Source organism: Vigna unguiculata, chromosome 6 (assembly GCF_037176805.1).
Source record: "Vigna unguiculata cultivar grain cowpea cultivar isolate G323 ecotype 2 chromosome 6, ASM3717680v1, whole genome shotgun sequence".
Taxonomy (NCBI): domain Eukaryota; kingdom Viridiplantae; phylum Streptophyta; class Magnoliopsida; order Fabales; family Fabaceae; genus Vigna; species Vigna unguiculata.
In genome coordinates this window covers 26,534,165-26,604,732 of record NC_140797.1, presented here as the reverse complement: position 1 = coordinate 26,604,732, position 70,568 = coordinate 26,534,165, and the positions used below count along the sequence as shown (strand labels likewise).

The window sequence follows — 70,568 nt, the reverse complement described above, 5'->3', positions numbered from 1 at the left end:
ATTGTTGATGTTTTTTGAAAAATAAAAACATTATAACAAAAAATATTTATAATTAATACTAGTGATAACAAATAATATTGTAAAATTTCTTTAAATTAATTTTTAGTTTTTTTCTCTTCAAGCAATTTGATTTTAATTCAGCTTTTTTAATTGATATTTTAAATTATATTTTTCTTATTTTAATATTTCATTTGTTTTCTTTCTTTAGAAGAATAAAGAAAAAACAATAGAAAATGTTATTACAATTTGGTTGATATGGAGCAGATTTAGATTTCTGTTATCAGATGTACAGTATGTCCCATCGGTCAATCGGCCAAATATAATCCTCAGGGGACCATCGGTCTCACGGTTAAACGAACAGCCATGTAGCATCGTTAAGGGACTATCGGTCGAACGGATCACGGATAAAATATAAGACCATCGGTCAAACGGTTGAATATACAAGTCACGCATTAACCATGTTCATATCCATCGGTTCATCGGTAAAACAACAGCGATGTACCCTCTAATCTCGAGGGCCCATCGGTTCATCGGTAGAACAACAGCGGTGGACCCTCTAACCTCGAGGGCCCATCGGTTAGTCGGTAAAACAGCAGCGACGGACCTTCTAAAGCACCTGTCGGTTGATCGGTAAAACACATTGTTAGCTTGTTGAAAGCATAACGTCAGTAACCCAGCCAAGCGGCCATCGGTCGCACGGTCAAATAACTTAATTCAATAATTATCGGTTAAACGAGTCCATAATCTTCATTAGGGAGTCATTGGGCCGTGATTAAGAAACCCTAATTACAAGCCCATGTCGAAAGCTATAAATAGGGCCCAAAGGTAGGTTGGTGAGGATCTTAATTTCGCATTTATTACAGCTGATATTCTGATATACCGATCGGCCCTTTCTGACTTAAGCATCGGAGTACTTTAGACAGGTACCCCGATCGTCATCCCAACCGATCGAGCTAAGGAGTGGATTTCGCTGAGGTTACTGGAGAGGAGAAAGATAACGTGAAGTGAAGAGATTCTTTTAGTAGGCTCTTGGTCCCTACCCAGAAACATTTTGGCGCCCACCGTGGGGCCGAGCAGTCTCCTTTGAGAATATACCCATATGGTGACCATGAGGAACCGAAACAGCAACATGGACGGAGGAAGATTGGCAGATGATCAGGCGGACACTAGAGAGATGATACGGGCGATGCAGCAGAGAATGGATGAGATGCAGAGGAACTATGAAGCGCAGATGTAGATTTTACGTGAGGAGAATGTCATCCTAAGGCAGTAGGAAGAAGGAATCCCTTTGACGCCTACCGTACCCGACCCGAACAGGCTGAGTCGGGTACAACAGCATCGGGATGCTGAGCGAGTAGAGAGTCGTCTTCCACCCACGGGACATGAGCAATCACAACCAGCCCGGATTGAAAGGACACAGGTTTCGAGGGGAAATCCGTCACACACGGCGGCGGAGAGCTCAGGAGCAAACAACGGGGGCCGCCCGTCGCGCCAACCGATCCCCGCGTCGGGGTCCTCCCCCTTCACTGCGTATATTTTGGAGACACCGCTACCGGAGAAGTGGAAAGTGCCGACGTTTGACAAGTACGACGGCACGACTGACCCAGACAATCACATGCGTGTCTTCATGCATCAGATGATGTTTCACGCCGTCAGCGACCCCATCTGGTGTCGGGTCTTCTCAACTTCGTTGACTGGGGAGGCGTTGGAGTGGTTCTCCGAGCTACCGGCCGGTAGTATTGACTCGTTTGCTACTTTGAAGGCAAGGTTCAGCACACAGTTCGCGCCCCTGAAACCGGCCATTCTGACGGTCGATAATCTAGTGAATATCCGACAAGAGGATGGGGAATCGCTGAGAAGTTACCTTGATCGGTATAATCGGATGTCGGTCAAGATAAGAGGTCTCAGCGACGAGATCGCGCGACATCACTTTTCTTATGGACTCCAGCCGGGAGTTTTTGCGGACAAGATAAGCCGCAAGAAACCGAAGACGATGGAAGAGATGAGGGAACGCGCGGCCAAATTCATACAGATGGAAGATATGCAGGAGTTTAAGGTAAAGAAGAGGGAGAAGGAGGATGTCGCACTCCCGAAGCCGATCGTGCCTAGACCGAACAAACCCGCAGCCCGACCCACCGAAAGGAAGCCACCGAAGTTCACAACTTACACTCCTCTGGCTGTTCCCCGGGCCAGGATCCTGCAAGAGGCTTTCAGCGCTGATTCGCTCCCCGCGGTTAGGAAGAAGCCACCGCCACCCGATGCCGACGGCAGCAAACATTGCCAGTACCATCGGACAATCGGACATACTACTGAAGAGTGCCACACGCTCCGTGACAAGATAGAAGAGCTCATTCGGCAGGGACACTTGAAGAAATACATTCGACAAGATCGTCCCCCATGGAGTCCGGTGAGGAACCGAAGTCCGATGAGAAGAGTCCCCCCAGCCCGATCTGAGAAGAAAAGAGAACCCGAGCGCGAGAAACGAAGGAGAGGACCATCCCAGTCACATCAAAGTCCAAGAAGGAGTCGTAGTCGTAGTCATGATAGACCCCTGAGGGGTTACATAAACACCATCTCCGGAGGGTTCGCCGGAGGAGGGTCGAGCTCCGCAGCTCGAAAAAGGCACGTTCGGGCGTTGAAGTCGGTTCATCTGGTCGAGAGGAAGATCCGCTCGATGCCCCCCATCACATTCACGGACGACGACTTCAAGGCACCCGATCCCGATCATGATGACCCGATGGTTATCTCGATAGAGGTGGCCGAGTATGGGATCGGGAAGGTGTTGGTCGATCAGGGAAGCTCTGTCAACATCCTATACTGGAAGACTTTCCAGAGGATGAACCTCTCCGAGGACCTGATTGTACCATACAATGAGCAGATAGTAGGTTTCTCGGGCGAGCGGGTCGACACGAGGGGATATGTGGACCTTCGTGCGAGGATCGGGTCAAGGAAGGACGGCCGAGAGGTAAGGGTTAGATTCCTTTTGGTTGAAGCTAACACCTCGTACAATGTATTGCTAGGGAGACCCTGTTTGAACGCCTTCGGAGCGATCGTGTCTACCTTGCACCTAGCCATGAAGTTCCCGTCGGACAAAGGGACGATTTGCACGGTACACGCAGACCAACAAGTCGCCCGGCAATGCTATGCCGTGGGATTGAGGATTACTCCTTATAGCCGCCCGCGAAAACAACATCGTTCGGAAGTAGCGATGACAGACCTAGACCACCGAACGAACACGGAGGATCGGTTGCAACCAGAAGGAGAGACCAAGGAAATCCTGATCGGGAGCCAACCAGGACAGGTCACCAAGATTGGGGGAGCCCTGAGCGTTGAAGACGAAGACCTCCTCAAGACGGTGATCTTAGAAAACAAAGATCTCTTTGCATGGTCGAGCGCAGACATGCCTGGCGTCCACCCAGATGTGATGTCCCATAAGTTGGCCGTCTTCCGAGAAGCTCGTCCAGTCGCGCAGAAGAAGAGAAAAATGGGAGAGGAGCGGAGGAGAGCGGTTGAGGACGAAGTCAGGAAGCTTGAAGGAGCGGGTTTCATCAAGGAGATCAAATACACTACGTGGTTGGCAAACGTCGTCATGGTGAAGAAGGCGAGCGGGAAGTGGAGGATGTGCACAGATTTCACAGACCTAAACAAAGCCTGTCCGAAGGATGCATATCCGCTGCCTAGCATCGACAGGCTGGTAGATGGAGCCTCAGGACACAACCTCTTGAGTTTCTTAGACGCCTACTCAGGGTACAACCAGATCCCCATGTATGGCCCAGACAGGTCTAAAACGGCGTTCATCACCGACCGGGCCAACTTCTGTTATGAGGTCATGCCATTCGGCCTAAAAAACGCAGGAGCAACGTATCAGAGGCTGATGGACCGGGTCTTCAGGGAGCAGATCGGTCGGTCTATGGAGGTATATGTTGACGACATGGTCGTGAAGTCCCAAACAACCGACGATCATGCACGCGATCTCAGAGAGGTCTTCCACCAGGTGCGCAAGTACAATATGCGTCTCAACCCTGAGAAGTGTGTCTTCGGGGTGCCAGCAGGGAAATTCCTGGGTTTCATGCTGACCGCCCGAGGCATAGAGGCAAATCCAGACAAGTGCGCTGCTATTGTCGAGATGAGAAGTCCTAAAAACTTGAAGGAGGTTCAGCGATTGATGGGGCGGCTGACTTCTCTGGCATGTTTCCTACCCAGGTTGACGGAGAAAGTTAGGCCGATACTGAAAATCATGAAGAAGCAAAGTGCAGAAAAATGGGACGATCAATGCGAGGCGGCGTTTCAGAAGATAAGGGAGATGATCAGTAGTCCTCCCATAATGTGCCGACCGGTGGAAGGATTGCCTCTACAACTGTACCTGTCAGTATCGGACGACTCAATCAGTGCAGCCTTAGTACAGGAAACCTCGGAGCAGCGGCCCGTTTACTTCATCAGCCGAGTATTGCAGAGTGCAGAAACGAGGTACCAACAGATAGAGAAGATAGCCTTGGCGCTGTTGACGGCCGCGCGCCGATTGCGCCAATACTTCCAGAGTCACCTAGTGATCGTCCGTACCGATCATCCCATTGCCAAGATACTCCGGAAGCTCGACTTAGCTGGTAGGATGATCGCCTGGTCGGTCGAGTTATCCGAGTTCGGTCTTAAGTACGAACCTAGAGGATCCATCAAAGGGCAACATTTGGCCGACTTTGCAACTGAGCTCCAAGGATCGATCCCCCCATCGGAACGCATTTGGACTCTCTTCGTGGATGGGTCATCGGATAAGCGTAATGCTGGAGCGGGGATCGTCATCGAAGGGCCGAACGGCTTCACGGTTGAACACTCCTTGCAGTTCAAGTTTAAAGCCTCGAACAATCAAGCAGAGTATGAAGCGCTGATCGCCGGACTAAGGTTAGCAAAAGACTTAGGAGCGGCGAAGTTAAAATGCAACACAGATTCGAAACTTGTGGTAGGACAGGTGCTAGGAGAATATCAAATTAAGGATGATTTGCTGCTCCAGTACTATCACAAAGCCGTTGAAGCTATGAAAGAATTCGAAGAGGTGACCATCCATCACATCCCCCGAGCAGAAAACACCAGAGCCGACAGACTATCTAAGCTAGCGGAAGGAAAAGAGAAGGGCCAGTTAAAGACAATTATCAGGCAAACCTTGATGAGACCTTCAGCGGGAGAATGTGCTGCAGTGGATCGATCGGCCGACTGGATCGGGGAGGTGCGAGAACTTTTAAAGAGATGCGAGGCTGGCGAAGAAATCAGACCGACGGAGAGAAGACGAGCACTCCGATTCGTGATCATTGGAGAAGATCTATATAAGAGAGGCTTCACGGCGCCCCTCCTCAAGTGCTTATCTGCAGACAAAGCGGAGTATGTCATGAACGAGGTCCATAACGGCATTTGTGGAATGCACACCGGTCGGAGGACGATGAAAGCGAGAATACTCCGAGCGGGATATTTTTGGCCGACCATGGAACAAGACTGTGAATCCATGATACGCAAGTGTGAAGGATGCCAAGCCCATGGAAATGATGTAAAGAAGGCTCCGACCGAGTTACACAGCTTGACAGCTCCTTGGCCGTTCACTCAATGGGGCATGGACATCGTCGGACCTTTCCCGGTTGGCCGAGCGCAGAAGAAATTCATACTTGTAGCAGTAGACTACTTCACCAAGTGGGTCGAAGCGGAGGCTTTGGCTAATATCATCGCTCGGCAGGTCCACTCCTTCGTCTGGCGCAATATCATATGTCGCTTTGGCCTCCCCCACACGATCATCACCGACAACGGTCGTCAGTTCATCGACAAAAAACTGAGGGACTTCTATAAGCAGGTAGGGATAAGACACGTCACCAGCTCGGTCGAGCATCCCCAAACCAATGGCCAGGCTGAGGCCATGAACAAGGTTATAGTGGCTGAGTTGAAGAAAAGGCTGGGAGAAGCCAAAGGAGCATGGGTCGACGAGCTACCACAAGTCCTTTGGGCCTATCGGTGCACGCCTCATGGGACGACGGGAGAATCTCCTTTCAACCTCACATATGGTACAGACGCCATGCTGCCAGTCGAGGTAGGGGAGCCGACTCTTCGGCGGGAAATGCAAGATCTCGAGGTGAATTGCGGACGACTGCGCGAGGAGTTAGACTGGACGACCGAGCGAAGAGAGCGAGCAACTGTACGAGCTGAAGCATGCAAGAGAATGGTGGCTAGAAGGTATAACGCGAAGGTCAAACCAAGAAGCTTCGTCAAAGGCGATTTAGTATGGAGGAAAACCAATGACGCCCGAAAGAAGTCAACACAGGGAAAGCTAGCGCCAAACTGGGAGGGCCCGTTCCGCGTGACCGAGAGCCTGCAGAACGGAGCCTATTGGCTAGAGCACTTGAGCGGTAAAGAAATACCCAACACGTGGAACGCTTCACACCTCAAAATGTATTACAGTTAACTATGAATAAAATGAGTGTTTCAGGCAACTCCATCTAACGATCTGACCGACGGGCCTCCCTACGGGACCCGAGCAAAGCCTGACCGATCGAGGCAGGGACTTCCAAGAGGATGTCCCACTCTGTCAACACCGATCCTAGCGATCCAATTACCCTACGGGTAAACGAGTGACACGAGCTGTCCTGGCCGATCGAGATATTACATCTACGATCTAAAACAAAATTAAGCGCACAAAGGTCTCCTTCCGATACAGTTAATAAAGATAACTACGCGAAACTTAAAGTTTATGTTCGCTGCTAAACGCATGCAACAAGAGTAACAATTAGGGCCGATCGCCAGCGCGAACGATAATCGATAAAATAAGGCCGATCGCCAACGCGAAGAGTAATCAACGAATTGCGGTCGATCGAAAGCGTAAAGCAATAAACGCAGAGAGATAAAGAAGAGCTAGTAGACGAAATAGAAGGGCATCTAAATACTTACATAAACGTTTGTCAAAAAATAACCTAATAACCGATCGAACGCGATCCACCAAAGGGTCGATCGGGTGCGATCGGTTATATCAAAATATACAACAAAGTAAAATAAGTTAATGTTAGGCCGGAGGATCATTGACCTCATCCAGCCGATCAAACACCCTTTCAACTTTCCCATCAACCACCCCCATGTGTACGTCGAACCGGTCGGGAGAGCAGTTATAATAAAAGACCGCCAGATCGACGGCACTTTGGAATCCCGCCTCATATTGAGCAAATACCTGCTCGTCGGCCACTCCCAGCTCGGCCTCTAAGTCTTTCGCCTTCTTCTGCCAATCTGAAGCTGAACTGGCGGCGGCCATATGCTCTAGAGTCAGATCGTCGAAGCGTCGTTGGAGCTTGCGTAATTCTTCGGTGGCTTCCCCTGCCTTGGCTTGCTCCGCCTTTGCTCGATCGTCGGCAGCCTTCAGCAGTCCAACACACTTGGCATGCTCAGCCTTAATGCCGTTTAGCCGGTCGAACTGCGTCTTTAGGTCAGCCGCCGATGCCTTCACCTCGTTCAGCTCAGTCTTGGCCGCCGCGAGCTCCTTCTCCAAGTTCTCTATCCTGCTCCGGTCGGGGCGAGGAAACTTGGTATATAAGGCAGCAAGCCTAAGGGCAAGCTCCCCGGCGGTCCGAATGGCTTCCTCTTCGGACACATCCTTCAGAGCGTCCGTCACTCGAGGTCCCAGCTGAAGGGAGACCTCTTCGTCAAGGCGGACATCACCGCCGAGGAAAGCACCAGCGAGGGAACCAGACGTCTCCCCTTTCTTCTGTTTCTTAGAAGGCCGACTGGTTGGGGAGTCGTCCTTCTTTGATTTTTTGCCTTTGTCCGCAGCAGCAGCCGCAGCAGCAGCAACAACAGCGCCAGATCCGGGAGGCTTCACAATGAAACGAGGCTGTGAGACGGCACCCGAAGCCCCGGTCGGAGCAGTGGCAGCTGGAACTCGACCGGTCGAAGGGGCTGCAGGGACGGTCTGAAGCGGCACCACCTCCTCAGCGGTGTCCTCTCCCCGTCGTCGAGTCTTTGCGCGAGCCAGAAACTCGGCGTTAGGAGCGGTCGTCCGAGCCATTATATCTGCAAAACAGCAAAGTAAATAAGTTAACTGCGATCAATTTAACGATCGGTAATATCAGAACAACTAACCATAAACCGCCCTCGGTAAATCCGGGGAGCGGAGGCATTGGATCAGTGGCCGTGGGGGGATCTTGTCAGGCAGGGTCTTGAGGACGGCCAGGTCAGCCCGCTCGGCTGGGGTCAACCGCTCTTCAGCCTAAGCATCAGTAGGAGGGGGGAACGCCGTCCAGTATAACGGAAATTTCGGACGATCCTGCTCATCAAAAATATACCTCCTCCCCTTGCCAGGAATCGCAACCTTAAAAAAGCCGGTCTTGAAACCCTTGTAGGAGGCGAGATAAAGGGTGAGCAAACTCTTGTTCGCCCCGAGGAAGGAAACCCAGCCCTTCGACGCCGTCGGTCGAGTCTTGTAGAAATGAAGGAACAGAGGCATGGTGGGAGTCAGGCCGGCCGCCCGACATAGAACGTCGAACGCCTGCATAGACGCCCATGCGTTCGGATGAATCTGCGTCGGTGCGCACTGGATCTGGCGGAGGACTGCCATCTGCCAATCGGCAAACGGCACGGTCAAACCCAAATCATGAAAAAGGCAGGAGTACACATAGAAGAAATCAAGCTTCGCCTCCCCCTTCCCGTGGCACACTCTCTCGTTGCCGGCACATACTTTGACTCGAAGGTGTCCATCCTCTACTTCCTCGCTGAAAATCCTGGTCCGCTCGACCAGATCCCCCAGGTCGTTGCCCCATCGAAACCTTGTCGCGAGTGTGCGCGGCTCATAGGGGGCCCAGTCATATCCTGATATCTCTGGCAGATCGGCTTCGTCCCCCTCGTCGCGAACGTCGATGCCTATGACGTCCCCGCTCTCGTTAGAAATAACGACCTGCTCTACCGCCTCAGCGACCGGTGGCTCGGCCTCAGAGCTGCCACTTAGGAGAATTGGGGAACCTGTCGCGCTCGACACTCCCCCGAGCGAAGTTCCCGACTCGGACGAATCGAATAGGGCGGAAACCGACCCGGCGCCCCCAGACCACCTGACCGCTCCACCCGACAGACCATCTGAACCTGATACGCTGGAAGACATTTTTACCTGCAAGCAAGAGAGGACGATCGGAGATTCGGCTAGAAAGAGAAAGGAAAACGTGAAAATAACGACAACCACACAAACCTATTTATAGGGGGGACCATGTGACACGTGGCAACCCCGGAACCCTACGATCACATTCAGATCGACGGTCCATGCTTCACGACGCTTCAAATCATAACTGTCAGGCACGATCCACGAGGTAAAATAACCGCTGAGAAACGCCGGCGGTCAATCGACACCACGATTTTGGTAAAACCTCCTCGCTTCATTCCCATCGCTCGATGCTGGGGGGGCTTGTGTACAGTATGTCCCATCGGTCAATCGGCCAAATATAATCCTCAGGGGACCATCGGTCTCACGGTTAAACGAACAGCCACGTAGCATCGTTAAGGGACTATCGGTCGAACGGATCACGGATAAAATATAAGACCATCGGTCAAACGGTTGAATATACAAGTCACGCATTAACCATGTTCATATCCATCGGTTCATCGGTAAAGCGGCAGCGATGGACCTTCTAACTTCAAGGGCCCATCGGTTCATCGGTAAAACAACAGCGATGTACCCTCTAATCTCGAGGGCCCATCGGTTCATCGGTAGAACAACAGCGGTGGACCCTCTAACCTCGAGGGCCCATCGGTTAGTCGGTAAAACAGCAGCGACGGACCTTCTAAAGCACCTGTCGGTTGATCGGTAAAACACATTGTTAGCTTGTTGAAAGCATAACGTCAGTAACCCAGCCAAGCGGCCATCGGTCGCACGGTCAAATAACTTAATTCAATAATTATCGATTAAACGAGTCCATAATCTTCATTAGGGAGTCACTGGGCCGTGATTAAGAAACCCTAATTACAGGCCCATGTCGAAAGCTATAAATAGGGCCCAAAGGTAGGTTGGTGAGGATCTTAATTTCGCATTTATTACAGCTGATATTCTGATATACCGATCGGCCCTTTCTGACTTAAGCATCGGAGTACTTTAGACAGGTACCCCGATCGTCATCCCAACCGATCGAGCTAAGGAGTGGATTTCGCTGAGGTTACTAGAGAGGAGAAAGATAACGTGAAGTGAAGAGATTCTTTTAGTAGGCTCTTGGTCCCTACCCAGAAACATCAGACATTAAAAAATTAGTTGGAAATTCTGCTCTCCATTTGAAAATATAATGTTATAGTATCCATTTGAAGATTTAGTTTTTTTTTTTTTTTAAGAAAAAGATACATTATTGTTTAAGTACAATTTTGGTAATTAAAAGTCCTCTAGTAATTTATGTTGAGTGATGTTTTATTTTCAAATTTGTTATTTGATGTTAATACATAAATAAATAAAAATATCTTTCATCTTTGATATATGCCTTTCATTTCAAACAAATTGCTACTTATTATGTTATAACGCAATTTATTTCTTACATATGAACTAAATTCCATTTTAATGGTAACCATACAAGAGCTAAATTGTAGTTAAACTATAATTAGGAACTACTTGAAAACAAAAAAAAAGATGAAAGTTATTTTTAAAAAACTTATTTTAGCTTTAAAAATCCTAAGACTAAATTAAAATCTCCTCATACTAGGAAGAACCAAGTCAATAATTCTACGAATATATTTTCTGAAAGAAAAATTAATTAATCCAAAAATGATTTGAAGAACTAAAACCCGGTCCATATCCGTGAAAGAGAACTGAGCCGACCGGCATATAAGCGGTGAACATAAGAATCTTCATTTCCCCACACATAAGTGAACCCGAAGCGTAGCCGCCGCACTGCATCATCCGGTGCCGGAAAAATCTTCCATAGTACGTCCTTCTTCGTTTGTCGTTTCATACGATTAGGGTGTCGATTTGAGTTTTCATTTGTATTTGGTGACAATTTGGTGTGGTGAAGGGAAAATCAATGTCTCACAGTGCGGCAAGGTGTGCCAGGAGGTTTGTGAACCTCACGCGTGCTCTCTCCACGGAGGCGCGTGCGCAGAAGGTGGAGCGCATTGCCAACGAGCTTCTCGATCTCAACAGGTTTGAAAGGCATGACTTCACCGTCCTCTGGCGGCTCAAGATGGGTCTCCACCGCTATGGCGCTCCGATGGCCGCCGTTGTCACGCCATCAATGCCGGCTGCAAGGTCCCCTGGGGTGGAGGCCGGTGCTGCGGTGGCAGAGAAGACGGTGTTTGATTTGAAGTTGGAGAAGTATGATGCTGCTGCCAAGATCAAAATCATCAAGGAAGTGAGGTCCTTTACTGACTTGGGGTTGAAGGAAGCCAAGGACTTGGTGGAAAAGGTTCCTTGTGTTTTGAAGAAGGGGCTCACCAAGGAGGAGGCTAATACCATTATGGAGAAACTCAAGGAGTTGGGTGCTGCTGTTGTGTTGGAGTAATTCTGAAATTCAGTTTTAGTGCTCTAGATTTTTTATGTTAGATGTAGAATCACTGAAGCCTGTTTATGGTTAATTAATGATAAATTATAAGTTATATGTTTTACCCTATTTCCCTTCTTTTTTATGTTTTGTTGGTAGTTTATTTTATGTGGTATGGTAATAATTAAAGTTTGACTTTTAAAGGGTTAAAGTTTTGTGATCTTTGTAGAGGTGTGTGTGGTTGGTCTTTTGTTGCTGTAACAGTTGATGGTTGATGAATGTTATGGAGGGCTTAGGCACTGGATGAGTGTGTGAGAAAAATGGCCAAATTTAACGTTGTGGAATGGCCAATTCCTATCCAATTTTTTCCCCAATTTCTCAACGATTATCTGTTGTTCTTAATATAGTAAATAGTTTAGGCTAATTATGTGTTTTGCTGTTATCTGCTTTTCAGATGTACTAAGAAGACATGGAAAATGAATTTGATTCTGTTTGCACTTGTACGATATTCTTCTGTGGCAGAAGGGTTTACGTAAATCTAGACTTTTATAGAGAATTTTTTTGTTAATCTCAGTCGGTCAATCATTAATTGCTTAGCCTTTGGGTTGATAAACAGTTTTGTTTTGTCAAGGATTAACATAATTTAGTTGTTAAATCCTTGCTTGCATATTATGTGGCTTTTAGCAGGTGGAATAGGTAATACTTTAACACTAGCATTGCTAGGTCTTTACACCATTTTCGGTGATCGGCATATTTATGCATATGATGTATGGTAGTCTTTCTTTCTGATGTTTTCCCATGCTGAGGTATAAGTTTCAGGTTGCTGAACTATTACTTCTATCACATTGGGAGGAAAAAAATGTATTGGAGAGAAATGTGAATTCATTTGATAGGCCCAATTTACAACCCTATTAAGAGGAAAAGAAAGGGATAAGACGAAATAAATGGATTGCTGGACGCTCAAAGTTCTAGAGTATATGCAAGTGGGGAAGCAGGTGACAGCAGAATAAGTGGAGAGGGAGGAGAGACAGCAAAGATAACAGAATGGACGTATGATCTAGATGAATTGGTCGAAGAGATTAAAAATATCAGGCTGGAAAAATTTAGAAGGGTGACTAATAACGGAAAGGAGAGAGGAGAATTAGCAATTTGTGATTGGTTTGGGTCGAGAGTAGAGAAGTGTTCTATCTGAGAATTGTGAAATTTCTGTTTCAATCATTTTACATGGAGCATGGCTCCATTCAATTCCTTCATAGCTACTGATACTTTACCTTGTAAAGAGGACTCGTTCTCTGTACCAGAGAAGTTATCAATGCTCAGTTCTCGTTTTCTTCTATTTTCTTATTCTGCTTTTTTTTCAATTTAGTATCAAAGCTCCCAAGAGAGTGGTATCTGCTCTAATGGCCAAAAAGATTAGATGATCTGTTTGCTATTATCAGCTCTTCGAAAGAAGACTCAAGAACTTCAAAGGAACTTGCAGGTATTTGCTTCAAACATTTTTTGAATATCAGGATCACTAATAGCATGGTGCTGGTACTGTTTAGGAAATTGTTTTTAGTTGTTGCTATATATTGCTCTCAGAAAAAGGTTTGTTTTATGCAAATGTTTACCTGTATTGGGTATGGGTAGGGAGGGGTTTAGTCTCATGTTCCTTCCTTTTTTAGCTTTATATCATGAAGCTAGGCTGACGATCCTCTTCAAGACATATAAAACTGTATCTAATTGATGTTTTGGGTTTTGCATTGTGGTTGACTAGTGCAATCATATATCAATAACACCTGAACATTGTGTTGCATGTTTGAGTTCATTTAGAAATTGTGATTCTGCACTCATTAAAATGTGGATGAGAATGTTACCTTTTTTCCCACTTTAATTTTCATCAAGTTCATACCTGGTTGAGTTTACCCATTCTTTTAAGTTGTTATAATAACCCTTCGACTTTTTTCTATATTCTCTAAGCAATGATTCTTTCATGTTTGTAGCTTGAGCTGTGTGAACACATTGCAAACACATTGCGATTTGCTGTACTTGGGGCATCACATTCATATTTATATGTTGACATGATGCAGTGTAACATAAATGTATTAGTTGTTGGATGGGTAGTTAATGTATTAGCCATTGGGTAATTAATGTATTAGTCATTGGAGTCTTATGGGTAGTTAATGTGTTAGTCACTTTTAGCTGTTTTTGTTTGTTTTTTAGTATAACGGCCAAGAATATGTGAGCCTATAAATTATATTGTTCATTGCATGAATAATACAACAACATAGGTAAATCAGTTTATTCACAAGAAATTTGTTGTGAACAGAACTAAAATAAAGTGTGTTTCAAAGCATATAAAAAGTACTCCTAAATGGAAGCAAATTATCCCTGTATGATTATTTTACCTTAGTGCATTTCTAACCCCTTAATCAAGCATATTTTTGTTTATTTAATTAACCTTAAACTTGAATCTTTTTCAATCTTTTAGATAGTAAAATATATAAAAGGGTGGAACTCATGATAGCATAAGCACTCCGAGTATATTATTTCCTTTATTCGCAATTTTACCTATATCTTTTTGAAAACATATCACTCTTTATAGTACTGTTATTACACATTCTTTCCTTCAAGGTTTAAATCGAAGTAGGTAAGTGAGAAACTCTAGTTTAGGGAATCATAATAAATTGTCAGTTACACCCTTTATGAGAGCAAACTTATGGGCCACAAATGTCACAAATTCACTCTCTTTCTTGATATATACTGAAGTTTCTTAATCATTATTTTGGCTTTGCATTTTAAACTATAGTGCTTTTCTTCACTGTATAAATACGCATTGTTGGCTTTCAAATATTTGTCTAAATACTTTGGAAAATTAGTTGGCTGAACACCAACATGTCGTCTAAGAAAATTTCCTGGAACACTTTTCATCCGGAGAAGCTCTTGCTAAACCCATTTGATATCAATGACAATCAGATGTTGGAGAAAATATGCATGACTCATGACCATTGTGTTGAGAAGTATGACGCTGGATCTCTTTACTGTATTGCTTCAAAAGTTGTCAACCAGTCAATTGAAATTGCTGATTTGATCAGGGTAACTTCAAGCACTTCACACACTCTTGTATATACAGTTTATGCTCATCATATTCTCATTGAATGTAAATAAGTTACGATTTTGCAAAGAATTTATCGATTCCTAACTGAACTTATCTAGTCTCGTGGAATTGTCCAACATGTTATCTATATTTTCCAATCTCAAGTCGGTTGAGATAACATCATTAGAGTAAATCACGGCATTCAAAGTATATTCCACTTTGGAGATCTCAAGTTAGTTGAGATAACATTGTTAGAATCAATTATAAAATTTGAAATATTATCCACTTTGGAGCCTAGAGTCCTGTCACTGTTTTGTCTTTAAAAAATGTTTTGGAAAGTTGAAAGAAAAATATATATTTAAATTGTTCTTAGTCTCGACTCCTAAATAACGTAAGACTATTTGTGAGGTTAGAAGTTATTTGTGAGAATGGAAACTCCTTTAGTTATCGACTGGGAAATTGTTATGGTACATGTACACCAAATTATCTTATATCATTTAAGAGTCAATATCAATGAGTAGTTAAATACACCTTTTTTCAACCTTTTGAAATACTTTTTAAAGACAAAATTGTGTATGTAAAATTTTTGGAAAGGAAATCAGAGTCTCAAGTCATTCATTGGATCTGGATTGCATTTGTTATCCCATTGTGGAGATACACTGTATAGGGAGAAAATGACACAATATGAAGCAAAAGTTTACTAACAATATTTGTGTATCTCCAATAGGGCTACATCCGATAAATAGGTGAAACTAATGATTGCAAAGCATATTTTTTTAATAATTTCTCACACACACACATATATATACATATATATATATATATATATATATATATATATATATATACATATATATATATATATACATATACATATATATATATATATATATATATGTATATGTATATATATATATATATATATATATATATATGTGTGTATTCGAGTAATCTATAATGATTGTAACTTGAAAGCTCTTTTAAGTGTCGATAATTTAATGTACAGGAGAATGGGCAACAAATCGAACAAGACAGAGAAGATAATGATCCATTAATCTATTTCCCTAGACTCCCTAACTTGAAGCGAATTTCTTACCAGGTAAAGGCGGAATTAAATTTAAAATTTCTCTGGATTAAAATAATAAATAAACTCATCAAAAATAGAAATATCGAAAATGAAGCATCAAACAATGTATCGTAATAATTTTTAGTAGTGAAAAGTAATTAAAAGAGAGAAATTTAAGAATTGGTTGCAGATGATTTGCACGGGTCGTGGAGAGCAATATGCGCATCAGACAACAATGTTGATCCTTGAACAGCTGAGAGAGTATTCCTGGGATGCAAAAGCGGTGATAGCTCTGGCGGCGTTTGCTCTTGAGTATGGCAAGTTTTGGCAACTTGCCCCCATTCCACGTGACAAACTTGGAAAATCATTGGCAGAGTTGAATGGACTTCATAGCATCGTGGAAAACATGCAGCAACTAGATAACTTCAACACTTTGGTGAAGAAGGTGATGCAAGTAGTTAAATGCATCACTGATTGGAAGAAACTCATTACTGCACAGTATAACATAAACGATGTTCCTTCTTTGACCGACACTTTGCATGAGATTCCTATTCTTGCGTACTGGACCATTATCACCTTGGTCACTTGTACTAGCCACATTGATTTCTTGTGTGACAAGTAAGCTTCTTTTATTAATTTTTTTTTTCTGTCAAACATTAAATTTAAACTCTTACTTAGATTCTCGATTCTCGACACATGAAATTGTCGTTTTAATTATAGACATGAGAGGATCCAAATCTGCTTTTATGTACGTTTAAATGTTGTGTAATGACTCGAAATTGTAAATGCTTGGATTCAGGGGATACAGATATGACTTGTCTAAATTTGACTATAAGTTGGACTACATTCTCAAAAATTTCAAGGAGCATCAGGAGAAGTGCAACACACAGATAGGTTAATTAAGTGTTTAGTGCTCTTGCAAATATTTTATATGAACATTAGAAGCATGTTTTCCTTAAATTCTCTGAACTAGTAAAGGTGATAAATTGAACTACAGTTGGGACAGAGGTAAAGGTTTTTTGTGTTGATTGCAGGGCGAATAGAAGATTACTCAAAGCGGAAGGATATTATAAACAATTTCACTGAAACTGACATTGTAAAATATTTGGAAGCTCTTATTATCCCCACTGATCCTCAAGATCCAAGACCAGTAGTGTATAATGTTCTTACCCAAAAAGAGGTATCGATTAAAGAAATATCTTTAATATTGTTCTATCTTCACTGCTACCATGTTCTTATACTATAGTATTAATCCAATGTATATGCAATGTTTGGTTATTCGTTTTGTCCACATAACTATAGAACTTTTTCATTACTTCTTATTATTAGAATCATTCTTTAGTTTCACCCATTCCATTTTAATTCCTTTTAGTCTTTGAAGGTATTAAAATGCTATGTCCAGAAACTAAAAAGATGATTTCTTTAAAAGTAAAAATAACAATGAGTGATTAAACTTAGTGTAAACAAAGGGTTTAATTATTAAGGTATCAGTGTGAGTAAAATAAGAAATTCATTGTTCATTATTATTTGCTTGACTTATAAACAGGTTGGAATTGGAGTGTTCAAGAACAAATATGTGTTGTTGTTCATTTCGGGCACTGACAACATTGAATATGAGAGTCAGCTTTTGATATCAATTGATGGGAAATTGAGGGAAGGGCCTAAAGAGGTAGAAGGTTACAGAAAAGAGGATTTCAGTATTTTGTGGATCCCCATTGTGAGAGTTTGGGATGAAGAGCAAAGGAAAAAGGTAGAAAATATTTGTGAGGTTGGGTGGTATGTGGTGAAGGAATTCAATTTCCAAACAGGTATTGATCTTATCAAAGAGGTATTCAAGTACAAGGGTAACCCCATTATCTTGCTCATTAGCCCTCAGGGTAAAGTGGAAAACCCTGATGCAAAACAAATTATTTCAACATGGGGGATTGAGGGATTCCCTTTCAGAACCTCTGACCATACTCGACTTACTCAACAATGGAACTGGTTTTGGACTGAAATGAAGAACCTCAGTTCAACAATAAGGGAATTGGTAAGCTCTGCAAACTAATGCTTCTTCTATTTGGTACATGCATAATTCGTTGATGACTGTTTCTTCTTTCTTGAATTCTTCCAAATTAAACTGTTAAAGTCTTACAAGTCATGGATCAATGAAACCTTTAGTGATACTTTCATCTGCAATCTCAAAGGCTTGTGCTTGCAATCCCATGTTTTCTTGACATCATCATTTTCTAATCAGCTTAATTATTAATTTGGTTCTTATATATATTTTTGTCTCTAACTCGATTTTGTCCTTATATAGGTTGTTTACTCAATTGAGTCCATATTCTTTGTGAAAAAGACTCAATGTTACTTCTTCAATTAAATTGGCATTAACATAATTTAGATATGAGCAGGAGATAAAACTAACTGTGTTTTTTGTGTGGGTAACTCAGATGAACAGGGAGTGTTACATCTTCATTTATGGAGGTACCAACAACACCAAGTGGATTAAAGATTTTAGCACAGCCGTGGAGAAATTGAAAAGTAATGCAATTTTCAACCTATTGGAAACCTCAATTGAGTCCTATCTATTGGGAAGAGAGAACCCTAAGAACATTACACGCTTCTGGATCGCCATAGACAACATGCTTGCTAGCAGGAAACGAATAAAGAAGGGTGGTGAAGTGGAAGACTCCACAACAAGAGAGATTAAGAATTTGTTGTCCCTCAAACAAGATCCTAATGGATGGGCCATTCTTACAAAAGGGTCTCACGTCAAGCTTCTGGGTCTTGGTGAGCCCATGCTTAGAACAGTGATGGACTTCGAAATTTGGAAAGAGAAATTGGATCATGAAGTGAGCTTCGATGAAGCTTTCAAGGACTACTATGATAAATGTGAGGGTAAGAATGTTGCTACAAATTGTGATAGGGAGATTGCTAATTACCCCACCGATAGTTTAGCTCAATTACCATGTCCAAATAAGTGTGGAGATGAAAAGGAAGTAGCTTCTGTTAAACATGGCTATAAAATCAGGAAAAAGGTTGTAAAACCAGAGAGAAAACAAAGAAAAAAGTATTAATTTTGAAGTTGCACAATTGTAGAAGGGACACAAAAGTTTACAGCAATATTCTGAGTGCAGTAAGTGCAGTGAGTGCAGTAGTTTTATATGTTGTAAAAGATTTTTCTTTAATTAATAAAAAAAATGTAAATCTGTATAAAATAAATGTTATTATTCATTCTCAGCTTACCACTGTCCATACAACCAACTTTCCCACAAACATTCATACTTAATTTCAACCTCACAAGACCTGGCAAACAAGAAAAAAAATATTTTAGAGGATCTAGAAAAGTCTCATTTTCTAACATCATGATATTTTTCATAGATACTCCAAACTTTGATCTCAATAATTCAGATGAGTTAATTGGTGCTAGTTGAGTTTCAAGTTTATATGCTTGTTTGTTTAACTACAGAGCTTAAAGAAAATACCTCTGCAAAATACCAAAATACCCCATCTCCAATCATTGACACCTGTCTATTTTACAGGTTTGTTCGTTTCGTCAATTACTCCTGTTTTAAAATATTTTCTTAGTCTCTGATCTGTGATCAGGAAAATATTGTTTTAACCCTTCTGTCAATCTCCTTTTCGATTGAGCATTTGAGTTAAATAGTCATTTCAATTCTTCCACTTTTGAGATTGGTGGAAGGAGGGAATACTCTGAGTTGAGTTAATGGATGTTACATCCATTAATGAACCTTACGTCAGTTCTATATGTGCACTAATTTCTGAGCGCCAACCTTTAATTTGAAAGACCAATATTTTAAATGATCGTGATGGAATATTTGAGGGAAAAATCAAACCTTTCTGACCGGTTATCCCACCAACATGAAGTTTGTCATTTCTATAATCCATAGCTCTCAAAGAATGGATCCCACTTTCCGACACCGAAGAAGTAATTGAACTCCACATAAGCATGTGAAAATCCTTCCTGGTGGAGCAACCATGATGAGTTTTCTTCTTCCGGTTATAGGTTTTTTAGGTTTTGTTTTCCTATATGAACTTATTTCATGATTTTTTAGGTTTTCTTTGAAGAAGTTCTAATGAGGATGAAGACAATAGGGATGGGTACCGATTTTAGTGGTAATGGTGTTGGCTCCAAGTTTTTGTGTAAAGGGTATTATTTTTAGAATACGTTATGTGTTTTAGAGTTTTCTAATGTTTTTTATTTTTTCCTCTATTCTTTCACGTTTTGTTGTTCCATTGAAGGTTTGTTTAGATTTAGGGTTTTTTTTAACTTTCTTTTCGTTTAAACCTTTTTTAAACTTTCTTTCCATTTCATTTCCCTAAGGTCCAGATTTTACAACTTTGCCCTATATTTTTTTTTTTTTGTGTTTAAACAATAGCATCTGTTGTGTTATAAGTCATATTGTTTTTCCCACTTCTAAGATTGTGGGATGAAGGGAACACTAGATAATGTCTTGATGGTGTTCTGAAAATTTCTTCAAGAAGTTATCTTTCTTTGCTACCTTCCTCCCCAAATCTTCATTGGGTGGAGAACAAAGATGAAATCGACGATCGGTATGTTGTTATAATTTCTTTCTCTTGGAAAAGTGTTAATGGGTAATATTCCTTGATTAGGGTAATATTTCGTGCTCTGGATTCCTATTTTTATTAAGATGTGTACTAATGTTTAATCTCTGGATTAGCATGTTAAAGTTTTATCATTTTCTTCTTCTTTTTTGATTACTAGTGTCACAGGCGACGAAGCTCCTCGAATTGAAGAAAGAATTGGGCTGCAACCAGAGTTATCTAAAAATCTCTAATACTCTGTTCCAATAAACAAAAGGACTAGGGATTTATCCAACTTAATCGAATGCCATGTGTGTGGCTTAAGGTTGACGTCTCTACGTTTTTCTATTTTATGCCTTTAGTTATGTTTATGATTTCTTGCTTTTATGTTGTTGGATTATGGTTGTGATTTTTCCTGATGTTGTTATGTTTCATTTTAAATTGTTGTTTGTTTAAGGCAATGGGTGCAGGGCTGATACCAATGAATGACTTCGTGATATCATATTCCAGGGATAAAATCCATGAAAGTAAATAAACTCTCAAAGAGCTTGAAACTAAGCACAACAACTATGCAAATAGACAAGAGTTTTGGATGACATGAGTTTTGTAATTGAATCAGTTTTCATAGTTATATTGTTGTGCATTTATTCTTAATACTAGGCTTTTGAGGTGGTAAGTATCGGGAAGATTTCATTGCAATTGAAACTCTGTCCAAGAGACATCTAATTTTTTTGTTTCTTCTTTGTATGTCAGGATTCATCCAAAATTGAAGCTTTTATGAAATAAAGCAAGGAATGAACTAATTTGATACCAAAATTCGAGGACAATATTCCAAAACTGCAAAAGTTATTGCTTGATGAGGAGAAGATCTTGGATGAAATCACAGAGTTCCAAAGGTGGACTTTTATCATTTTTACGTACTTTAAATTTAATGTTTTGGTATGATGGGATTTTCACGTTTGTGTTGTTTTCTATTATGCTTCAGAATGCTGCTCCATTGGACAGTGAAATAATCTATGATAGGGACTTTGACTATAATTATTTTGGTTTCAAAAGCCTTAAGAGGTCCTACCTCTTAAAGGTTCAAGGTAAGGTTGTGGAAAGACCACAACACATGTTGATGAGGGTTGTTGTTGGAATTCATAAGGAAGACATTGACTCTGCTGTCAAAACTTACCACCTGGTGTCTCAACGGTGGTTCACTCATGCATCTCCAACTCTTTTCAATGCGGGAACACCTAGACCACATGTACAGTATATGCTAATTAGGGGTGGGCATGGATTGAATTTTTAATGATCCAATCCACATCTATTTTAGATCCAAATAATTGGATTAGATCTTTGACCCAAATCCATTTTTTTAGCAAAAGTAGTTTGGATTTCTTTAAAATCCAAATCCAAATCCAAATATTTGGATCAAGATTTAAATCCAATTCAAATATTTGGATCAAGTTCAAAATCCAGAATCCATTTTATATAAAAGAAATTTAAATTGAATTTTTTAAAACTTGTGTCATTAAGGCCAACATGACTCAGTTCGTTCAGGTCGTCAGGCACGACCCGTCTGAGTCGTCAGGCCAACCCATAGAGGTGTCAATTTGGCCCAGCCCACAGGGCTTGGCCTGACCCATGTGGGCTAAGGCCAAAAAAAGCCCACACTGAAAAAAAAAACCCATCAAAGAAGCCCATAAGGCAAATAACCCTACAAAAGCCCTGTGGTCAGAGCTAGGGATGGCAAAATGGACCAGGCCCGACGGGCCGGCCCACCAGCCCGACAAAAAAAGCATGGGCCGGGTCAAGAAATTCATCTTGCCAACCCGATACAGCCCGGCCCGTCAAGCCCACTGGCCCGTCGGGCCAACCCGCGGGCCAAAACAGGCCAGCCCGCGGCCCGTATCATTTACTAAAATAAACAGCACATGCACAATTTTTTTAATATCCCTCCCTCACACACTCTGCGCCAAAACATCTCACACACTCTAAGACAACGACTCTTCTTCTCGACCCTCTTCTCGCGCCATACACATACTCGCTTCTCCTCCATCCACGTCGCCGCTAGCCACCACGTCGTCGCTGGCCATACCCGCTTCCCCTCCACCGTTACATCCACCACGTCGCTGGCAGCAGTGAGAAAACAGCGCAGTGTAAGGAGAACGCAGAGCCACCATTGGACTGCGATTGGCGGACGATTCCGACCACCACGACCACCGCGAAGACAAGTTTGTTCGTAATTTGCGTTCTGGTAACCTTTCTCCCGATTTGTAACCTAAATTCCTGATTTTTGAAACCCTAAATTTTTGATTTTGCGATTTCCAACCACCACGACCCATTCTGTGAATTTTCCCCCAATTGCGTTGTTCATCCCGTTCATCTGTTAATCGTTGTTCATCCTTAAATTTTCCCCCAATTTCAATTTCGTAGCTATTACCGTTTTCAATTTGGTAGTTGTTACCGTTAATCTCTCATTTGGCATTAACTTAAACGGAAAGAATAAGCATTTTATAATTTCTGTGATTTGTGATTCCAACGTAAGTTAAGGTTATTACGTTTACCTTTTGGATTTTGGCTTTTGGTGGATGAGAAGGTTTATGTACGCTATCAACCACTCAGACAACAATTTGTAATTAAGAAAGTGATGTATGTGGCCAACAACTCTACTTGTGTATAATTAATAAATCAACAAGATTACGAAAAGTTTAAGTTAATAATAAATATTAGGATGTGTCATGCTTTCGATTTCAGATGCCATATGTTTGAATTACACCTTCTGATCTTTCAATTTTCAAACAAAGGGATTAATATGCTACACCATTATTCCTTTCTTTTCAAAATTTGCTTATACACCCTTGCTTATACATTGAAATCTGATTTTAAGCCACAAATCAAACATATCAGAAAAAGCTGACGGGCCAGTCCGTCAGCCCGTTAACCCACCAGCTCGCGGGCCGGGTCCAGAAATGCAATTCATTTCACCATTTTGGGCCAGCCCGGCCCGGCCCATATAAAGCGGGCCAAAATCGGGCCGGGTCAAAACGGGCCGGACTGGACTGTTTTGACACCCCTAGTCAGAGCCAACTCATGCACTTTCATCTTTAACATGAAAAATATATTATTTTTTAAAATAGATGATCACAGGCACAACGATCTGGATACGCACGACGACCCGAATACGTTGGACGAGCTGGACGAGCCTTACGAACCAGACGGGCCCAACGACCCGGATGGGCACGACGACCCAAACTGGCGCGACAATCAGGATGGACCCGACGACAAAAACGAGCGCGACGACCCGAACGGGCCCGACAACCCTAACACGATCGACAACCCGGACGACCCAGATGGGCCCGATGACCCGGACGACCCAGACGGACCCGAACAACCAGACGGGCCCGACGACTCGACGACCCACACGAGCCTAATGACCCGGACAGACCCGATGACACGAACGAGCCCGATGACATGAACAGGTCGGATGACTCAGATGGGCCCGACGACCCAGACAGGCCCAATGACCCTGATGGGTTCCACGACCCAAACGGGTCGGACGACACGAACGGGCTTAACAACACGAATGAGCCTGACGACTCGGATGGGCCCGACAACCCGGATGGACCAGAAGATTCAAACGGAACTTACGACCAGGACGGGCATGACGACCCTGACAAGCCCGATGACCCGAACGGGCGCGACTACACGGATGGGTCGACGACCCGAACGGCCGCGATGACCTGAACTGGCCTGAAAACTCGGACGAGATCGACAACCCGGACGACCCAGACAGGGCCGATGACCAAGACGACCCAAATAGGCTCGACAACTCGGACGGGCCTGACGACCTGGACAAGCCTGATGACCTACACGGGCCCTACGATCTGGACAAACCCGATGACACGAACAGACCCAACGACATGAACGGGACGTCGGCCCGTCTGGGTCGTCGGGCCGGTTCGTGTCGTCGTGCCATCTGGGTCGTAAGGCCCATGTAGGTCGTTAGGCCCGTCAGGCTCAATCGGGTCATCGAGACCGTTTGGGTCGTCCAAGTCGTCAGATTTATTCGGATCGTCGGGCCCATCTGGGTCGTCCGGCCTGTTCGTGTCGTCGTGCCCATCCAAGTGTAAGGTACGTGTTGGTCGTTAGGCTCGTCCGGGTCTTCGGTCCCGTCTGGGTCGTTAGGCCCGTTCGGGGCGTCGGGCCCGTTTGGCTCGTTCGGGTTTTCGGGGCCACTTGGCTCATCGAGTCATTGAGCCCGCCTGGCCCGTTCAGGTCATCGAGCTCACTTGAATTTTCTGGATTGTTGGGCCTGATTGACTCAATCGATTTGTCGGGCCCACCTAGGCCATTCATATCTTTAGGCCCGCCCAACCTCTTATGGTCGTCAGGCCTGCCCGATCTGTATAGGTCGTCGAGCAAGGCCCGCCGAGTCTGAATTTAACCTAGTCCATCTCAACCTTTTGTCTAACCCAACTAAAAGTTTAAATTAAAAATTTGGATTGGATTTTTTGGATTATCCATATTTAAAAATCTTGATTTATAAAATGGATATCCAATCCATAAAATATATAAAATGTAGATTAGATTGAAATCTAGATCCATTAAATGTATTTTAAATGGATTGAATTTTTAATAAAATGGATTATAAATGGATTGGATTAGAGCAAAACTGGATTGGATCAAGAAAATTAGATTTTTTGCCCACCCTTGCTAATGTTGTCTATCTCCAATTCTTCCTCTTTTTGTAAGCATGCAGTTTGATATTTGATAATCCTAGCTCTCATTTATTTGGATCTGCTCATGTGCTTTGGCAGTTGAGTAGTTGCTTCCTTGTGTGCATGAAAGATGATAGTATAGAGGGAATATGACACTTTGAAGGAGTGTGTTATCATTAGCAAATCAGCTGGTGGAATTGGTGTTTCTGTTCACAATATTCGTGCCACCGGCAGTTACATCCGTGGCACAAATGGGACATCAAATGGTGCTGCGTGTGTTCTTAAAATGGTAGAACCCTTCCCTTAGCCTTATGTGATAGATTAAGCCTTTAGCTAAGTTATGATGTTATGTTGAAGCCCCTTTTTGTGGTGTTTCAATTTCTGTTTGGTGTACCTGGATCTATTATAATTTTTAATGTTAATTTTCTTTTACTCAGTTCATTCTTATGTTTTAATGTTTTGTAACCAAACAACAGACAGGCTATCACGATCTATAAAATATAAATGATAATTAAATTATATAAAAATAAATTCCAAACTCTGAAAGGAAACGCTGCATAACATGCATATGTAACCAATTTATTATGATTTGGAATGGAGTGGTAATAGAAGTTAAAATAATGTGAAAAGGAGTGACACTGAAAACGTCTGATCGTATATCAGTTTGTGTTGACTGAGACACCTTAATAACAATAGCATAAAAGAAAAATAATTATGCATGTCATTTCAGTATTCCATTTATTTCATTTTATCTGTCAACTAAACTCATTAATCTATATATAAAAATGTTTTTTAGTACATCTTACTATATGATAATTAAATTACTAACTTTTATTACATTATCATGCCTTTTTTTCCTTAATATATCTATATACTATATTATATATAATACAAATCCATAACTTAATAATAAAAAATAATAATAATAAAATAAATACATTTATGCGATAAAAAAATTTAATAATACTATTAATAATAATTAACTATATAATTATTTAATTATTTTCCTAAAAGATTAAACTTTTCATTTTGATATTCGATCTATTTATTATACAAAACTATATATATATATATATATATATATATATATATATATATATATATATATATATATATATATATATATATATATATATATATATATATATATATATATATATATATACTCTGTATGGAACCAAATTGTTCTTATAGTATTATTCATTTGTTGTTTAACGGGATTTGTATATACTAGATAAATTGTTTATTTTAATAAGTATTAAGTTTTATTTAATTTCATTATTTTTATTATAGATATATTTTTACTACAGTTAATATTAAAATATAATTAAATATTTTTATTACAGTTACATATATAGATATATTTTTAATTTCAGTAATTATTATAATTTTATTTAGTTTTAATATTTTTATTACATATATGTTTTTACTGTAGTCTAAATTTTTAAGAAGAAAGATACAATTATTACTTTTATTATATTTGTATATCGTTGATTATTTTAAATTTTAATAACTATTACAATTTTCTTTAAACACGAGACTTTTATTACATATATATTATTAATAAAAAACTTAAAATTTATTTTGTATATGGTCTAGACTATTATATATATATATATATATATATATATATATATATATATATATATATATATATATATATATATATATATATATATATATATAAAAGTTAATCAAGTTAATTAATTAACATTCACAAATCTATTTATAATAACAATAAAAATGATTAATTTTTTTATATTGTTAAAATCTTGATCTAAATACTATATCTACAATTATACATAATTTCAATATTTTACATAATTAGATAATAAAATTATTTATTTAAATATAATAAAAAATATATTAATTTACTTAATAAAAACAATTAAAATGTAAAAAAAGAAAAATAACGACCCGTGCATAGCTATTTCATTTTAATAAAATACATATGTTTTTCTATTTAAAAGGTTTAACATCAATTTTATGTTATATTTATTTTGTACAGAACCATATTACACAATATGTCTACCAATGTATACACATATCATTTTAGTATAACATACACCTATTTATATCTACATGTATTTTCATTTAAAAGTTTTAACATTAATTTCATGTTGTATTTATTTTGTACGGGAACATCTTACACGATACGCTTACATTCTACTATAACAACGATTTGCGTACATATATCTAAATACTATATCTACAATTATACATAATTTCAATATTTTACATAATTAGATAATAAAATTATTTATTTAAATATAATAAAAAATATATTAATTTACTTAATAAAAACAATTAAAATGTAAAAAAAGAAAAATAACGACCCGTGCATAGCTATTTCATTTTAATAAAATACATATGTTTTTCTATTTAAAAGGTTTAACATCAATTTTATGTTATATTTATTTTGTACAGAACCATATTACACAATATGTCTACCAATGTATACACATATCATTTTAGTATAACATACACCTATTTATATCTACATGTATTTTCATTTAAAAGTTTTAACATTAATTTCATGTTGTATTTATTTTGTACGGGAACATCTTACACGATACGCTTACATTCTACTATAACAACGATTTGCGTACATATATCTAAATACTATATCTACAATTATACATAATTTCAATATTTTACATAATTAGATAATAAAATTATTTATTTAAATATAATAAAAAATATATTAATTTACTTAATAAAAACAATTAAAATGTAAAAAAAGAAAAATAACGACCCGTGCATAGCTATTTCATTTTAATAAAATACATATGTTTTTCTATTTAAAAGGTTTAACATCAATTTTATGTTATATTTATTTTGTACAGAACCATATTACACAATATGTCTACCAATGTATACACATATCATTTTAGTATAACATACACCTATTTATATCTACATGTATTTTCATTTAAAAGTTTTAACATTAATTTCATGTTGTATTTATTTTGTACGGGAACATCTTACACGATACGCTTACATTCTACTATAACAACGATTTGCGTACATATATAATTTTAATATAAAATATAACATACATGTGTTTATATCTACATGTGTTTCTATTTACAAATTTTAACATCAATTTCATGTTGTATTTATTTTATACGGACCATTACACAATATGTTTACAGCATACACATTTCATTCTAATATAATGGTATAATTACTCATTTGGTCCCCTAATTTTTTTGTTTAGTTCAATTTGGTTCCCTTATTATTGGTTGGTTCAATTTAGTACCACAATTATTTATTAGGATTCAATTTGGTCATCTCCCTTAAGTTGAAGTTAACATTGTGTCCGTACAAGACACCTGTCAAGCTTTGAATTTTTTTTTTAATTTTTTTTTTCTAAAAATTTATAAATTGCCACATGTCAGATTAATTCATGTCACGTAATAGTTTACAATCATGACACATGGCAGTTGTAATAGTTATTTTCGACATGACAATGGAAGATGATAAAGTTGAACCCTCTTAAATAGTTGAGGTATTAACTTGAATCAACTAATAACAAGGGAACCAAAATAAATTAAACCAAACAATTAAATTATGGGACCAATTCAGTAATTATACCTAATATAATATACATATATTTATATCTACACGGATTTTCATTTAAAACTTTTAACATTAATTTCATGTTTGCATTTACCATTTTACACATTATGCCTACATTCTACATTTAACAATGATGGTGCATGTGCATCTCATTTTAATATAATATTTAACACAAAAATTTAATTATAAATTTTAATCATATAAAAATATTATTTTACTACCTATCACAAATTAATTAGTGTCAATTTTATAATTTAAAACAAATGAATTCATATTTAAATATTATTTTTTAATCTTAATATTTAACTATTATTTTTTAATATTATTATTAGTATATTCTATTATTATTAATATTACTAGCCGTATTTTTTATAACCTATTACTTTAGCATAAAAAACAATATTAAAATAATACTATTTACTTTTAATTAATTAATTAAAATAATAATAATAATTAATTATTTAATTTTTATTATATTATTTAAATATTATATATATAATTATAATAAAATATGTATATACATGAATAAATAATTTATAAATGTAACAATAATTATATTAATATTTTTACTCTAAATTAGAAAAAAAAATTTGTGTATAAGCACAAGTCTTAATTTTCATTTTTCTTTAAATTGATTATTTGCAGGTGGACAATACTTTTACACGGAACAAAAGTTCATAAGACACATTATTATTATACCTTGCTATCAAAATTACACCCTTTAGATTTATTCTCAAATGTAATCATTTCAATATTTTAATATAAATTAAGTATAATTATAAACTATGTATTATTTAAAATATGAATTATATCAATATATAATGAATTTAATGAATGGTCTTGAATAATGAAAAAATAAAACAAATTGTCATAATTAACCAAAATCTAAATAATATATTTACAATTCCACATAAATTATATCAATAATAAAAATACTTTAATTTAATTTCTTTTAATAATATAATATATAATATTTAAAAAAAATATCCACAATATCAATAAAAAAATTCATGTCTAAATAAAGTCTTAATTGTATATGTTAACAGTTGAGAGTCTAAACAAATTACTTAATGTTTATAAGTTAATTTGAAATATCTATTTATAAATTAATGAATAATAATCATATGGTAATCATTTCACTATGAGAAAGCTAAAAAAATCAACCTATTTTTATCAGAAGTTCCTTACATTATCTACTATTTAAAAAACCCCTTCCTTTTACTATTTTGTGCTTATAAACCCTTTCTGCATATGTAAATAAGTGTTATTCTAAGTAGAATTCTTTGTTAGATTCGTTGAAAGACAATTTGGATTAGTTTAACTACACCTATACTTATTTTTGTTTGCTATCAGTGCACCTTATTGCAACACACCAGACCAGTGACTTCTATTTGATTGCACCAGTTATGATAATCACCTTTATTTTATCTTCTTGGATTTGATATTCTGTTTTTGCTTTTTATACCTCCAAAAATAATAAATAAATTCCTACCATTGTCAAGTAAAAAAAAAAAAAAAACTAATAAAAGGAAAGAATATTTTGTTAATCACAAACACTGTCTTATCGTGCTTCTAGGCATTCCCTTATGAATAATAATACATTATTACTCATTGTCTTCTTATCCATTCATTAACTTATCAACTATCCCATATATATATATATATATATATATATATATATATATATATATATATATATATATATATATATATATATATATATATATATATATATATATATATATATATATATTTATAATACAATTCAAAGAATCACAAAAAGTAAAACCTTACTCGGGTTATTTTCTTAGAATTTCTACAATTTCAGAATTCAAAATTTTTTTACCTCTTAAGGTAATTTGGTCACGTGTCATCTTCTTATCAATTCTCAGGCCCTCTTTCTCACTTTCCACCACACTCACATTTTTCCTCTCTCTTCACTTTCCCTCTCAAGCCCTCTTATGCACTTTCCACTTCTCTGCCTCCTCAAACCCTAGCCACCTCTCTGCCGCCACCTCTCTGCCGCCACCTCTCTACCGCCGCCTCAGTCGCTCTCTCTCGCTCTTCCTCCACAAACGTGATCCACCTCTCTTCCACCTCTAACGCTCTCCACCTCTCTTCCACCTCTTACACTCTCCACCTCTCTTCACTTTCCCTCTCTCGAACCCTGCCCTATTTTACGCACTCTCCACTTCTCTGCCTCCTCAAACCCTAGCCACCTCTCTGCCGCCGCCTCAGACGCTCTCTCTCACTCTTCCTCCACAAACGCTTTCCACCTCTCTTCCTTCTCAAATGCATTCGACATTTCTGCCGCGTCAAACCATCTCCACGATTCTCTCGACTCAAACCCTCTCCACTTTTGTGCCGCATGAAACCCTCTCCATTCAAATCGCACTCCCCCCTTTCTGCCTCCTCAAACCCTAGCCACCTCTCTGATGCCGCCTGAAACGCTCTCCTCAAACCCTAATTTTTTTTTCTTATTCTCAGTGATTCCAACTTCGTTAACATTAATTTTTTTTGGCTTCTAACTCATTTTTTGGTTTGTTTTGTTTATGTAGATTGTTTTTGTGCTTCTGTGCCGCCACCTCTCTAACGCCGCCTCAAACGCTCTCCATCGCTCTTGGCTAATACCTTTGATCTCTTCACTTTTCATTTTGAAACCCTAATTTTTTATTTCTTACTCATGTTTTTGTTTGTTTTGTTTGTGTAGATTGTTTTTGTGGTTCTGTACCGCCTTAAACCCTCTCGACGTCTCTGTTGAATCAAACCCTCTCCACTTCTTTGCCGCCTCAAACCTTACCATTTCAATCTGATATGTTCTTCTAATCATACTTTCTATTTTCATCTCTTCACTTCTCATTTTGAAACCCTAATTAATTTTTTCTTAATTTTATTGATTCCAACTTCGCTTACATTTTTTTTTTAGAAATCTAACTCATGTTTTTGTTTGTTTTGTTTGTGTAGATTGTTTTTGTGGTTTTGTACCGCCTTAAACCCTCTCGACGTCTCTGCTGAACCAAACCCTCTCCACTTCTTTGCCGCCTCAAACCCTACCATTTCAATATGATATGTTCTTCTAATCATACTTTCTATTTTCATTCTTCACTTCTCATTTTGAAACCCTAATTAATTTTTTCTTAATTTCATTGATTCCAACTTCGTTTACATTTTATTTTTTAGAAATCTAACTCATGTTTTTGTTTTTTTTTGTTTATGTAGATTGTTTTTGGGGTTATTCCTTCACTAACTCTAAGAAGATAACTTCATCATGACGAGCACTACGGATTCCAGTTTCTTATCAAATTTCTTTTCTCCATTATAATTAAATTTATAATGGAATCCCTTTAATATTTTGTATTGTTTAATTCATATGTTTTGATTAAACATGTCTTCCATTGTTATTGATTTTCTGATGTCTGATGAATTCAATTTTCTCCATCTCGTACGTAATTTGAGCTTTTATTCTTAATGTCTGTTGAAGCTTGATCTTATTGTCCCTCAACTTTCAAGAAACCCCAACATTTGAGGTTTATTTCATTCTTATGTTATTTTTATATTTTCTCTTACTTTCCATTCACCTTAACTTTCAAGAGACGTTAAGGTTTCAGGTATAATTTTGTTTAAATGCAGAAACTGTTGCCATCTTAAGTCATAAGCAAATTTGTTGTTGATTAGTTATGAATATGGCATTGAAGTAAGAAGAGACCAAGGAGTAGTTGCTAATGGTAACCAACTTTTAAATGTAAGTCAAGAATATTGATATAATGGAATACCTTTAATATGTTGTATTTATTTTTTTTTTGTATTGTTGATTCAAAGATCTTCTATACTACCATTTGAAAATTATTTTTTTGTGGCCTATTTCATGTTTTATTGGTTTCTATTACCTGAGAAAGTTGCTTCTTAATATTAGCAAGATGTAATTTGACCTTTTATTCTTAATGGTTGCTGAAATTTGATCTAATTGTACCTCAACTTTCAAGAAACCCCAACATTTCAGGTTTACTTAATTCTTATGTCTTTTGATATGCATACATCAAGTCAATTCTTTCCTTTTTCATCTATGTTACAACATTTATGTTACTGTTTGCATTACTTTACTTCTTTCCTTTTTCTTCTTTGTGTTTTAAATTTTCAAATGTTCAAACTACATCTTTATTTGAAATCAGATCTTTATTTCCTATTTTCGTTTATTTGTCAACCTTTTCCAACATTTAAAGTGACTTTATGTTGTCTTTTTCTACTACTCTCTGCCATATTTCCTCTTCTTACACAACATTGAGCCATGTGAAAAACAACTTTTGTTTTTTCTGTGGTCTTCGTATTTTTGTCAGTCACTTTTCCCAATTTTTACTCCATTTGGTTAACCAAAACCACAGTATGCGTATTGTTTTAGTAAATATCTTTACTCATGTCAAAATATGCTTCTGCTTTTCCCGATTGTTTCTAAATTTTTGAAATGAAAACCAGAGCATGCGTATGGTGTTGTTTTTTATTTATGATCTTCCAATATTTTTTTATTATGTGTTTTTGTTTTGTACAAATACATGTCTACAGACCTTTCTTCATTCCTTACTATACTCTAATTTCCCTCGTTTCCCTCATTCCTTACACCATGTCTGTTATCCAAAAACACACTCACTCCTTACAAGAACTCAACCCTGAGAAGGAAAGTTGGAATATCGTTGCAAGAGTTGTAAGGTTATGGTTTGTTGAAGATTACACAAAAGGAAAAACTCCATTTTCCATGGAAATTGTTCTTCAAGACAAAGAGGTACCTTCCTAAAACTATAAATGCCTTTTATTTTTTTACTTTTCCTAAATTTTTTATTTTTACCCATAAGTTTAAATATGCTTTTATTCTTTCATTTATGAAACTATTTTTGCAGGGTGTCCTAATCCATGCATCTGTTAGACACACATTGATATACAAATTCCAGTCTGAAATCAAAGAAGATAAGGTTTACACCATTCAATCTTTTAGTGTTTCATGTAATGGTGGTTCTTATAGAACTACAAATCACGCTTATAAGATCAACTTCCAATTTGGAACCAAGGTCAATATGGTTGAAAGTACCTTAGTTCCGAAAACTTCAACTTCATACACCCCTTTTTCAACAATCATAGCTGCTGGTTTTGACACAGATTACTTAGTTAGTAAGTATATTTTTGTTATTTTTCTTTCTTTTTTCGTATAAATTTTTGTTAATTTTTTTTTCTTTCTTTTTCCTTTTTTGTAGATGTCATTGGAATGTTTACTGGTGTTGGAATAGAAAGGGAGCTAGAGAAAGCTGGTAAGAAAACCAAAATGAATGTCATCCTTATTGAAGCTGATGGGTAAGCGGATTTCATCTGTTTTTCTTCTTTAGTGTTTTTTATTTTTTTTTATGTATTTCATTTGCTTCTCTTTTTATGTGATTTTTAACATTCAATAGTTTGCGACTGGAGTGTACTTTATTTGGTCAATATGTTGATATGTTAAATGCATTTCTGGCCTCTGGAGAGGATCAACATGTTGTCATTGCTTTACATTATTGCAAAGTGAAGACCTTCCAAGGTAACTAACTTTGATTGATTATTACATTTGTATTAATTTTTAAAATTGTTTTTGACATGTTGTCTTTTGTAGATAAAGTTTCTATTCAAAATTGTATGAACTGAACCAAGATAATTTTTAACTGTGATGGTGAAGATGCAACCAAGTTGAAAAAAATGTAAGTATATATACATAAGATATATCTTTGTTTATAGATAGATATATATATCTTTGTAATATAACATTTTTTTAACGTATGATGTGGGATAGTACTAAATCTCTTTCTCAACCTCTTACCCAACTTTGTGCTTCTTCTAAAGTTAGCTTAGAAGATGATTTCATTAAGTTGCATCCTAGGTAGGGATGTCAAAAAAATCCGTACCCGCGGGTATCCGCGGATAAAACCCGCAACGGGTAGGAAATGGATATTAAAAATGGATACCCGCTACCCGCGGGTATGGGTATTTTTGATACCCGCATGTTAACGGGGCGGGTACGGGTATCATAGTATCCGTACCCGTGGATACCCGTATCCGTTAAACTTTACCTTATATATATATATATATATATATATATATATATATATATATATATATATATATATATATATATATATATTAGTAAACAACATTATGAGTCTTCATCCAATAATGGTGGTCAGATTCTTACCCCACAAATAAGTAAATTACTTCCATATACTGTGGAGGTATTGATGTGTCTCTAAGACTGGTTATGGACCAACATGGAAGGTAATGAAATTAACACTTTTACTTAGATATTTTAATTAAGTGATTGTAAGAAATTTTTACTGAACTTCTTATGTTTCAAGGCTCTTCTAGATTAAAATTGGACAAAATGAAACTTTATACAATGTTGCAAGAGGTGGACATTGATGAAATTAGTAATTTCTTTAATATTTTATTCAAAAATAAACTACAATATAAATTGGTAGCGATTTTTTATTTGTTTGTTTTTCAAGAATCAATCGGAGAAAGGAGACTTGTTGATCTAAGCACTAATTATTTTTTTTTTAATATTTTTGTAAATACCCGCGGATACCCGTGGATACCTGCGGATATGAAAAAAATAGACGGGTACTCGCATAACGGATACCCGACGGATATGGGTACGGGTACGGGGCAAATATTTATCTAGCGGGTAGGGTACGGGGGAGCTACTACCCGTACCCTACCCGCCCCGTTGACATCCCTAATCCTAGGAGTTCAATTGAAGGTCTCAAAGATTTTAAACAGGTTCAAATATTTGTCTCTATGTTGCACATAAATATTTTTATTTAATTACCGTTTATTTTTTTTTCATATTGTTTCATTATTTATTTTACAGGAAAGTACTTTTGTAGTAAAGGCTACTATCAAACATGTGCTAGATCATGATGATTGGTGGTATACAGCATGTATCTGCAACAAAGCAGTATATCCTGATTCCAAAATGTTTTTTGTGAAAAGTGTAACAAGCATGTCATTAAGGTTACACCTAGGTAATATTATTAATCTTCAGAATATGATTTTATTAGGTTAAAATACCTTTTTGGTCCCAATTTTCGTAAAGTTTTTTCAAATAAGTCCTAATTTTGGTTTTGTGTTCAAATAGGTCCCAATTTTTGTTAATTTTGTTCAATTGGGTCCTTTTTTACTAACATCGTTTAAATCATTAACGGCCATGAACAGTGACTGCCACTTGTCACTTCGTGGTTTTTTTCAATTTTTTTTACTTCTTTTTGAATTTTTTTGAATTTTTTTTGAATTTTTTTAAAATTGTTTTAATTTTTTGTAAATGTACACGTGTCAACCCAGGAGTGTGCCACGTGTCACTTCGTGATTTTTTTGAATTTTTTAAAAAAAATTAAATTTTTTTTAAATGTCCACGTGTCAACCCAGTAGTGTGCCATGTGTCAAAGTCAATGTTCTAAATTTAATTTAGTCCCTATATTTGTTATTTTTGTTCAATTCAGGACCTACAATCTGACTTTGCAGATTACGTTCGTAAACATAGATTGAGGAGGTTAGAATTGCAGGGACGTCACAACACTTTCATTGTTCAATGTAAGCTTCTGCTCCGTAATACACCTAAGAAGTCAAGTAAGATTGGGAAGGGATGAAAGGACTTCTGCATATTCAATCGTTTGGAAGAAGGAGATATTCTTGTGTTTCTAGCTGACAAAGAAATGAAAAAGAAGAAGATCAAAGTCTATGTCCACAAAGAATGCAGTTTTTAATATTGCACTTTTTTTTAGTTTACTTTTTATATTATGTATGGTTTTTTGAAGAACTTTCAAAGTATTTTACTTTTATTTTGTTTGTAATAGTTTTAGCATCTTTTTTTGTTACTTCTAATAATTAGAAGCCATATCTATAAGTATTTTACCTAATTTAATTATCGTCAAGTTTTATATTTTAATTATTTTCCTAATACAAAATTTATTTAAATAATGATTTTCTAAAATAATTTTTCAATTCGGATAATAAAAATAATTGAAAATGATTATGATGAGAATTCAAATATGTTAAAATATTTGATTGATTTTCTTAAAAAAAGGTTAGAAGTAATAATAAACAAGTCAATTTTATAATTTACAGTACTAATATTTGGACATACTAACTGAATATAATTTGCATAAAATTTTATTAATTTCTTTACAAAAATTATTTTAATATTTGTTGCAAAATTTATTTTAATTGTCTTTTAGTAATCTTTAACTTATTCGAATAATATAGTAACCATGAAAACATTAAAACCCATTTCAGTTTGAACTCTTTTAGAAGTTTTTTAATTTAAATTTAATTTCTTAGAATTTATTTTCATTTCTAAAATTCAAAACAATAAAATTATTTTGTTTTGCCCTTTCTTTAGTAGTTGCATGTTACACTCAATGTAGAAACAAATGTCTACTTTAAGGGTTGACTATTACAAACCATAGTACTTTTGTGCTTGCCAAAAAAGGACATATAGCACAGATGCACATTCTGAAATGAGGCTTTGCATTGTCTGCAAATCATCAATTTGGACATTGCAGATCAAATCTTTTTTAAAAGGTGTGCTTTTCCAAATATTGAGTTATATGTTCAGTTCTGATATTTCCATATCAATGAAATGTTTGTTCTTTTTTGTCAAAAGTTTGTACTAACAGTACCTGAATCAGGAAGAATGTGTGTGGAAAACTAAAAATGTGCCTACATCTATTAATAGCTTTTTTCTTGCTTTCTGCTATACTTTCTTCACAGTGCATTGTTAATTGGTTTTGTTATTACTTTTCTATTATTAATTTTAAATCTTAATCTTATTTTATTTCCAACATGTTCTGAATTTGTAAAACACCATAATACAACAATACAATGCATAACTTCTACACACTTTGAACATTATCGCAACAAAATGGATTCAACAAATGGAAGAAGAAAAAGGAAGAACATTGTCTCACAAAATTTTTCCAATACCTTGATGAAGTCCAAAAGTTAAATAAATTTATGTTTCTCACATTGCATTTTTAAGTTTCTTCATTTTTTCTATCTCATTTCATTCATTTCTCATCCAATTCAATTAAATCTACACTCATACGTAAAAACAAAGATGTAAATACTAATCTTACTTCATGTATGTTATTTTTTTTTTTTTGTTCTTTTGATTGCAGTAACAAATGAGGACAAATCCAGTCCAAGTGAAGCATTTCCTTTTCCAAATACTACACCTATTTCTCAGTTAAGAAATTGTGGTAATCATTTTTTTCATTCACTATAAATTTCATCCAACAAATTTATTACTGCATTCATTATTGTCAATCTGTTTTTCATTTCCTTCACAAATATTGATATCAAAAAGGCACCAAAATCAATTTACTCAATGCACTAACACAAATATGGATTTTGTAAAAACTTTCAGTGTGATAGTTTTCTATATGTTTATTATTTGTGTTGCATAGTTTACATCTATTCTTTTCTCATTTGACTTTATAACAATTCTACCAGTATGGAAAGAAATGTTACCCCAGATGCATCTATCAAAACCTACTTATCTCTTAATGAAGATACACACGTGCAGAATAAAAGAATTCAATCTACAAATAGAAAGCCACTTTCTGAGTTGACATATTGTGGTAAGTTTGTTATTTAATTTAATTTTCATTCAAATTCAGTACAAATGCTAGCACTACAGACTTATTAGTCTCATTATTCATCTTTAATGCATATTATACAATTAACACACATGGATATTAGATGACATCATTTCATAATCAATTTGTTTCATCTTTAAATGCATTTCATAATCATTTGTTTAACTGCATTTTGCAGAACTTGACCAAAATAATGGGAAGTTGCACGAAGAAGAAGGAAACTTATTATAAATCAGAAGTTGGCAGAAAAAAGTAATACCATTGGTGATAAAAATGTTTAATTACTAATTCTTTATATATCTATTATTATCTTATCTTGATTTCAATTCCTTTCATACTAAATTTTACTATTACTATCTCTCTTATTAGAATTTCATGGTTCTACCTTTATTGGATCTACCAATGCTCCAATTTTGCACAACAGCAACAATAACAACACAGGTACAAATAAAAAATATATTAATTTTTTAATGCTTTTCTCTTAATAGAAAAAGTACAAACACAGTGCTTTAATATATTTTAGTCTTTTTATTAATTTTAGTTTTTCAAAGTCAAATTTAAGTTATTTTAGTTATTCAAATGTATAATTATATTTTATTGATAAATTAAATTAAGAATAGAATTACAAAATCATATATATCAATAATATTTATTGTTTTTATAAATTTAGAATTCAGTTCATTAATTTATGGATGTACTTGCAGGTATTGTTCAATTTGATTGTCATATTGGAAGAAGCAAAACCAATATGTTTAATACACAAGAATTGTTACCTAAAGAAATTGTGGGTAGCAGCTCCAGTCATGCTTCACTAAATTGTTCTGCCTTTTCTGAAGTTGTTAATCCTTTTTATGTTCAACAAAACCAAAGTCATGGTAATTTCTAATATAAACAAAATTCATTTTATTACTTTTCTTTAATTGTTACAAATTCAGGTTGCTAATATTCATTTCAATCTATGTTCAAGGTGTACAATTCTGTCAGCCTTCTCGGGAGCAGGCTATTAGATTTATTTCGAAGATATTGGATTTTGACAATAATTCTGACGAAGATGAAAATAATGGTAATCAATAATGGTTCATTTTAAATAATAAATACTTACTGTTTCTTTATGTAAAATTGGTTTTTCCTTTTCTTTCAGATAACATAATTGGACATTTCTCCTCTAATTTGTATTCAAAAGCTGAAATTCAAGGTGGAGCAATACTTTTTAGTGTTTTTATATTACTATATAGATATAAATATAAATGTTATTTAAGTAATGACATATATGTTTTTTATGTACTTAGGAAATGTTGATGTTGGGGAGTGTTCACTTGAGTGTCCCTATTGTCAAGCTCAATTGTGGTACGAAGAAAGATCTGATAAATGCAAAAGATTAAAACAAGTTGATTTCTCTCTTTGTTGTCAAAAGGGAAAAGTACAACTTCCATTGTTGAAGAAACCTCCACAATTGCTTCAAAAGTTGTTCAAAGGTGAAGACAGTACAAGCCAGCATTTCTTACATTACATAAGAAGTTACAACATGTTCTCATTTACATCCATTGGTGTTAAGATCCATTCCTCAATCAACGATGGATCGGGTCCTCCTCAATTTATTCTTAGTGGTCAAAATTACCATCGCATTGGAAGTTTATTGCCTGAAAAAGGATCAAATCCAAAATTTGCACAACTATATATTTATGACACAGAAAATGAAACAACCAACAGAGTTAGTCACTTTGGGTATGTGTAAATAGTTTATTTATGTTTTAGCCATCATTGCGCATATAATTGTCTAATTTTTAATTTTACAGGTCTGATAGTCAGCAATCCATATTTGATGAATCATTGATCGAAGAGTTGAAGAAAATGATTGACAAACACAATGTACTTGCTCAAACATTCAGAAGAGTAAGAGATTTTATACATGATGATGAACAATCAGATTTTGGATTGAGGTTATTTAGACATCGCTTTAAGGATCCTAGAGTATACAATACACCAGTAGTAGATGAAGTGGCAGCATTGATTGTTGGTGATTTGAGCACCTTAGATGTAGGAAGGGACATCATTGTCAAGAAAGTTTCTGGTCAGTTAACAAGACTACATGAAACACACACATGTTTCATTCCTCTTCAATATCCTTTGATTTTCCCATATAGAGATGATGGTTATCAAGAGGATATTCCAATTAGAGATTGTCAAAAATATGGACAAAGTAGAAAGAGAATTCGCATTTCTTTACGAGAATTCATTGCTTTCAGAATACAAGATAGAAAGGTTGAATTTGGTAATGTTGTAAATTCACGTAGATTGTTTCAACAGTTTTTAGTGGATACATACACTATGATTGAAGCCCAAAGGTTGTCTTTTATACGAAATAATCAAAAACTTATTCGTTCAGATATTCTAAATGGGTTACAAGAAGTTGTTAACAAAGGTTAAACTGATCCTTCTTCCATTGGTAAGCGTATTGTTCTTCCAACTTCATTTACATGTGGTATGAGATACATGTTCAATAATTGCCAAGATGCTATGGCAATTTGTAAGAAGTATGGCTATCCAGATTTGTTTATAATAATCACATGTAATGTAAATTGGCCTGAAATTCTTGATTTTGTCAAATCAAGAGGATTAACTGCTTCAGATAGGCCAGACATTGTTTGCAGAGTTTTTAAAATGAAATTAGACCAAATGATGATAGATTTCAAGAAGAATGATTTCTTTGGCAAAGTCAATGCAGGTATACCATTCTACTTTTCTTAATTTATTTTTCTTACTGGCAATTGTTTTCTCTAATAATTATGTTCCAAATTTAGGTATGTATACAGTTGAATTTTAGAAGAGAGGTCTGCCACATGCTCATATATTACTATGATTGAGTGACTCAAACAAGTTAGAAAATGCAAAGCATATAGATCAAGTCATCTATGCTGAACTTCCTCATCCAGATCTTTATCCTAAACTTTCAAAGGTTGTTCAAACATATATGATACATGGTCCTTGCGGAGCCGTTAGATTCAACTCGCCATGTATGAAAGAAGGTCGGTGTTCTAAATTTTTTCCTAAAAAATTTAGACATTCAACTACAATTGATGAAGATGGATATCCTGTATATAGACGTAGAAATGATGGTTTATTTGTGTTGAAAAATGGACATAAATTAGGTAATGCAAATGTGGTGCCGTATAGTCCTCTTCTCTTAATGCGTTATCAAGCTTATGTTAATACAGAATATTGCAACAAATCCAACTCAATCAAGTATTTGTTCAAATATGTCAACAAAGGTCCTAATAGAGCAACAATTAAAATTACAGACAAAGAGAATGAATCTACAGAGATGCGTGTTGTTGATGAGATAAAAAGATACTATGATTGTAGATATTTATCTGCATGTGAAGCAGTTTGGCAAATTTATGGCTTTGATATCCATCATAGATGGCCAGCTGTTCAACGTTTAACTTTTCACTTACAAGATCAACAACCAGTTTTGTTTAAAGATGATGATCAAATTGATGATGTATTGAATAGGAATGAGAATATGAACACCATGTTCCTAGCTTGGTTTGAAGCTAACAAAAAATTTGAGGAAGGCAGAAACTTGACCTATGCTGAATTTCCAACAAAGTTTGTTTGGATGTCTCAACAAAAACAATGGAAACCAAGAAAGCAAGGTTATAGTATTTGTCGACTATCATATGTTCCTCCAGGATCAAGTGAATGCTACTACATGAGAATCTTACTAACAAAACAAAAAGGTTGTATTGATCATGATAGTATAAAGACAATTAATGGTAAAACATTCTCCACATACCAAGAGGCTTGCCAAGAATTAAGATTATTGGCAGATGACAAAGAATTCATTGATGCCATTAAAGAGGCTAGCCATCTTGCATCTGGAAATCATCTTAGAAGGTTATTTGTTGCTTTGTTAATCATGAATACAATGTCTAAGCCAAATGTTGTTTGGGATTCAACTTGGACTTTACTTGCAGATGGTATCCTATATCAAAAAAGAAAAGACTTGAACATACCAGGTACTAAATTGAATTAATCTACACTATTTTTTCCATAATTATGTATTACTTACATGTTCTATTTTGTAGATTTTCAAATTCAAGAGCATGATTTACACAATCTTTGTCTACTAGAAGTACAAGAACTTTTAAATTCAAATGGGCGAGCTTTAACAGATTATAGTTGCCTTCCTCAACCTGATCTTTCAAATTCATTCAAATTTCAAAACAGGTTCATTGTTGATGAAATGAATTATGATAAAGAACAAATGGAAAAGCTACATCAATCTCTATTGCAGTCTGTCACTAATGAGCAACTACATGTTTATAACAAAATTATGACAACAGTGAATTCAGAGGTAGGGAATTTCTTTTTCTTATATGGTTATGGTGGTACTGGTAAAACATATATCTGGAAACTTTTGTCAGCTGCTATTAGAGCAAAGGGAATGATTGCCCTTAATGTAGCTTCAAGTGGCATTGCATCTTTATTGCTTCCTGGAGGAAAAACTGTTCATTCTACTTTTTGCATACCATTAACAATCAATGATGAATCAACCTATAACATCAATCAAGGAAGTCTTCGTGCTAAACTATTGATGGAAGCAAAACTTATAATATGGGATGAAGCTCCTATGATGAATAAGTTATGCTTTCAAGCTTTTGATAGAATATTGAGAGACATTATGAGAGCTACGAATCAACATAATGCTGACAAACCATTTGGTGGAAAGGTGGTGGTCTTGGGCGGTGATTTTAGACAAATCTTGCCAGTAGTAAGAAAGGAATCAAGGTATGATATTGTGAACTCATCAATTAACTATTCTGATTTGTGGCAATATTGCACAGTTCTTAAGCTATCACAAAACATGAGGTTAAAGGCTGCTGCTTCAAATGAAAGTGCAAAAGATATAAAAGAATTTGCTGATTGGATTCTTAAAATTGGAGATGGAAATATGAATTTGAATGAAAGTGGTGAAACCAACCTTTCAATACCAACAGATCTTCTAATTCAGGAAAGTGAAACACCTTTACTTTCTTTAGTCAAATTTGTTTATGGTGGTCTAATTGAAAATATCATGATTCTTGGATTCTTTGATGATGGTGTTATACTTTTCCCTACAATTGATAGTGTTGAACAAGTAAATGACTTCATTTTATCTTTGATTCCTGGTGAAGAACAAGTTTATTTAAGTTCAGACAGTCCTTGCCAATCTGATGATGATCAAGAAATTCAAGGTGAGTGGTTTACTCAAGAGTTTCTAAATGATATTAAATGTTCAGGAATTCCAAATCATAGGATTAAATTGAAAGTTGGCGTACCAATTATGCTTTTAAGAAACATTGATCAAGCAAATGGTATGTGCAATGGTACAAGGTTGCAAGTTAATGATTTGGGAAAGAATGTTATCTCTGCTACGGTCATAACTGGCAAAAATGTTGGTGACAAAATATTCATACCAAGAATGAACTTGACACCTTTTGATTCCAGCATCCCGTTCAAATTTTAAAGGAGGCAATTTCCAATATCCTTATGCTTTGCGATGACAATAAACAAAAGCCAAGGTCAAACTCTTTCTAAAATTGGACTTTATCTTCCTCGCCCAGTTTTTACTCATGGACAATTGTACGTAGCAATTTCTAGAGTGACATTAAAGAAAGGACTAAAAATCTTAATTCTGGATGAAGATGGAAAAGTAACCACTACAACTACAAATGTGGTTTACAAAGAAATATTTGAAAATCTTTGATAAAGGTATAAAAATTACTTTTATAACATTCTTGAAAGGTATGTCTTCAATTTTAACACAAATACAAATTTAGATCCAATACCATGCATTGAGATTTTCTGTTCTATGTGGTTCGATATGTTTTGTATTCATATTGTATCATCATGATCCCCACTTTAGTAGTAGTATTACAGAGGAACACAATCAAATCTACTAACGTTCATTTAACGTATGTACTGCACTTTCATATATATCTAAAGATTTCAATCTTCAGAATTTTTACTTTATTTCATTTTTTTCTAATTATTTTTGTAAAGAATTATTAATTCTGGATTTAATTTTTATCAACGTCTGTTTATATATAATATATTTTTTGTTCATATATAAGTATGTTGACAACTTATATATGTTTTGTTTTTGTTTCTGTTTTTGCAGGAAAAAATATTGATAATGTCTTTATTGTTTGAAAATAATTTAGTGTCCTCATTATTTTGTAGCCATTTTTATTTGTTGATCGACACTTTGTTGTTGGTTATGCACACGAATTAGGCCTACAGTGACACTTGGTAGATGTAAATGGTAAGAGCATAAAAGTTACCTATAACATGGATTCAGATAACCCAAGGATCATTGAAGGTTGGTTTAATATGAGAAATTTGTATCAAATTCAAAGTGATTCTCACATCCAGTTTTAGTATTTGGGAAATTCTTTATTTCACCTAACAGTGTTTAAAGGTGGATGTACAACAACAAGTTTGACAACATTTATGCACCGTATTACTCATCAAAATACAATATCTATATTTTCAGTGAAATTGACAAAGTATCAAAGTAAAGCAAGTCACTTGGTATATTCCTTCTTATTTATTCTTATGCTTATTATTATAATTAAATTGAAATACTTATACTAACAATAAACGTTTGAATCATGTAGGATTTGCCATCAAAGTTTGCCAACTTTATTCGGGAGGTGAAGGTAGAAGACGTCTTTCTTATAGGGCCTAAAACTATAGTGAATTGCAAAATACTAATATCCAACAAACAACGAAGTTCAACAAAGATAGGTCAAGGTTGGAGGCTATTTTGTTCTGAAAATGAATTAAAAGAAGGAGATATTGTTGTCTTTCAAGCAAACAATGATTTCATCGAATCAAATGTTGAAATATTCGTTAATGGTTGTTGTTGTGATTAGATTAAGCATAATTTTATAATGTTGATGAATTATGGTCATTGAACTTTGTTATATGACAATATAATTGTGTACTTCATCAATTATGGTCATTGAACTTTGTTATATGACAATATAGTTGTTTATAATAAATTGTTAAACTTTTTTTAATAATTTAATAATTTATAATAATTATTAAAAATAATCTCGTGCATTGCACGGGTAAAAAACTAGTATAAATACAAATTAAACATCAAATCACTATGAAATCAGCTGGTATGTGAAAAAGTATAGGCTATAATTAAGTTTTAGACAAATCATTATAATAAATTTCAAGACATTTATTTCTCAGAATTTAATTATAGTTATATATTATTTTTAAAAAAAAGTAAGGCTTAAATACCTTTTGGTCCTCATTTTCGTAGTGTTTGTTGCGAATAGTCCTCATTTTCACAGAATGTTTAAAATGGTCCTCATTTTCGCAATTCGTGTTTTATTTGGTCCTTTTCTGTAACGCCATTTAAATCATTAATGGAGCATTGTACATGTGGCACGATTTGTATTAGGGTGTATTACGTGTACTATACAGGTGGCTTAATTAGATATTTGGGGATAAATAAGTGAGCTAGGGTTTTGGTAGGGAATGTTTGGGCAGTTGGTGAGTTTTGGCAATTTTGTTCCTCCATTCCCAATTGGTATTGCTGCAATCTTCTTCTTCCTGCAATCCCATTATATAGGTATGTTACGGTCTCAATCTTCTTCCTTTACCTCTGGTTGTAATCGTTGGAGGCAATCGTGTTGTATCATTTCGTGCACTATTGGTGGTTCAACGAGAAACGAATTAACCCCGATTTGTAGTTGCAGAGAGATGGCTCCTATGAGGATGGCAAGAACTCCAAAGAATATTGGTAGAAAATTTTGGGTACAATCTATTTTTATTTTTGTGTTAATAATAAATTGGTTTTAATTTTTGGTTTATTGATTTACAGAGTGGTGGTTCCAATAATGTAGGCTGCAACTTTTTCAAATGGTGTTGTTGATGAAAAGCATGTCATCATCATGACACAAATGAGGCAGATTAATGATTTGGAGAAGTCACTGAAGGTTGCTGAGAAGAGGCTGCAATTTGTAATAGGGTTCACGTGAGTTGTTATTGTATTATTCGTATTGTTATTGTGTGTAATCTTTTAAAGTCCAATCTGTTTTGTACTATTGTTAAATGAAGAAATGAATTAGTTTGATTATGTTGATATTAGTCCCAACATGTTCAAAATGACATCTTAATCTGAGCATTGAAGTAAGTGAAATTGATTTAAGTTTGGGAAAAATTAAATTGATATAAGTCTGGAAGAAGTTAAATTCATAACATTAATTCATCCTCATCAAAATGCACTACATCAATGTTTGGCAAAAGTGAAACTGAACGAAGTTTAAGGAAAGTCAAAATGCAGTACATCAATAATGAATTCTACATCAGAAATTCTAAAAAATAACTAAGACGTTTGTAGCTGCTATCATGGCCTCCTCCTAATCTGTAATTTCATCCTAAACTACTGAGATGGTTCTTCTGGTGTTGGTAGTGGTGTTGCTTGACTCTCCACTTCATTCCTTGGTGGTTGAGTTGTTTGAGTTTCAGCAGTTGGTGCATTCTCAGCAGTTTGGGCATCTGGTGCAGTCTCAGCAGGTGTTGCAGTCTGCTCATCCACAGGCTTATTTGGGCAATTGTTCCTGTTATGTCCAATTTGATGGCATATGCTACATTTTTTCTATGACCTCCTTTGTTGATTTGTGTGTTATCCTTTCTCAACTCCCACTCTTCCAACCTTCTTTTTTTTCTTGGGTCTTTCTGGTAAGATTCTCTTATGTGGTGGATGGACGTCAGGGTAGGGAGTTTTTTCCTATAAGACTTCACCATTGACTGGAAAGATGATGGATTGATATATTTTTTCATAGGTGGATCTCCTGAAACAAATTGGTATGAAGTCCTCAGCATTGACATTGATGAAATTCATTGCTGCAATAGCATGGCAGCAAGGGATAGCAGTCATAAGCCATTTCCTACAGCTGCAATGTTGAGCATCCACATTCACTGTGTACTTATCTCCAACCATGGATATATGCCTCACTTCAAATATCTTTTCTCCTGACCAGCTGCAAATATCATTACACATATCACAGGGACTGTAACATACCTATATAATGGGATTGCAGGAAGAAGAAGATTGCAGCAATACCAATTGGGAATGGAGGAACAAGATTGTCAAAACTCACTAACTGCCCAAACATTCCCTACCAAAACCCTAGCTCACTTATTTATCCCCAAATATCTAATTAAGCCACCTGTACAATACACGTAACACACCCTAATACAAACCGTGCCACCTGTACAATGTTCCGTTAATGATTTACACGGCGTTACAGAAAAGGACCAAATAAAACACGAATTGCGAAAATGAGGACCATTCTAAACATTCGGTAAAAATGAGGACCATTTTAAACATTCTGTGAAAATAAGGACCATCTGCAACAAACACTACGAAAATGAGAACCAAAAAGGTATTTAAGCCAAAAAGTAATTATGTTTTCAAACAAGCGTTGACGAAACTAATATTTATAATTTAAATAAAAAGCAAATTTTAAATTATATAGTCAAATATAAATTGTTTTGAATGCAAAAGTTATATATATATATATATATATATATATATATATATATATATTAAAATTCATACAAAATTTCATGTGGAATTTATAATTTCAATAAAAAATAAATAGTTAAAATTATTTGGTAAAAGAAAATATTTTGAAAGAAAAAAATGTATATGTATATCAATTTTAAAATTACACAAAATCTCATTTGAATTTTTTTTTCAAATTAAATTAGCAGGAAACTTAATTACGAATAAAAATTTCATAAGAACAATTACCCGCGTTTTCGGAATTCGCAGTAAACTAACTGGCGTCTTTCCTGCAAGAAAGTTCACAGGAAAATTTTCTGCAGATTAATTTGGCAGAAAAATTCCTAAATTCTTAAATAACTCTTTATTCATTGAAAAATTAAAAAACTCCTTTCTTACTAATTTTTATGCAAAATTCACGGCTCAGCAAAATATAAAACTCCAGTAGTTTATATTAATTAGTCACTCGAAATAATGTCCCCAACAACCAATCTTGAACTAAAATAAAGGGTGTTCCAAAGCATATAAAAAGTACTCCTAAATGGAACCAAATTCTCCCTTTATGATTATTTTACCTGTTTTACTATTAATATATTTCTAAGCCCTTAAAAATGCACAATCAATCATATTTTTGTTTATATAACTAATCTTTTTCAATCTTTTAGATAGTATACTATATAAAAGTGCAGAACATGATAGCAGAAGCACTCCGAGTATATTATTTCCTTTATTCGCAATTTTACCTTTATCTTTTTGAAAACATATCACTCTTTATAGTACTGTTTGTTACACATATTCTTTCCTTCAAGGTTTGAATCGAAGTAGGTAAGTGAGTAACTCTAGTTTGGGGAATTATAATGAATTATCAGTTACACCCTTTATGAGAGCAAACTTATAGGCCACAAAAGCCACATGAAATTTTGTATCATGTAATTCACTCTCTTTCTTGATATATACTGAAGTTTCTTAATCATTATTTTGGCTTTGCATTTTAAACTATAGTGCTTTTCTTCACTCTATAAATACACATTGTTTGTTGGCTTTCAAATATTTGTCTAAAGAACTTTAACATGTCGTCTAAGCAAGTTTCCAGTAACACTCTTCACCAAGAGAAGCTGCTGCTTAACCCATTTGATGTCAATGACGATCAGATGTTGGAGAAAATATACATGACTCATTACCACTGTGTTGAGAAGTATGACGTTGAATCTCTTTACAAGATTGCTTCAAACGTTATCCATCACTCAATTGAAATTGCTGATTTGATCAAGGTAACTTCAACACTTCACACACTCTTGTATATACATCACAGTCTCATTGAATGTAAATGAGTTAGGATTGTGAAAAGCATGTATCCAATGTGTGATCTGTATGTTCTTACTTCAAGCTCATTTAGATAACATTGTTAGAGTTAAATATTATATCTGACATATCGTATGTTTTGGAATTTAGAAAAAGATATATTTATACTGTGTTTAACCTCAACTTTTAAACAATATAAGACTGACATTTTATTAGCTATGAGAACGAAAACTCCTTTAACCATCGATGAGGAAGATGGTTTCGGTACATTAAATAGTCTCACATTATTTGAGAATCGATGTTAAAGACAATTTAAATTCACTTTCATTCTTCACCATTCCTGGATGTTTTTTAAAGACAAAAATGTGTGAGATCTGAATTCATTCATTGGATATGGGTTGCATTTGTTATCCTATCGTTGAGATACACTACATAGTGAGGAAAAGACAGAAATATGAAGCAAAAGTCCAATATGTGATTTACTAACAATATTTGTGTCTCTCGAATAGGACTAAATACTATAAAAGGGAGAAACTAAATCCAATGTAAGCTCTTTTAAGTGTTGAAAATTTGATGTACAGGAGAATGGGCAACAAATTGAACAAGTCAGAGAAGAAAAGGATCCATTAATCTCTTTCCCTCGACTCCCTACCTTGAAGCGAATTTCTTGCCAGGTAAACGCAGAATCAATTGGTAACAGTTTCGAGTACTCATAAAAATCATAAAAGAGAGAAACTTAAGAATTGGTTGCAGATGATTTGCACGGGTCGTGGAGAGCAATATGCGCATCAGACAACAATGTTGATCCTTGAACAGCTGAGAGAGTATTCCTGGGATGCAAAAGCGGTGATAGCTCTGGCGGCGTTTGCTCTTGAGTATGGCAAGTTTTGGCAACTTGCCCCCATTCCACGTGACAAACTTGGAAAATCATTGGCAGAGTTGAATGGACTTCATAGCATCGTGGAAAACATGCAGCAACTAGATAACTTCAACACTTTGGTGAAGAAGGTGATGCAAGTAGTTAAATGCATCACTGATTGGAAGAAACTCATTACTGCACAGTATAACATAAACGATGTTCCTTCTTTGACCGACACTTTGCATGAGATTCCTATTCTTGCGTACTGGACCATTATCACCTTGGTCACTTGTACTAGCCACATTGATTTCTTGTGTGACAAGTAAGCTTCTTTTATTAATTTTTTTTTTCTGTCAAACATTAAATTTAAACTCTTACTTAGATTCTCGATTCTCGACACATGAAATTGTCGTTTTAATTATAGACATGAGAGGATCCAAATCTGCTTTTATGTACGTTTAAATGTTGTGTAATGACTCGAAATTGTAAATGCTTGGATTCAGGGGATACAGATATGACTTGTCTAAATTTGACTATAAGTTGGACTACATTCTCAAAAATTTCAAGGAGCATCAGGAGAAGTGCAACACACAGATAGGTTAATTAAGTGTTTAGTGCTCTTGCAAATATTTTATATGAACATTAGAAGCATGTTTTCCTTAAATTCTCTGAACTAGTAAAGGTGATAAATTGAACTACAGTTGGGACAGAGGTAAAGGTTTTTTGTGTTGATTGCAGGGCGAATAGAAGATTACTCAAAGCGGAAGGATATTATAAACAATTTCACTGAAACTGACATTGTAAAATATTTGGAAGCTCTTATTATCCCCACTGATCCTCAAGATCCAAGACCAGTAGTGTATAATGTTCTTACCCAAAAAGAGGTATCGATTAAAGAAATATCTTTAATATTGTTCTATCTTCACTGCTACCATGTTCTTATACTATAGTATTAATCCAATGTATATGCAATGTTTGGTTATTCGTTTTGTCCACATAACTATAGAACTTTTTCATTACTTCTTATTATTAGAATCATTCTTTAGTTTCACCCATTCCATTTTAATTCCTTTTAGTCTTTGAAGGTATTAAAATGCTATGTCCAGAAACTAAAAAGATGATTTCTTTAAAAGTAAAAATAACAATGAGTGATTAAACTTAGTGTAAACAAAGGGTTTAATTATTAAGGTATCAGTGTGAGTAAAATAAGAAATTCATTGTTCATTATTATTTGCTTGACTTATAAACAGGTTGGAATTGGAGTGTTCAAGAACAAATATGTGTTGTTGTTCATTTCGGGCACTGACAACATTGAATATGAGAGTCAGCTTTTGATATCAATTGATGGGAAATTGAGGGAAGGGCCTAAAGAGGTAGAAGGTTACAGAAAAGAGGATTTCAGTATTTTGTGGATCCCCATTGTGAGAGTTTGGGATGAAGAGCAAAGGAAAAAGGTAGAAAATATTTGTGAGGTTGGGTGGTATGTGGTGAAGGAATTCAATTTCCAAACAGGTATTGATCTTATCAAAGAGGTATTCAAGTACAAGGGTAACCCCATTATCTTGCTCATTAGCCCTCAGGGTAAAGTGGAAAACCCTGATGCAAAACAAATTATTTCAACATGGGGGATTGAGGGATTCCCTTTCAGAACCTCTGACCATACTCGACTTACTCAACAATGGAACTGGTTTTGGACTGAAATGAAGAACCTCAGTTCAACAATAAGGGAATTGGTAAGCTCTGCAAACTAATGCTTCTTCTATTTGGTACATGCATAATTCGTTGATGACTGTTTCTTCTTTCTTGAATTCTTCCAAATTAAACTGTTAAAGTCTTACAAGTCATGGATCAATGAAACCTTTAGTGATACTTTCATCTGCAATCTCAAAGGCTTGTGCTTGCAATCCCATGTTTTCTTGACATCATCATTTTCTAATCAGCTTAATTATTAATTTGGTTCTTATATATATTTTTGTCTCTAACTCGATTTTGTCCTTATATAGGTTGTTTACTCAATTGAGTCCATATTCTTTGTGAAAAAGACTCAATGTTACTTCTTCAATTAAATTGGCATTAACATAATTTAGATATGAGCAGGAGATAAAACTAACTGTGTTTTTTGTGTGGGTAACTCAGATGAACAGGGAGTGTTACATCTTCATTTATGGAGGCACCAACACCAAGTGGGTTGAAGAATTCAGCACAGCTGTGGAGAAATTGAAAAACAGTGGAACATTCAGCCTAGCGGAAACCACAATTGAGTCCTATAAATTGGGAAGTGAGAGCCCCAAGAACGTTCCACGCTTCTGGATCACCATAGACAACATGCTTGCCAGCAGGAAACGAACAAAAAAGGGTGGTGAAGAAGTGGAAGACTCCACAACAAGAGAGATTAAGAATTTGTTGTCCCTCAAACAAGATCCTAATGGATGGGCCATTCTTACAAAAGGGTCTCACGTCAAGCTTCTGGGTCTTGGTGAGCCTATGCTTAAAACTGTGATGGACTTCGAAATTTGGAAAGAGAGATTGGAGCATGAAGTGAGCTTTGATGCAGCTTTCAAGGACTACTATGATAATTGTGAGGTTAAGAGTGTTCCTAAAAAATGTGAACATAGGGAATTTGCTAATTACCCCACAGATATTCTGGCTCGCTTGCCATGTCCAAATAAGTGTGGACATCAAATGGGAGTGGCTTCTGTTAAATACAAATGTTGTCATGGTCATGAAACTGGTGACATTGCCTGAGACAAAATGCATGCATTACACAACTCTCACGCACAGTGCCTTAAATTTGGTTTCGTTTAAGTTTGGCTTAAATTTGGTTAGTATATATTCATTTTTATGGCTTTTGTCTTAGGTGAATATTATTTATTGAGTGAATTGTTTGGAGAGAATAACTGGTTCTGCGCTCTTCTTCGTTCTGCACAATCATGTTCAATCCCTTCTTGCTACCCAAGCTCTTTAGTTCAGTTAAATATATAATTGTGTTCGTTTATTCAGTTAACTATTTGACTATCTCCACTTTGGTAAATCGAAAGATAGAAAGAAAAGAGAGAAAATGAAAAAAACTAAAACTATAAAAATTTGGTTAATGAATTCTCTCTACTTTGAGCACAATTAGACTTTACATAGGTTTTGAAAATTGAAACCTAATCATAGACTCTAGTCAGATTCATATATCCAATTAAAAGTGTACGAGTCAACATAAGTATAATTAAATATGTAGGATTCCTTTAAAAAATTTCAGCAAATTCTCTCCAACTTTTAGTAATGGTAAAAAATAACAAAGAATCTAAATATAGCGTACCGTATCTCCGGTTTGAAGATCTAGAAATATATATTCCAATACCATGAAAATAAACCAAAATAATATCTGCTTAAAACATTATCATCAAAAACAAATATGTACATTAGGTAAACCTAATTTACAATCAAAAAGTTATGTGAAAACTAAAAATAGTTTATCATACAATAAAACTATAATTATGTGTACAAAACATAAAAGTTAAAAACTTGTTCCGGCTCATTCCAAAAAACTGATTGTAATTTTGTTCTAGGAATCCTATATTGGAATACATCTCATATTTTTCAAAATGTTTGTTCCAGAAAGGGTCTCAAAAGGTTAATTTTGAAAAACATCTATTGTTCTTCGAAAAGTTATACTGTTCTAGAAACCTTGAATGGATTCGTATGGTCTACAAAAGCTTGTTCTAAGAATCATGTGCTGGAAATCCTGAACTAAAAATTCTATTCGAAAGTTTTCAAAAAGCTTATTGTAGATTATTTCTGAAACAAATAATCTAGAAGTCCTTGAGTAAGATATTATAAGGCGCAGGAAGAAAAGGCAAAAAAAACATTAAGGGGAGCTAATTAACACTTGAACCAATTGATGAAGGATTATCTTGTTCCTTTTTAAGATTATTGAATATGGTGTGAGTTGATTAAGAAAACTAAGTGAAATCCCCACTGGACATTAAGATAGCAAGCTATCTAGATGTGAAGGTTCCTTTCACAAAGCTCAAGAGAAGAAGATGATAGATTGATTCAAAACAAAAAGGAAATGAAAAGCACATAAACCATAGAAAACCAAGAACAATTAAAGGAAGAAAAAAACATAAAATGGAAAGGAAAGGAATGGTAAAAATGTGAGAAGCACGCCACTACAAGGCTAGGCTAGAAGCCATGGTAACCTTGAAGATGAGTGGATGTGTGCCGCCACTTGCTATGCAAGATAAGGCTTAGAAGTATTCACTCCCAAGGGAGGAAACTCTCACAAATGGTTGAGACACAAGAGTATTTTTACTTCAAAATGTTCAACCCTTGTACAAGTGTTAGAGGTCCCCTTAAATAGACAAGTCTAGGGGCCCCTTAGCAAAACAAGTTAAAGGATTACAAAAGAAACCTAGCATGTTCTAGAAAGTAGGTCATCCTATGGTGCACATGGGTGAATTTTCGTCCAAGCCATCTAGGTGGCAAGTCTTCATGGCCAAGGCTCCCAAAGGAAGGTTCTAGAACATTCTAGAAGACTTGGTGTCCAAGGCATGTGGGCCTCCCCTTTCTAGATGCTTCTAGAAAGTCTTATTCCTTCTCTCTCTTCCTTAGGACGCCAAGTGTCTCCTATGTGGTCCTCCTCCTTTCTTATTCCTACAAAAGCAAATTAAGGAATTTATTAGCATGTTGGTTTAAGGTTAAGTTAATCTTTTGAGTCAACAAGTCAACCCAAAGTCAAGGTCAACAAGTCAACTCAAAAATAGTCAACCAAGCCAACTTAAAGGAATTTTAAAGTAAAGAAAATAAAAGCAAAGGAAGGGATCAAGGAACTCCCTTTCTTCTAAGCATGTGCCATGGGCCATCATCCTTGGGAGGGATCAATCCTTTATCACCAATTTTAACCCATCTAAGCACGTTGCAGAGGGCAGACCACGGAAAAATAAAACAAGCGAAATGAAAAACGTCTAAATCTTTTGTTTTATTCGATTAATATAAATAAACATTTAATTACGAGATATAAAAGGTTTTGATAATTAATTCTAAACTTTTGGATTAACAAAAACCTATTTTTATTTTTGTTCAAGAACAATTAACATCTTACAATACGTATAATAACTCAAACTTTTTTATTTTATTATAAAAAGACATTGAATCATACCCGTCCACCAGGTTGAACATGCCTTTTTTAGCATCCTCAGCACACCAAACAAACCATTTTGCTACCTCTAAAAAGAAATAATGTCACTCTTGGAAAACTCTTCTGGGAACAGAATGGGGTGTGATTGATTGTTTTAGGCTTAGGAAGAAATGAACCCGCTTTGATTTCGAATGAGGAAATCCAATATGGAAAATGATAAAAGAAAACAAACTCATGACATTGTTCACAACTAACAATGTAAACATTATAAGAGCACACGTATAACTATCACCAAATTCTCATATTAGAAGCTACTTAAAGTGACATAAACTTCAGGTTTCTTGTGCAGAAACCATAGCACCACGAAGTTCAACTAGTGCCACAGCTTCATTGATTGCATCCATCACTTCTAGCTTTCCCCTACTCACAGCTTCATCCATTGGGGTCCTCTCGTGACTGAAAAATGTCATTGCCAAAACAGATGCATTATAAGGGCAATTTAAATTATTTTTTTAGAAAAAAAAAAAGTAAGCCAATGCAAAAATAATTTTACGCTATCCTCCAATCACAAACTATCATTTATGTTAAATTTGTTGACTTTTACAATAATTACCATAAAAGTCATACCAACAACGGTGTACGATTCAATGGCAGGGTAAGACTATCTTAAGTTGTCTGTACATGAGCATTGTACTTAATTTAGGATCTTTAAATGTTCTACAATGGAAATTGAAATTTTAATTTGCGAACCTGCATTAAACTTTCTTATAAATCTTTATCAGGCAGATTATTGATATAAGACTCCAACTTTAATTAAAGAACATCAGAAGCATTTAAGAAACTACGTCTAATTTTTGTCTTAAAAGAAACTCACTGCACATCTTAAAATTCTTGAGGCTACGGTAATATAACAAACCTGTTTAAAACACTGACATTAGCTCCAGCTAAGATTAGTTTCTTCACAACCTGAAAGGCATTTTATATGTTAAAGAAAACTATCAGCTGCAAAATAAGATGTCGTTGAAGGAACACGTTATTTACCTCAACATGCCCATTGAGACACGCCCAATGAAGAGGTGTATTTTTTTCCTCATTAGGTGCATTAAGATCCTGTTCACAAGCAGATGCTTTAAAACCTCTAATATGATAGGATGTTTGGAAGTGAGAAGTGAGAGACGGAAAGGTAGGTAAATGGTAAATGAAAAGAGACAGTGAATCTTCATCAAATATAAAGTGCGAGAACAGTTTACTCAAGGAAAAAGTTGGTAATGGCCGTGATATGACTTGATATCAGACAGAAAGTGTCTACTTTTATTGTAGCAATCAACCAATGGCTCACTTTGATCACAAAGTTAAGAAAACCAAATGAGAATGTTTGAGAAAAAGCCACTCACCACTCCCTTAATGATTAGATACTCCACAATATCCATATGTCCATTAGCCGCAGCCATATGAAGAGCTGGATGCATACATCAGAGGAGCAAAGTCAAGCACACTTGTACAAGATCTCATGGGTAAATTATTTCTGAATTTGCTCATGAGAGAAAAAAATTATCTCCTTGAAAAATTGTATCATCCCTGGCTGCAGTTCTGAATGCCCTCTTTAAATATGAAAGTCAACTTATTCAATCAATATGACCTTATGACATGGGATCTCTCATCACAAGCCCTACATCTCATGACCTCATCCAAGACAAGCTTTAAAATCAAATTCTATAACCAAAATCTACCTTCACATCAATGTTGCAAAACTCCAGGATCCTAAGAGGATAAAAAATCGTAAATCGAGCACGCACCATAACTCAACTCGATAAAGTTACAAGTATATGAAAAATTATATTCATAAACAGCATGTGCATCCATTAAAAATAATATAGATGATAAAAATAACTCATACATTATAAGTCTTGAGTAGTAAAATTTAATACATAACCCAACTAAAAATAGGTTCATAATTCTTAAAATGCTCATGCATAAAACAACAAATAAATTCATAAATGTTTAATACAAACAAACTATCCAAGGATGTCATTCATATTAAACGTAGGATAATCATTGTCATCCTCCATGTGATCTTCATTTTCATTAATGTCATCTCCTCCATGACCTTCATCATTATCAACAATTGCAGGAACCTCCAAATCATCTACAGGTGCAACAAACACCACCTCTACTAGCATCTTCATCTTCTCCAACTTCAACTAAAATGTCTTCATCTGAAGCATCCAAACTTGAATTTGCTTCATTCACCTCCGTAGTCCATTCATCATCAAAAACAAGATCATCAATGTTATAGTCTTTTCTTTTCCTAACATCCTTCTTCAATCTTCAATAACACCACATCATTCGTGGTCTTTTGTTGCAAACGGTTTCTTTTCTTGGTGCAGACCTAAATTATTATAAAGTTAATTAACATGTCATACTAGCCTCTCTAATAATTGTAAAATCAATTTCATAAATTTAAATTCTTAACTTCTCAAAAGCACTCCAATTACGCTCACAATCGGATGAACAAGTCAAACCCAATACTCTAATTGCAAATCAATTTCATCACCATATGATTCCCACCATTGTGATGGAGTTTTGGTTTTTAAGTGCACGTTCAGCTAGCGGACTATCAAAAGATCGAAATTTACCCTTTAAATACCTGCGAGTTTTAAAACATCTGCAAATATTTTTTAAATGGGTATCCGCTCGGGTCACTAGTGGATTTTTTTGTTTCAAGTCGAGTGACGGGTAAGCACTATATGTGCCTGACCCGACCTGTTGTCATCCCTACATGTACTCTTTACTCTTTGCTACATTTAATGGAATAGCATTGTTGTAGAAAAATAGAGCAATTTCTTGACATTCATCTCCCTCTCACTTTTCTTGAAAATGGAATTGCTAGTAGTTTGAGTGCCCTTTTTTTCTAAAAATACTTGACCCCTCTTCACACTCTTGTCTTAATCATTTTCTAGCCTTTTTTGAATCACCCATACTACTATCCTATTCAAATCCTCTAGATATTGATCTTTTAATCAAATGTTGTTGTAGCACATAAACCACATCCAGCATTAATTGTTTAAGATTTTCAAGAACTGTTATACATGCTCCAACATCCTTTTAAGTCTCTGCTAGATGATGCTTCAATCAATAGATTCCACCGACAAATGATTTCTCACAATATTTACATTTCACATTTCTTTCTTTCCCATCAATAGAAACTCAAGGACTTCATGTAGATACAATCTTTGCTTCAATTCCACTTCCTCTTCTAGGAGCATCACCTAAACCAGTTGATACCAATGTTTTCCTTCAAACTCTAAATAAAACTGAGCTTTGAGCAAAACAACAAAACGAACAGATCGACGAGCGAAACAAAAACAAGCGAGAAGGATAATAAAGAAGCAATTAGAACACAAAGTGTAAAACAGATAACAAGCTCTGTCGACAGTGAAGGCGAGCACCAAGGACTATGGAGTATTTGCGACTGCAACATGTGTAACTGTGGCAGCATCAGACACAACTTTCTACAACATCAACAATCGCAATGAAGTCGGAACTACTTAAGTTATTTAAAACCGTGTGGCACAAAAAGTATGACTATGGAATGAGGATAGTGAAAACCCCAAAAGATAAACTAATAGAACCCAAGAGGAAGATTATCCCCCGTGAAGCATGGTAGTTGAATCGCTGGAAGAACTTATATTTTGAATCATAAATTGTTTTTGTATCATGATCCGAAACATTCATAAACATTTAAAAAATGTAACAAATACATAAATATAAGACATATAAAAATGCAAATATATAATTAATAATAACCGCAGTAAAAAAGAGTGGCCGTATTTGTGGGTTTACTTTGCTGCAGCAACATGTGTTGTTGAGGCGTACAAGGGAAATTTAAGGGACCACCACCATGGGTGACGGGTGTAGGTGGATAAGAGACATTGTGGCTGCGACTAGACCATTGTTCCACCCTCACCATAGTCTATCTAGTTCCATTAAGATCTAACAAAGAAACCCCTCATTACACATCAAACTAAATTTTGCATCCAAACAAACTCTACCCTCACCCACTCTAAACAAAACTATGAGGCCCCACAAAATAATTAGTCAAATAAAATGAAAAAATTAAAACCTTTTTCAGAGTTAATTAATTTCTCACAACTTTCATACATACCTGTTCTGCCCTGATCATCCTTGGAATCAAGAGGAACCCCACTGGCCTCTAAGCTCTTAACATCATCCATGTCATTATATCTTGCAGCCTGTCAAAAAATCATTCAACACTCAACACAACAATTAATCACACTTAGTAATAAAATATGCAAATGAACTTAATTTAACTTCATTTAATTTTAATTTTGTTACATCAAGCAAGTCGTCGACGCTCTCTGACGTCGCTTTGGAGGGAGCTTGAAGGGCTGTGTTGGCCTCCGCCACACCCATTTGCAGTGGCAACCCTAACTTCAACGCTCAACTAAGATAAATCAAAAGAGCGAAAAAAATGTCAGGGGTTGTTTAAACTGTTATCAAGGTTACTTATAGGGGTTTAAACTGTTACCATAGGTTACTTAAAGCGGTTTAACCGGTTATCATATGTTAGGAGTGAGTCGCCGATGGAGTACATCGCCGAGGGGCTACGTGCTTGGAGGTTAGGTTAGGGTTCAATTACTTCTCTTCTCTGTCAGCGTCGAGTGAGAGAGTTCAGAGAAAAGAAAATAATGTACCTTCAAGGAGGTTCGGCAGGGAGGAGGCTCGTCGTCGCAGAGGTCCGTCACCACGGCGGAATGCGGAGGAGTGCGTGCGGCAGCGGTGGCTCTTTAAGGATTCGTACTTTTCATTTGGTTCGAGTAGGAGACACCGTTTAATTCTTATTAAAGCTACTCTTCCGTTTAATTTTTTAAAAAGAAAAATATTATTTAAATTTTTTCTACTACTTCTGATAATAAAATATTATATTTAAATAATAATAGTAAAGTTTTGAAATATAATTATATTATAATTATATAAAATAGGAAAGGTATCCAAATATTATGATTTTTCAAAATATATTATTTAATATAAATAACAAATGATATTTGTTTGACGAAGTATTCATTCACCGGTCTTTATCAACTAAACGAGTGTAATAATAATTTTAAAAATACAAAAAGAGCTCTAAATTGAGCTCCTAGTGAATGTGGTTATCAGGAATTTGAGTTAATGGACGAGTGCTGCTGAGTAAAAAAATAATTTTTAAACATTTAGAGAGCTCATAGGTGGCTGGATTATTGAGTTGGGTGTAGACTTATCAGATGATATAGTTGTGCATAGAAAGCATTTGTGGCTACCTAAAAAGGAAGAAAATTATTAGTATGTGTTTCTATCTTACGAGATTTAAAGTTATCTAAAGAAAGACAATATATTGCTATTTAAAATACTTAATTAGCCTTTGCTTTGGACCAATGTGATGAGTGAAATAATTTATAACACAAACTTGTGAGAGAATTGATTTTGTACCGTGGAAAATCGATTTTCCTTTCTCTTATTTTTTAAAAATTGATTTTTCTTCTTTCTAATAATCTATTATTGTGTAAAAGCTAATAAAAACACAAACTAGATAGACTTTCTAAGACGTGTGTATTCATCGTCCTTAAGAACTTATTTATGATGTGTTGCGCAAGTCTCCCAAAATATAATATGAACTTTCCGAATTTTTCGAGGATCACAGAACTAGTAAGGAATTCTAAAAAGAATAAATAATTAAACTCAGGATAATAAAATAAAGAAAGAAGAATAAGAGGATGAGAGAATAAGAGAGAGAACTAAAGAAACGTGAGTTGTGTTTTGGAAGAAGAGAAAAGGTCTATTTATAGAGAGATAGAGTGGCTTGTTCCGCATTCTACCAAGTTAACCTATCATAATGTTTCCATTGCCTTGCGAAGAAGGTAACAAACCTCCACCAATCAATATGGTTGAGGATCAATCTTCCACGTCATGCAAAACCATTCCAAAAATGCAACGAAGTTGCCACGAGCAATGCACATCCATGGGCATTTGAGGGAGGCAACAACTAAATATATGTATGCAAAAGTTGGAGAGAATCTCGGGCAACAGATTGTGTGATAGATACTATTCTTTTATTATTTATAACAATCCCCCATATATCACAAAAATCAACTGAAATAATGAAAGAAAAAAATTGTGGATCTCATATAAGATGTAATGTACCAAAACTGGTGTAGCAAGCTAAATGAACTAATCATAGACTAAAAACTTAACACATAGTGTTGTTAGTATTACAAGCTATATGAACCAAAGACACTTTATATGTGTTAGAGGTTTGTTAATCACGATACACCCCACAATCCTTGTTGTTATCATTGTGTTGTGCTGACTAGGTCATGCGCATGTCCGATATTGATGAGTGCTCTAAAAATCGTGACAATATCTCATACAAGCAACCTCACTCGACACTCATATAGGTGATTTCATCAAGTGTATGTTACAAATCATACACCACCCATAATGGATATGAAAATCATTAAAAACTTTGTTTAAACTAAAATCCTTACACGACATAGAATTTTAATTACAAAGTTTAACCTCTCAATAATGAAGTCTCTATCACTTTAACACACACCATAGGAATGAACATAATTGATTTAGAACCAAATTATTGTTATCAAAACAAACAAGTTACTTATTTTTACCTATATGAACCTTATTCATGGGATCTTTGATCACAAAGGTTGGGTTATCATCACTTGTTTACTTGTAAATGGCTTAAGTCTCATTCCTCTCAATGTTTCTAAAATCATGTTTCTTCCCAAGGGTTTAGTTAGAGGATCTGCTAGATCTCATTCTTACTTCAGATAGTCAATGAAAATTGTTGCACTTTTTAGCAGTTGCTTCACCAAATTATATCTCAATTGTATATGTATGCTTTTTCCATTGTAGTTCTTGTTTTTAGCTATTGTTATTGTCAATTGGCAATTACAATGTATTGACACAGATGAGTTTGGTTTCATTCTTAGTGGAATGTCGAAGTTTTTCAACCACTCAATCTCATTACTAGCCATTTCGAGAGCAACAAACTCAAATTCCCTTTTTGATTTTGCAATAATTGTTTGTTTGGCTAATCTCCATGTAATTGCACTACCCCCAAGTGTGAATACATAACCACTAGTGGATTTTTGTCTCATATGAATTAGAGATATAGTTAGCATCACTATACCTTTTTAATATAGCGAGAATTCTACGGCATAATACATTGAATCTCTTAATTATCACTAAAAGTTAAAGGACCAAACACATATTTAACCTGAAAAAATTGTGTTCGATGAAGATTACAGAAGAAAACTTAAAATATATTTTTTTCTATGAAGATCGAGATACAATAAATAATAAAGAATTGTATTACTAAAAATAATTATAATTGTACTATACGTCCAATAGGTCAATCGGCCAATCATACATGAAACACCATCGGTCAATCGGCCAATCGAACTCGATTCTATAAACTCCGTAGAGCAACGATAAGAGCGTCGGTCAAACGGCCTGATAAACAAATCCGCAGACCATCGGTCAAACGGTTACCCAAACAAGTCACTACCATAAGGTTTAGGGTTGATCGGTCTCACAAGTCACCCATGTTCAGGCCCATCGATCCATCGGTAAAACCCCAGCGGGGGACATTCTAATCCCCAAGAGCCCATCGGTCCATCGGTAAAACATCAGCGAGGGACATTCTAACCCCAAGGGCCATTCGGTCCATCGGTAAAACGTCATCGACAGACATTTTAGACCCCCCTGGCACGTCGGTCGATCGGACAAGCGTGTGGATCAACTATCGAGTTGATCGGTTGATCGATTTCTTTAGATTCGCGCAGTCCCTTACACGCATCGGTCGGTTGATCAACGGTACACATGGGTCATTCGCCTGTTAAAAACAGAATATCATTTACCCAGCCAAGCGGCCATCGGTCCCACGGTTAAAAAACCTAAGTCAAATTAATTAACGTTAAACGAGTCAGTAATCTTGATTAAAAGGTCATTGGGCCGTGATTAAGAAACCCTAATTACAGGCCCATCCCGAAAGCTATAAATAGGGCCCAAAGGTAGGTTGGTAAGGATCTTAATTGCGCATTTATTACGGCAGTTATACTGGTATACCGATCGGTCCATTACTGACTTAAGCATCGGAGCCTTTTAGACAGGTACCCCGATCGTCGTCCCAGCCGATCGAGCTAAGGAGTGGATTTCGCTGAAGTTACTGTTGTGGAGAAGGGTAGCGCAAGTTTGGAGAGGTTCTTTTAGTAGGCTCTTGGTCCCTACCCCGAAACATTTTGGCGCCCACCGTGGGGCCGAGCAGTCTTCTTTAAGAGAACACCCTTATGGTGACCACAAGGAACCGGAACAGCAACGTAGACGGAGGTAGAATGGCAGACGATCAAGCAGATACTAGGGAGATGATAAGGGCGATGCAGCAGAGGATGGATGAGATGCAGAGAAACTATGAAGTGCAGATGCAGATCTTGCGGGAGGAGAACGCCATCCTGAGGCGCAAGGAAGAAGGAATCCCATCGACGCCTACCGTACCCGACCCGCTCAGGTTAAGTCGGGTGCAGCAGCACCGAGAAGCCGAACAGGTGGAAAGTCGCCCCCCACCAATAGGACACGAGCAATCACAGCCGGCTCGGGTCGAGAAGACTCAGGCTTCAAGGGGAAATCCGTCGCACACGATGGCGGAGAGCTCGGGAGCAAATGATGGGGGTCGCCCATCGCGTCAGCCGATCCCCGTGTCGGGATTATCCCCCTTCACGCCTTTTATTTTGGAGACGCCGTTGCCGGAGAAATGGAAAATCCCAACTTTCGACAAGTACGATGGCACGACCAATCCGGACAATCACATGCGGGTCTTCATGCTCAGATGATGTTCCACGCAGTTAGTGACCCCATCTGGTGCCGTGTCTTCTCAACTTCTTTGACGGGGGAGGCGTTGGAGTGGTTTTCCGAGCTGCCGGCCGGCAGCATTGACTCGTTTGCCACTCTGAAGGCAAGGTTTAGCACACAATTCGTGCCCCTGAAACCGGCCATTCTGACGGTCGACAACCTGGTGAACATCCGACAAGAAGATGGGGAATCGCTGAGGAGTTATCTCGATCAGTACAATCGGATGTCAGTCAAGATAAAGGACCTCAGAGACGAAATCGCTCGGCATCACTTCTCATATGGGCTCCAGCCGGGAGTTTTCGCGGACAAGATAAGCCGCAAGAAGCCGAAGACGATGGAGGAGATGAGGGACCGCGCGGCCAAGTTCATACAGATGGAAGATATGCAAGAGTTCCGGGTGAAGAAGAGGGAGAAGGAGGATGCCGCACTCCCGAAGCCGACCGCGCTTCGGCCGAGCAAACCCCTAACCCGGCCCAGCGAAAGGAAGCCACCGAAGTTCACAACGTACACTCCTCTGGTCGTTCCTCGGGCTAGGATTCTGCAAGAGGCCTTCAGCGCCGACTCGCTCCCCACAGTGAGGAAGAAGCCCCCACCACCCGATGCCGACGGTAGTAAACACTGCCAGTATCATCGGACGATCGGGCACACCACCGAAGAGTGCCACACGCTCCGCGACAAAATAGAAGAGCTCATTCGGCAGGGGCACCTGAAGAAGTACGTTCGACAAGATCGTCCTCCGCAACGCCCGGTGAAGAACAGAAGCCCAGTAAGAAGAGCCCCCCAGCCCGGTGGGAGAAGCGGAGAGAGCCTGAACCCGAGAGACGAAGGAGAGGACCGTCCCAGTCGCATAAGAGCCCAAGCAGGAGCTGCAGTCGGAGCCATGATAAACCCCTCAGGGGCTATATCAATACCATCTCCGGAGGGTTCGCCGGAGGAGGATCGAGCTCAACAGCTCGAAAAAGGCATGTTCGGGCGCTAAAGTCGGTTCATCTGGTCGAGAAGAAGATTCGGTCGATGCCCCCCATCACGTTTACGGATGACGATTTCAAGGCGCCCGACCCTGATCATGATGACTCGATGGTCATCTCAATAGAGGTAGACGAATATGGGATCGGGAAGGTGTTGGTTGACCAGGGAAGCTCCGTCAATATCTTATACTGGAAGACTTTCCAGAAGATGAACCTCTCTGAGGACCTGATCGTCCCATATAACGAGCAGATCGTTGGTTTCTCTGGCGAGCGAGTCAACACAAGGGGCTACCTTGACCTTCGTATCAGGATCGGCTCACGGAAGGACGGTCGAGAGGTAAGGGTTAGATTCCTTTTAGTTGAAGCTAACACCTCCTACAATGTATTGCTAGGGAGACCTTGTCTAAACGCCTTCGGAGCAATCGTGTTCACCCTACACCTGACCATGAAGTTCCTGTCGGACAAGGGGACAATATGCATGGTGCATGCAGATCAACAAATCGCCAGGCAGTGCTATACTGCAGGATTAAGGATCACCCCTTATAGTCGTCTGCGGAAACAGCACCGTTCGGAGGTAGCCATGACAGACCTGAACCCCCGAACGAACACAGAGGATCGGCTGCAACCAGAAGGAGAGACCAAGGAGATCCCGATCGGGAGCCAACCTGGACAAGTCACCAAGATGGGGGGAGCCCTGAGCGCGGAAGAAGAGAGCTCCTAAAGGCGGTGATCTTAGAAAACAAAGATCTGTTCGCATGGTCGAGCGCTGACATGCCCGGCGTCCACCCTGATGTGATGTCCCATAAGTTGGCCATCTTCCGGGAAGCCCGTCCGGTGGCTCAGAAGAAGAGAAAAATGGGAGAGGAGCGAAAGAGAGCGGTCGAGGAGGAAGTCAAGAAGCTTGAAGGAGCTGGTTTCATAAAAGAGGTCAAGTATACTACGTGGATAGCTAACGTAGTCATGGTGAAGAAGACGAGCGGAAAATGGAGGATGTGCACGGATTTCACCGATCTCAACAAGGCCTGCCCGAAGGACGCGTACCCACTGCCCAGCATCGATCGGCTGGTAGATGGAGCCTCAGGGCACAACTTCTTGAGTTTCCTGGATGCATACTCCGGATACAACCAAATCCCTATGTATGGCCCGGACAGGTCCAAAACGGCATTCATTACAGATCGAGCAAATTTCTGCTACGAGGTCATGCCGTTCGGTCTGAAGAACGCAGGGGCAACCTATCAGAGGCTGATGGACCGGGTCTTCAGGGGGCAGATCGGTCGGTCCATGGAGGTGTATGTGGACGACATGGTCATGAAGTCGCAAACTGCCGAAGACCACGTGCGCGACCTCGGTGAGGTCTTCCACCAAGTGCGCAAATACAATATGCGTCTCAACCCTGAGAAGTGTGTCTTCGGGGTGCCGGCAGGGAAATTCCTGGGTTTCATGCTGACTGCCCGAGGCATAGAGGCAAACCCGGACAAGTGCGCCGCTATTGATGAGATGAGAAGCCCCAAGAACCTGAAAGAGGTCCAGCGGTTGATAGGGCGGCTAACCTCTCTGGCACGTTTCTTACCCATGCTGACGGAGAAGGTTAGGTCGATCTTGAAGATCATGAAGAAACAACCTGCAGAAAAGTGGGACGATCAATGCGAGGCGGCGTTTCAGAAGATAAAGGAGATGATCAGCAGTCCCCCCATAATGAGCCGATCGGTAGAAGGATTGCCTCTCCAATTATACCTATCAGTATCAGATGACACGATCAGTGCAGCCTTAGTACAAGAAGTCTCGGAGCAGCGGCCCGTTTACTTCATCAGTCGAGTATTGCAGAGCGCAGAAACGAGGTATCAGCTGATAGAGAAGATAGCCTTGGCGCTATTGACGGCCGCATGCCGATTGCGCCAATACTTCCAGAGTCACCAGGTGATCGTCCGCACCGATCACCCCATTGCCAAGATACTCTGGAAGCCCGACTTAGCTGGTAGAATGATCGCTTGGTCGGTCGAGTTATCCGAGTTCGGGCTCAAGTACGAACCTAGAGGATCTGTCAAAGGACAACATTTGGCCGACTTTGCAGCTGAACTCCACGGACCGATTCCCCCGTCGGAGCATATGTGGATTCTCTTCGTCGATGGATCATCGGATAAGCGTAATGCTGGAGCAGGGATCGTCATTGAAGGACCGAACGGTTTCACGGTGGAGCACTCCTTACAGTTCAAGTTTAAAGCCTCGAATAACCAAGCAGAATATGAAGCGCTGATCGCCGGGCTAAGGCTAGCAAAAGACTTAGGTGCGACGAAGTTAAAATGCAACATTGATTCGAAGCTTGTGGTCGGGCAGGTACAGGGAGAGTACCAGGTTAAGGATGACTTGTTGCTCCAGTACTATCATAAAGTGGTCGAAGCTATGAAGGAATTCGAAGAGATTACCATCCATCACATCCCCCGAGCGGAAAATACCAAAGCCGATAGGCTGTCTAAGCTGGCAGAAGGAAAAGAGAAAGGCCAGCTAAAAACCCTCATCAGACAAACCCTGATGAGACCTTCCGCAGGAGAGTGCGCAGCAGCAGACCGAGCGGCAAGTTGGACAGAGGAGGTGCAACAACTCTTGAAGAGGTGCGAGGCGGGAGAAGAAGTGAGCCCGACGGAGAGAAGACATGCACTTCGGTTCGTAGTGATCGGAGAAGACCTATACAAGAGAGGCTTCACAGCGCCGCTCCTCAAGTGCCTATCAGAAGACGAAGCCGAGTACGTTATGAACGAGGTCCACAATGGCATTTGTGGAATGCACACTGGTCGGAGGACGATGAAAGCGAGGATACTCCGAGCAGGCTATTTCTGGCCGACCATGGAACAAGACTGCGAGGTCATGATACGCAAATGCGAAGGATGTCAAGCCCATGGAAATGACGTGAAGAGGGCTCCGACCGAGCTACATAGCCTGACAGCCCCGTGACCGTTCGCTCAATGGGGAATGGACATCGTCGGACCCTTTCCGGTGGGCCGAGCACAGAAGAAATTCATACTTGTCGCAGTGGACTACTTCACCAAATGGGTCGAAGCAGAAGCCCTGGCTAACATCACCGCTCGACAGGTCTACTCCTTCGTCTGGCGCAACATCATATGCCGCTTCGGCCTTCCTCACACCATCATCATCGACAACAGCCGTCAGTTTATCGACAAGAAGCTGAAGGACTTCTATAAGCAAGTGGGGATACGACACGTGACCAGCTCGGTCGAGCATCCCCAGACCAATGGTCAAGCTGAGGCCATGAACAAGATTATAGTGGTTGAGTTGAAGAAAAGGTTAGGAGAAGCCAAAGGAGCATGGGTGGACGAGCTGCCGCAGGTCCTTTGGGCGTATCGGTGCACCCCGCATGGAACGACGGGGGAATCTCCTTTCAACCTGACATATGGAACGGACGCTATGCTGCCAATTGAAGTGGGGGAGCCAACTCTTCGGCGAGGCATGCAAGATCTCGATGTAAACTGTGGACGCCTGCGCGAGGAATTGGACTGGACGACCGAGCGTAGGGAGCGAGCGGCCGTGCGAGCCGAAGCATGCAAAAGGATGGTGGCGAGGAGGTATAACGCGAAGGTTAAACCAATGAGCTTCATCTGAGGAGACTTGGTATGGAGGAAGACCAATGAAGCACGCAAAAAGTCAGCGCAAGGAAAGCTAGCGCCAAACTGGGAGGGCCCGTTCCGCGTGACAGAAAGCCTGCAGAACGGAGCCTATCGGCTGGAATACCCGAGCGGCAGAGAAATACCAAACACATGGAACGCGTCGCACCTCAAAATGTATTATAGCTAACGTTATGAATAAAATGAGCGTTGCATACTACTTCATCTAACAAGCTGACCGATGGGGCTCCCTACGGGACCCGAGCAAAGCCTGACCGATCGAGACGCGAACTTCCAAAAGGAAGTCCCGCTCCGTCAGCACCGATCTAAGCGATCTAATTAACCCTACGGGTAAATAAGTGATACGAGCTGTCCTAGCCGATCGAGGTACTACACCTACGATCTTAAAATTGAACGCGCGAAGGTCAACCCTCCGGGACAGTTAATCAAGATAAATTTACAAGAAATTTGAAAATTGCACGACCGATCGTCCTACTAGTTCGATATCAAGCGCAACTAATTAACAAAAGTAACAATAATACGACCGATCGCAAGCGCGAAGAACGATAAAAGAAATATGGCCGATCGTCAGCGTGAAGCAATAAACAAACGAAAACAGATAGAAGCTACAGGACGAAATAAGAAGAAGGCATCTAATATTTACATAAGTGTTTGTCAAAAAATGGCCTAATAACCGATCGAACGCGATCAACCGAATGGTCGATCGGGTTCGATCAGTTATGTCAAAACACACAAGTAAAAATAAAAATTAAGTGTTCGCAGGCGGATCATTGACTTCGTCCAGCCGGTCGAAGACCCTTTCCAACTTCCCTTCGACCACCCCCATATGAACATCAAAATGATCGGGAGAGCATCTATAGTAAAAGACGGCTTGATCAACAGCACTCTGGAAGCCCGCCTTGTACTGAGCAAATACTTGCTCATTGGCCACTCGCAGCTCGGCCTGGAACTCCTTGGCTTTTATCTGCCAGTCTGAGGCTGATCCGGCGGCAGCCATGTGCTCCAGCGTCAGATCGTCAAAGCGTCGCTGAAGCTTGCGAAGTTCCTCAGCGGCTTCACCCGCCTTCGCCTGCTCCGCCTTTGCCTGGTCATCGGCCACTTTGAGCAGATCGGCACACTTGGCATGCTCAGCCTTGATGTCGTTCAGCCGGTTGAATTGCACCTTCAAATCCGCCGCCAAAGCTTTCACCTCCCGCAATTCCACCTTGGCCGCTGCAAGCTCCTTCTCTAGGCTCTCCATCCTGCTCCGATCGGGGCGAGGAAATTCGGAGTAAATTGCAGCAAGTCTGCGAGTCAATTCCCCGGCCGTTCGGAGTGCCTCCTCTTCGGACACATCCTTAAGCATTTCTTTGACGCAAGGCCCAAGGTGGAAGGACACCTCCTCGTCAAGTTGAACGTTGCCGTCTAGGAGGGGATTACTTAAAGGACCAGAAGACTAGGCCCTCCTCTTGGACGATCGCCCGGTGGGAGAGTCGTCCCGTTTGGATTTCTTACCTTTGTCAGCAGCGGCGGCAGCAGCCGAGGAACCAGGAGGTTTAACAATGAAGCGAGGCCTGGTTGCCGCACCCGAGGCGCCGGTCGGGGCCGTTGTAGCAGGAGTAGGAACTGTCGAGGTGCTGGCGGGGACATTCTGGAGGGGCGCGACCTCCTCAGCGGTGTCCTCCTCTCTCCGACGACTCTTAGCGCGAGCCAAGAACTTGGCGTTAGAAACGGTCGTCCGAGCCATAATATCTGCAAAACAATAACAACGAATAAGTGAACTACAATCAATATGACGATCGGGAAGATCAGAACAACTAACCATAAACCGCCCTCGGCAAATCCGGGGAGCGGAGGCACTGGATCAGCGGTCGCGGGGGGATCTTGTCGGGCAGGGTCTTGAGGACGGCGAGGTCGGCTCGCTCGGCAGGAGTCAACCGCTCTTCGGCCCAAGGATCGGTAGGAGGGGGAAACGCCGTCCAGTACAACGGGAATTTCGGCCGATTCTCCTCATCAAAAATGTACTTCTTTCCTTTACCGGGAATCGCAACCTTAAAAAAACCAGTCTTGAAACCCTTGTAGGAAGCAAGGTAAAGGGT

The 70,568-nt window shown here is 37.7% G+C and overlaps 7 protein-coding genes and 1 pseudogene across 10 annotated transcripts; 7 read left to right on the top strand and 1 right to left on the bottom strand.

Annotated features, from left to right (window-relative positions):
- The first annotated feature begins 1,108 nt into the window (after positions 1-1,108).
- Positions 1,109-6,436, top strand: LOC114188418 (uncharacterized). Its single transcript, XM_028077005.1, has 2 exons — positions 1,109-1,233; positions 1,318-6,436. Exons 1-2 carry the CDS (start codon positions 1,109-1,111, stop codon positions 6,434-6,436), a joined length of 5,244 nt encoding a protein of 1,747 aa, XP_027932806.1.
- A 4,311-nt stretch (positions 6,437-10,747) lies between these two features.
- Positions 10,748-11,580, top strand: LOC114188831 (uncharacterized; annotated as a pseudogene). The gene is made up of 2 exons (XR_014995906.1): positions 10,748-10,903; positions 10,992-11,580. The product of XR_014995906.1 is annotated as an uncharacterized LOC114188831 (transcript).
- A 210-nt stretch (positions 11,581-11,790) lies between these two features.
- LOC114188829 (protein SIEVE ELEMENT OCCLUSION B-like) lies at positions 11,791-18,703 on the top strand. Of its 2 annotated transcripts, none has more exons than XM_028077483.2 (8): positions 11,791-12,936; positions 14,412-14,531; positions 15,539-15,631; positions 15,789-16,216; positions 16,398-16,492; positions 16,633-16,778; positions 17,145-17,627; positions 18,031-18,703. In XM_028077483.2, the coding sequence occupies exons 1-8, from the start codon at positions 12,874-12,876 to the stop codon at positions 18,655-18,657; spliced, it is 2,055 nt and encodes a 684-aa protein (XP_027933284.1). In that variant the 5' UTR covers positions 11,791-12,873; the 3' UTR covers positions 18,658-18,703. The 2 variants fall into 2 exon arrangements, with proteins under 2 accessions (XP_027933284.1, XP_027933283.1); XM_028077482.2 differs by having other exon boundaries at positions 13,439-14,531.
- Positions 18,704-33,049: 14,346 nt separating this feature from the next.
- LOC114188417 (uncharacterized) lies at positions 33,050-34,095 on the top strand. Its single transcript, XM_085675052.1, has 5 exons — positions 33,050-33,208; positions 33,324-33,591; positions 33,675-33,771; positions 33,870-33,991; positions 34,064-34,095. The coding sequence occupies exons 1-5, from the start codon at positions 33,050-33,052 to the stop codon at positions 34,093-34,095; spliced, it is 678 nt and encodes a 225-aa protein (XP_085531178.1).
- A 6,521-nt stretch (positions 34,096-40,616) lies between these two features.
- On the top strand, positions 40,617-43,608 carry LOC146885695 (uncharacterized). The gene is made up of 3 exons (XM_085675051.1): positions 40,617-40,824; positions 41,249-42,079; positions 42,188-43,608. Exons 1-3 carry the CDS (start codon positions 40,617-40,619, stop codon positions 43,606-43,608), a joined length of 2,460 nt encoding a protein of 819 aa, XP_085531177.1.
- A 5,106-nt stretch (positions 43,609-48,714) lies between these two features.
- On the top strand, positions 48,715-52,838 carry LOC114187071 (protein SIEVE ELEMENT OCCLUSION B-like). The gene is made up of 7 exons (XM_028075195.2): positions 48,715-48,944; positions 49,557-49,649; positions 49,729-50,156; positions 50,338-50,432; positions 50,573-50,718; positions 51,085-51,567; positions 51,971-52,838. The coding sequence occupies exons 1-7, from the start codon at positions 48,744-48,746 to the stop codon at positions 52,577-52,579; spliced, it is 2,055 nt and encodes a 684-aa protein (XP_027930996.1). The 5' UTR covers positions 48,715-48,743; the 3' UTR covers positions 52,580-52,838.
- A 2,284-nt stretch (positions 52,839-55,122) lies between these two features.
- On the bottom strand, positions 55,123-60,744 carry LOC114188997 (ankyrin repeat family protein). Of its 2 annotated transcripts, none has more exons than XM_085675170.1 (7): positions 59,512-60,744; positions 59,319-59,427; positions 59,128-59,215; positions 56,357-56,421; positions 56,004-56,072; positions 55,879-55,928; positions 55,123-55,418 (listed from the first exon to the last, which is right to left on the bottom strand). In XM_085675170.1, the coding sequence occupies exons 2-7, from the start codon at positions 59,394-59,396 to the stop codon at positions 55,295-55,297; spliced, it is 474 nt and encodes a 157-aa protein (XP_085531296.1). In that variant the 5' UTR covers positions 59,397-59,427; positions 59,512-60,744; the 3' UTR covers positions 55,123-55,294. The 2 variants fall into 2 exon arrangements, with proteins under 2 accessions (XP_085531296.1, XP_027933494.1); XM_028077693.2 differs by having other exon boundaries at positions 59,678-60,741.
- A 3,117-nt stretch (positions 60,745-63,861) lies between these two features.
- On the top strand, positions 63,862-64,863 carry LOC114188416 (uncharacterized). The gene has a single exon (XM_028077004.1). The coding sequence runs from the start codon at positions 63,862-63,864 to the stop codon at positions 64,861-64,863; it is 1,002 nt and encodes a 333-aa protein (XP_027932805.1).
- Positions 64,864-70,568: the final 5,705 nt, after the last annotated feature.

What these genes read in the sequence shown, in the direction of transcription:
- LOC114188417 (XM_085675052.1), top strand. Translation starts at nt 33,050, where the DNA reads ATGTCTGTTATCCAAAAACACACTCACTCCTTACAAGAACTCAACCCT. An exon ending in TTGTTCTTCAAGACAAAGAG is followed by an intron (nt 33,209 to 33,323) that starts GTACCTTCCTAA and finishes CTATTTTTGCAG; the next exon opens with GGTGTCCTAATCCATGCATC. An exon ending in CAAAGTGAAGACCTTCCAAG is followed by an intron (nt 33,992 to 34,063) that starts GTAACTAACTTT and finishes TGTCTTTTGTAG; the next exon opens with ATAAAGTTTCTATTCAAAAT.
- LOC114188829 (XM_028077482.2), top strand. Translation starts at nt 14,331, where the DNA reads ATGTCGTCTAAGAAAATTTCCTGGAACACTTTTCATCCGGAGAAGCTC. An exon ending in ATTGATTTCTTGTGTGACAA is followed by an intron (nt 16,217 to 16,397) that starts GTAAGCTTCTTT and finishes GCTTGGATTCAG; the next exon opens with GGGATACAGATATGACTTGT. An exon ending in GAAGTGCAACACACAGATAG is followed by an intron (nt 16,493 to 16,632) that starts GTTAATTAAGTG and finishes TGTTGATTGCAG; the next exon opens with GGCGAATAGAAGATTACTCA.
- LOC114187071 (XM_028075195.2), top strand. Translation starts at nt 48,744, where the DNA reads ATGTCGTCTAAGCAAGTTTCCAGTAACACTCTTCACCAAGAGAAGCTG. An exon ending in AAATTGCTGATTTGATCAAG is followed by an intron (nt 48,945 to 49,556) that starts GTAACTTCAACA and finishes TTTGATGTACAG; the next exon opens with GAGAATGGGCAACAAATTGA. An exon ending in ATGTTCTTACCCAAAAAGAG is followed by an intron (nt 50,719 to 51,084) that starts GTATCGATTAAA and finishes ACTTATAAACAG; the next exon opens with GTTGGAATTGGAGTGTTCAA.
- LOC114188418 (XM_028077005.1), top strand. Translation starts at nt 1,109, where the DNA reads ATGAGGAACCGAAACAGCAACATGGACGGAGGAAGATTGGCAGATGAT. An exon ending in AGGAACTATGAAGCGCAGAT is followed by an intron (nt 1,234 to 1,317) that starts GTAGATTTTACG and finishes CGACCCGAACAG; the next exon opens with GCTGAGTCGGGTACAACAGC.
- LOC114188997 (XM_085675170.1), bottom strand. Translation starts at nt 59,396, where the DNA reads ATGGGTGTGGCGGAGGCCAACACAGCCCTTCAAGCTCCCTCCAAAGCG. An exon ending in GCGTCGACGACTTGCTTGAT is followed by an intron (nt 59,216 to 59,318) that starts GTAACAAAATTA and finishes ATTTTTTGACAG; the next exon opens with GCTGCAAGATATAATGACAT. An exon ending in GTCTCAATGGGCATGTTGAG is followed by an intron (nt 55,929 to 56,003) that starts GTAAATAACGTG and finishes AATGCCTTTCAG; the next exon opens with GTTGTGAAGAAACTAATCTT.
- LOC146885695 (XM_085675051.1), top strand. Translation starts at nt 40,617, where the DNA reads ATGGCAATTTGTAAGAAGTATGGCTATCCAGATTTGTTTATAATAATC. An exon ending in CTTTGGCAAAGTCAATGCAG is followed by an intron (nt 40,825 to 41,248) that starts GTATACCATTCT and finishes GACATAAATTAG; the next exon opens with GTAATGCAAATGTGGTGCCG. An exon ending in TTGGACTTTACTTGCAGATG is followed by an intron (nt 42,080 to 42,187) that starts GTATCCTATATC and finishes TCTATTTTGTAG; the next exon opens with ATTTTCAAATTCAAGAGCAT.
- LOC114188416 (XM_028077004.1), top strand. Translation starts at nt 63,862, where the DNA reads ATGATGTTCCACGCAGTTAGTGACCCCATCTGGTGCCGTGTCTTCTCA.